The 72,089-nt window shown below is 41.4% G+C and overlaps 1 protein-coding gene across 1 annotated transcript; it reads left to right on the top strand.

Annotated features, from left to right (window-relative positions):
• Positions 1 to 28,552: 28,552 nt before the first annotated feature.
• On the top strand, positions 28,553 to 37,172 carry LOC123492675 (microtubule-associated protein 1A-like). Its single transcript, XM_045225437.1, has 7 exons — positions 28,553 to 29,000; positions 33,112 to 33,180; positions 34,274 to 34,762; positions 34,948 to 35,016; positions 35,151 to 35,225; positions 35,457 to 35,533; positions 36,990 to 37,172. The coding sequence occupies exons 3-7, from the start codon at positions 34,282 to 34,284 to the stop codon at positions 37,170 to 37,172; spliced, it is 885 nt and encodes a 294-aa protein (XP_045081372.1). The 5' UTR covers positions 28,553 to 29,000; positions 33,112 to 33,180; positions 34,274 to 34,281.
• The last annotated feature ends 34,917 nt before the right edge of the window (positions 37,173 to 72,089 follow it).

Genomic DNA, 72,089 nt, shown 5'->3' with positions numbered 1-72,089 from the left:
TGCCGTTCAGAGTGGTCGCTTCAATGGCTTCCGGCAATTGCTCCTTGGAAAGCCCCAGCTGTTCCACCAACTCGGCATCAAGAAAGCTTCCATCGGCACCTGAATCGATAAAGCGTTAATCGCTAAGCTCTGATTCCTGTTCACAAGGGTAGCCGGGAAACGGGGTCTGACAGAGGTACTGAGAGGTTGAAACTGGCTCGCTAAAAAGTCCTCCCAACTTTAGCGAGCCGGGCAGTTTGACGACCGCCGGGAACAAGTGGAGATGTAATGTCCCGAGCTACCACAGTAGAGGCAGCAGTTGGTCTTACGTCTATGTTGACGCTCCTCCTTGGTTAACTCGTGCCGCCCCACTTGCATGGGTTCAGAATCGGGAGAGAGGACCTCTCCACTAATCCTTTGTGGTGGAGAATGATCGACGTGTTCTGGTCCACCACCCGACCCGACTGGGAACTGAGAAGCTGATCGATTGGACGGACCCCATTGCTTCTCCCTCCTTCGCTCTCGGACTCGATTATCCACCCGAATAGACAAGGCTACCAAGCTGTCCAGGTCACTAGGCTCCGGATAGGAGATCAACTCATCCTTGAGCTGCTCCGACAGACCCTGGTAAAAGGCCGCTTGCAGAGACTCCTCATTCCACCCACTCTCCACAGCCAACGTCTTGAACTCGATCACGAAGTCGGCCACGCTGCGAGTTCCTTGGTGAAGCGAAAACAGGCGCCTAGCTGCGTCCCTCCCTCGGACGGAATGGTCGAAGAGCTTCCTCATCTCGGCCGTGAACCCCTGGTATGAAGCCATGCAGGGGTCTTGTCGTTCCCAAACGGCTGAAGCCCACTCCAGCGCTCGACCACGCAGCAACTCAATCACAAAGGCTATCCTAGCCTTGTCTGTGGCATAAGAGTAGGGCTGTAGATCGAACACTAACCCACACTGCATAAGGAAAGAACGGCATCTTCCCAGCTCCCCCTCATATTTATCCGACGTCGGAACCTTGGGCTCACGGAAGGACACAGCTCCAGACGCGGCAGGCGAGATGGGTGAAACCGGTAGTGGATCCTCCACCGGAAACTTGCGCTGGTTCTGGACCTCCGTCAGGCCGGTAGAAAGGTTCCGAACTGCCAACGCGATCTCCTGTAGCTCCGTGCTATGATGGCCCAACATCTTCTCCTGATGGGTAATGGCATGGCGAACAGAGTCCAGGTCCGCTGGGTTCATTACTGGCCGGATCGTTCTGTCACGGTTTACTAAGCCAGAACCCAGAAGCAGACCAGGACAAGGTGAGTTGAAACGAAGGTGAGTATTTATTTAACAGATTCCAAAAACGATGTAGAATAATCCAGGGGACAGAGCGGACGGCGGAGATGAGTTGGTGGAGGTGCAGTGGTAGATCCAAGAATGGCTCGGCAGCCGCCGACAACCAGGCAGGGGTTGGGTGAAGGTTCCGGGAGATTGACTGCAGATAGAAACAAAACGGAGGTAAGTACACGGCAAGCCAACAAGGTGCAAAACAACAAAACTAACGCTAGAAACTCCAAGGCTGATACACTGACAAACATACTGTTCATGGCTAACGATCCGGCAGGGAATGGATGTTAGGCCAGAGCCTAGAAGGGGTGATGATCAGGACCAGGTGTGCAGATTGCTGATGGGATGCAGGTGCGGAAATCAAGAGAGCTCCCGGAGCGTTCCAGAACCCTCGGGAAACTGGAGATCACGAGCGGAAAAACTAGTCCACAGACAGGACCCGACTCAGACTGCCGGGATCGTTACAGTAGGAGGGCAACAACCCAGCAGCAGGACCACTACCTCCGCCTTTGTGCAAGGAGGAGCAGGAGGAGCACTGCCAGAGCCCTGCAAAAATGACCTCCAGCAGGCCACAAATGTGCACTGTGTCTGCTCAAACGGTCAGAAACAGACTCCATGAGGGTGGTATGAGGGCCCGACGTCCACAGGTGGGGGTTGTGCTTACAGCCCAACACCGTGCAGGATGTTTGGCATTTGCCAGAGGACACCAAGATTGGCAAATTCGCCACTGTCGCCCTGTGCTCTTCACAGATGAAAGCAGGTTCACACTGAGCACGTGACAGACGTGACAGAGTCTGGAGACGCCGTGGAGAACGTTCTGCTGCCTGCAACATCCTCCAGCATGACCGGTTTGGCGGTGGGTCAGTCATGGTGTGGGGTGGCATTTCTTTGGGGGCCACACTGCCCTCCATGTGCTCGCCAGATGTACCTTGACTGCCATTAGGTACCGAGATGAGATCCTCAGACCCCTTGTGAGACCATATGCTGTTGTGGTTGGCCCTGAGTTCCTCCTAATGCAAGACAATGCTAGACCTCATGTGGCTGGAGTGTGTCAGCAGTTCCTGCAAGAGGAAGGCAATGATGCTATGGACTGGCCCGCCCGTTCCCCAGACCTGAATCCAACTGAGCACGTCTGGGACATGTCTCGCTCCATCCACCAACGCCACGTTGCACCACAGACTGTCCAGGAGTTGGCGGATGCTTTAGTCCAGGTCTGGGAGGAGATCCCTCAGGAGACCATCCGCCACCTCATCAGGAGCATGCCCAGGCGTTGTAGGGAGGTCATACAGGCACGTGGAGGCCACACACACTACTGAGCCTCATTTTGACTTGTTTTAAGGACATTACATCAAAGTTGGATCAGCCTGTAGTGTGGTTTTCCACTTTAATTTTGAGAGTGACACCAAATCCAGACCTCCATGGGTTGATAAATTTGATTTCCATTGATAATTTTTGTGTGATTTTGTTGTCAGCACATTCAACTATGTAAAGAAAAAGTATTTAATAATATTATTTCATTCATTCAGATCTAGGATGTGTTTAAGTGTTCCCTTTATTTTTTAGCAGTGTGTATATATATATATACACACACAGTGGGGAGAACAATTATTTGATACGCTGCCGATTTTGCAGGTTTTCCCTACTTACAAAGCATGTAGAGGTCTGTAATCTTTATCATAGGTACACTTTAACTGTGAGAGACAAAAATCTAAAATTAAAGAATAAAACAAAAATCCAGAAAATCACATTGTTTGATTTTTAAGTAATTAATTTGCATTTTATTGCATGACATAAGTATTTGATACATCAGAAAAGCAGAACTTAATATTTGGTACAGAAACCTTTGTTTGCAATTACAGAGATCATACTTTTCCTGTAGGTCTTGACCAGGTTTGCACACACTGCAGCAGGTACTTCTCCAGATCCTTCAGGTTTCGGGGCTGTCGCTGGGCAATACGGACTTTCAGCTCCCCTCCAAAGATTTTCTATTGGGTTCCAGGTCTGGAGACTGGCTAGGCCACTCCAGGACCTTGAGATGCTTCTTACGGAGCCACTCCTTAGTTGCCCTGGCTGTGTGTTTTGTGTCGTTGTCATGCTGGGAAGACCCAGCCACGACCCATCTTCAATGCTCTTACTGAGGGAAGGAGGTTGTTGGCCAAGTCTCGCGATACATGGCCCCATCCATCCTCCCCCTCAATACGGTGCAGTCGCCCTGTCCACTTTGCAGAAAAGCATCCCCAAAGAATGATGTTTCCACCTCCATGCTTCACGGTTGGGATGGTGTTCTTGGGGTTGTACTCATCCTTCTTCTTCCTCCAAACACGGCGAGTTTAGACCAAAAAACTATATTTTTGTCTCATCAGACCACATGACCTTCTCCCATTCCTCCTTTGGATCATCCAGATGGTCAATGGCAAACTTCAGACGGGCCTGGACATGCGCTGGCTTGAGCAGGAGGACCTTGCGTGTGCTGCAGGATTTTTATCCATGACTGCGTAGTGTGTTACTAATGGTTTTCTTTGAGACTGTGGTCCCAGCTCTCTTCAGGTCATTGACCAGGTCCTGCCGTGTAGTTCTGGGCTGATCCCTCACCTTCCTCATGATCATTGATGCCCCACGAGGTGAGATCTGGCATGGAGCCCCAGACCGAGGGTGATTGACCGTCATCTTGAACTTCTTCCATTTTCTAATAATTGTGCCAACAGTTGTTGCCTTCTCACCAAGCTGCTTGCCTATTGTCCTGTAGCCCATCCCAGCCTTGTGCAGGTCTACAATTTTATCCATGATGTCCTTACACAGCTCTCTGGTCTTGGCCATTGTGGAGAGGTTGGAGTCTGCTTGATTGAGTGTGTGGACAGGTGTCTTTTATACAGGTAACGAGTTCAAACAGGTGCAGTTAATATAGGTAATGAGTGGAGAACAGGAGGGCTTCTTAAAGAAAAACTAACAGGTCTGTGAGAGCCGGAATTCTTACTGGTTGGTAGGTGATCAAATACTTATGTCATGCAATAAAATGCAGATCAGAATCTGGTGAGTAATTCCTTATTTGTCTGTTTTGTTTATTGACAACCAATAACACAAGACAAAGAACAGACCAGAGTGTTAATCTGATACTATGATTAAGTACAGTCCTTGTGAACAGCAGTGTGTCTTCTTCAAGTCTACAAATTAAATCTGTTTCTTTACATTTATTAATAATCTCCCCAAATGTTCTGAAGCTAGGTTGGATTATGATGTATAGATGTTCTTCAAATGATCCTGAATTTACATACCATAGCCCTCCCACAAAATATCTGACATAGATCTCAACATTTCACACTCCAAAATTAACACGGAATCAGCTTGAGTGCAGTTTGATGTCCTAGTATGAAGCATTCAGACATTCTCAGACTGCTCATATAGTAGCACTGATTACATCACTTTCCCTAGATGCACATTAGTAATGAATGTGATGAACAATCATTCCAATATGATGTAGGGTATTTCATTAAATTATGTAATGAGACAGAAATGCAATGAACAATAATAACTAATGCATTCTGTTTTACATGATCATTATTCATGACTCTCCATCTTGGATAATGGATGATCAGCTATTCGTAAGTAATTACTTATTTGTCTGTTTTGTTTATTGACAACCAATAACACAAGACAATGAACAGAGCAGAGTGTTAATCTGATACTATGATTAAGTACAGTCCTTGTGAACAGCAGTGTGTCTTCTTCAAGGCTACAAATTAAATCAGTTTTTATTTTATTTATCAGTACTCTCCCCAAATGTTCTCAAGGTAGGGTGGATTGTGATGTATAGATGTTCTTCAAATTATCCTGAATTTACATTCCATAGCCCTCCCACAAAATATCTGCCATAGAGGTCAACATTTCACACTCCAAAATTAACACGGAATCAGTTCGAATTCAATTTGATGTCCTAGTATGAAGCATTCAGATGTTCTAAGACTGCTGACATAGTAGCACTGATTACATCCCTTTCCCTAGAAACACATTAGTAATGAATGTGATGAACATTCCTTGCAATTTGATGTATGATATTTGATTGAATAATGTAATTTGACAGATATTGGATTGAATGTATCTGTAAAACGTATACATTTTTTTATACATTATCATTATTCATTACTCTCCATCGTGGATAATGGATTATCAGGAGCAATACCATAGCCCTCCCACACTATACATGCCATATAGCTCAATATTTCACATAGCCCTCTCTCACAATATATCTGCCATAGAGCTGAACAATTAACACACCAAAATTAAAATGGAATAAGCTTGAATTCAGTTTTGATGTCCTAGTATGAAGCATTCAGTCATTCTCTGACTGCTCACATAGTAGCGCTGTTTACATCCCTTTCCCTAGATGTACATTAGTAATGAATGTGATGAACAGTCATTGCAATATGATGTATTGTATTTGATTAAATAATGTAATTGTCACGGTTTCGGCCGAGGCTGCTCCTCCTCCTGGTTCGGGCAGGCTTCGGCGGTCGTCGTCCCGAGTACTAGCTGCCACCGATCGATGTTTCATGTTCGTTTGGTTTTGTCTTTATGTTGTACACCTGTGTCTTGTTAGTCCTCGTTAGTGTCCTATTTAGTTCTCGTTGGTTGTGTTTGTCTTTGTGTGTGATTGCTCTTCTGTTTTCGTGTTGGAGCTACGTACTTCCCTCCAGTGTTTTGGAGAGGGTTTTCGCACATGTTTGTGCGCCATTTGTTTGACGCCTGTGTGCGCGTGGTTTTCGCCTTCGGGCTTATTGTGCTTATTTTCTACGTGATTATTGCACTAAAGTCTTTTGGACTGAGCTTCTGCATCCTGCACTTGATTCATGCACCACACCCACCTTCAGCACCCCTTGACAGAATCACACACCAGAATGGAATCAGCAGGATCTGCAGTTACGCCTGAGTCGCTCGAGGAGCATGTCCGCGGCCAAGATGACCAGATACGACAACTGGGGACCGCTCTACAGGGACGTCATCAACACCTTGCACCGATGGGAGGCCAGCGGGGTACCCACGCCTCCACCTACCCTGCCAACCCCATCGGCCGGTCCACCAGTCCCAGGTCCGGAACCCAGGGGGATTCGGCTCTCGCTCCCGAGGGCGTATGACGGAACAGCTGCCGGGTGTCAGGGGTTCCTCCTGCAGGTGGAGCTCTACCTGGCCACTGTACCCGGTGCCCTCGGGACACGAGAGCGTTTCCGCCCTCATCTCATGTCTCACGGGCAAGGCGTTGGAGTGGGCTAACGCCGAGTGGAGGAAGATGGACGCCAACACCATCTCCACGCCGAAGTTCTCCCGTCGCTTCAAGGCCGTGTTCGACCATCCACCTGAGGGCAAAGCGGCGAGGGAGCGTCTAGTTCACTTGAGACAGGGGAGGAGGAGCGCACAGGCGTTTGGTCTAGAGTTCCGGACTCTAGCGGTGGACGCAGGGTGGAATGAACGGGCCCTCATCGACCATTTTCGATGTAGCCTACGGGAGGACGTTCAACGTGAGTTGGCCTGCAGGGATACCCATCTTACCTTCGACCAGTTGATCGATATGTCCATCCGTCTGGACACCCTGCTGGCCACCCGTGGGCGTCCCCGAGGGGGTCCGTCCATTCCGCCCTCCGGCACCTCCGAGCCGAGCCCTATGGAGCTTGGGGGTGCCGGGCGCTAGAAAGGAGGAGGAGGAGCCCGAGGGGGCCTGTCTCCTGCACCAAGTGCGGTCGTGGAGGGCACACTGCGGCCAGGTGCTGGGGAGGGTTCTCCGGGGGAGAAGACAACAGGCCACGCACTGGGGGGCCTCCCAGGTGAGTAGACGTCCCACTTACCCAGAGCTTTCTGTTGCGCACTTTTGTATACCTGTTTGTTTTCCACAGGTTTCACATCATTCCCAGCATAAGGCGCTAGTAGATTCAGGCGCAGCTGGGAATTTTGTCGATCAGAAGTTTTGTGTAGATTTAGGGATCCCTCTCTCTACCTGTTGACAAACATTTTCCCGTTCATGCCTTAGATAGCCGCCCGTTGGGGTCGGGGTTGATCAGGGAGATCACAGCGCCACTTAGGATGTGTGCGCAGGGGGGTCATGAAGAGACTATACAGCTGTATCTGATCGACTCTCCTGCGTACTCCAGTGGTGCTGGGAATTCCCTGGTTACACCCATAACCCTGCTATTTCGTGGCAACAGAGGGCTCTCGATGGGTGGTCTGCTCAGTGCGGGGGCGATGTCTGGGTGTTTCCGTGGGGGCGACTTCGGCGGAAAGTCCAAACCAAGTGCCCGCACTGCACATTCCGCCTGAATGTGGGGATTTAGCTCTCGTGTTTAGCAAGACTAGGGCGACGCAGTTGCCTCCTCATAGACAGGGGGATTGTGCGATTGATCTCCAGGCAGGAGCAGCGCTCCCACGGAGCCATGTGTATCCTTTGTCTCAAGAGGAGAGAAAAGCTATGGAGACTTACATAGCTTCGAATCTTTGAGACAGGGATACATTCGGCCCTCCACTTCTCCCGCCTCCTCGAGCTTCTTTTTTGTGAAAAAGAAAGATGGAGGGTTGCGCCCGTGCATTGATTACCCTGGTCTCAATCAGATTACTGTGAAATACAGTTATCCACTCCCTCTGATTGCGACCATGACGGAGTCATTGCATGGAGCGCGGTTTTTCACAAAACTGGATCTCAGGAGCGCGTATAACTTGGTGCGCATTAGGGAGAGGCGACGAATGGAAGACAGCGTTTAGTACCACGTCAGGTCATTTCGAGTATCTTGTCATGCCATATGGGTTGATGAATGCTCCATCAGTCTTCCAATCCCTTCGTAGATGACATTTTCCGGGATATGCAGGGACAAGGGGTGGTCGTGTACATTGATGATATTCTGGTGTACTCGTCTACCCGAGCCAAGCATGTAACCCTGGTGCGTCGTGTATTGAGGAGGCTGTTGGAGCACGCACTTATATGTCAAGGCAGAGAAATGTCTGTTTTTCCAGGAGTCGGTCTCCTTTTTTGGGTTATCCGGTTGTCCGCGTCAGGGGTGAGAATGGAGGTGGATCGGGTGTCCGCTGTGCGTAATTGGCAAACCCCAACCACTGTAAAAGAAGTGCAGCAGTTCTTGGGCTTTGCGAATTACTACCGGAGGTTTATCCGGGGTTTTGGACAGGTGGCAGCTCCCATCACGTCCCTTCTGAAAGGGGGCCCGGTGCGCCTGCAGTGGTCAGCTGATGCGGACAGGGCCTTTGGGAGACTGAAGGACTCTGTTTGCGCTCGGCTCCGGTGCTGGCGCATCCGGATCCCGATTACCCTTTCAGGTTGAGGTGGACCGCGTCTGAGGCAGGTATAGGGGCCGTTCTCTCTCAACGGTCCGGCTCGCCAGTATAAACTCCGCCCCTGTGCTTTTTACTCTAAAAAGCTCAGCCCGGCGGAGCGTAACTATGACGTTGGGGACAGGGAGCTGTTAGCTGTAGTTCAAGCCCTTAAGGTGTGGAGGCATTGGCTTGAGGGGGCTCAACACCCTTTCCTCATTTTGACTGACCATCGGAACCCGGAGTACATCCGGGCAGCGAGGAGACTGAACCCTCGCCAGGCTCGATGGAGTATGTTTCTCACCAGGTTCGTATTTAAAATCACGTACATCCCTGGGTCCCAGAATGGTAAGGCAGATGCACTGTCCCGGCGGTATGACACGGAGGAGAGGTCCGTTGAGCCTACTCCCATACTACCGGATTCTTGCCTCGTGGCACCGGTGGTGTGGGAGGTCGATGCCGAAATCGAGCGAGCGTTGCGCGTGCCGATCCCAGCCCTCCACAGTGTCCTGAGGGTCGGAAGTACGTTCTCACTCGAGATTCGGGATCGACTCATTTACTGGGCTCACACGTCACCCTCCTCTGGACATCCGGGTATTGGCCGGACAGTGCATTGCCTTAGCACTAAATACTGGTGGCCTACTTTGGCTAGGGATGTGAGGGTTTATGTCTCCTCCTGCTCGGTGTGCGCCCAGTGTAAGGCGCCCCGACATCTGCCCAGGGGTAAGTTACAACCCCTGCCCGTTCCACAACGACCATGGTCCCACCTCTCGGTGGATTTTGTGACAGACCTTCCCCTCTCTCAGGGGAATACCACCATCCTGGTCGTTGTGGACCGGTTCTCAAAGGCCTGTCGTCTTCTCCCTATGTCGGGTCTTCCTACTGCCCTACAGACCGCTGAGGCCCTATTTACCCACGTCTTCCGGCATTACGGGTACCCGAGGATATAGTGTCTGATCGAGGCCCCCCAGTTTACCTCCCGTGTTTGGAGAGCATTCATGGAGCGTTTGGGGGTCTCGGTTAGCCTTACCTCAGGGTACCACCCGAGAGTAACGGGCAGGTAGAACGTGTCAACCAGGATGTGGGTAGGTTTCTGAGGTCGTATTGCCAGGACCGGCCTGAGGAGTGGGCACGGTACATTCCCTGGGCCGAGATGGCCCAGAACTCTCTCCGCCACTCCTCTACCAACCTAACCCCCCTTCCAATGTGTGTTAGGTTACCAGCCGGGTTCTGGCACCGTGGCAGCAGAGCCAGATCGAGGCCCCTGCGGTGGATGATTGGATGAGGCGCTCGGAAGAGACGTGGAACGCTGCCCACGTCCACCTGCAGCGGGCCGTCCTTCGTCACAAGGCGAGCGCCGATCTCCACCACAGTGGGGGGCCGGTGTACGCACCCAGAGATCGAGTCTGGCTCTCTACCAGAAACCTCCCCCTCCGCCTGCCCTGCCGGAAGCTGGGTCGGCGGTTTGTGGGGCCCTTTAAAGTCCTGAGAAGATTGAACGAGGTGTGTTATAGGTTACATCTACCTGTTGAGTATAAGAATATTAACCCCTCGTTCCATGTGTCTCTTCTCAGGACGGTGGTAGCTGGTCCACTCCAGGACAATAAGATAGGAGAGACTCCTCCGCCCCCACTGGACATCGAGGGGCTCCGGCGTACACCGTTCGGTCCATCTTGGACTCCAGACAGATGGGGGTCTCCAGTATCTCGTGGAGTGGGAGGGGTACGGCCCGAGGAGCGGTGCTGGGTGCCGCGGAGGGACATCCTAGACCCATCTCTCCTGTCGGAGTTCCACCGGGACCATCCCGCGCGCCCTGCTCCGCGTCCTCCTGGTCGTCCCCGAGGCCGCGCGTCAAGGGGGGTACTGTCACGGTTTCGGCCGAGGCTGCTCCTCCTCCTGGTTCGGGCAGGCTTCGGCGGTCGTCGTCCACAGAGTACTAGCTGCCACTATCGATGTTTCATGTTCGTTTGGTTTTGTCTTTATGTTGTACACCTGTGTCTTGTTAGTCCTCGTTAGTGTCCTATTTAGTTCTCGTTGGTTGTGTTTGTCTTTGTGTGTGATTGCTCTTCTGTTTTCGTGTTGAGCTACGTACTTCCCTCCAGTGTTTTGGAGAGGGTTTTCGCACATGTTTGTGCGCCATTTGTTTGACGCCTGTGTGCGCTGTGGTTTTCGCCTTCGGACTTATTGTGCTTATTTTCTACGTGATTATTGCACTAAAGTCTTTTGGACTGAGCTTCCGTCCTGCGCTTGATTCATGGACCACACCCACCTTCAGCACCCCTTGACAGTAATTTGACAGAAATGGGATTGAATGTAACTGTAAAACTCATACATTTTGTTACACATTATCATTATTCATTACTCTCCATCTTGGATAATGGATTATCAGGAGCAATACCATAGCCCTCCCACACTATGTATGCCATATAGCCCAACATTTCACATAGCCCTCCCACAACAATTCACACACCAAAATAAAAATGGAACAGCTTGAATTCAGCTTGATGTCATAGTATGAAGCATTCAGTCATTCTCAGACTGCTCACATAGCACTGCTTACATCCCTTTCCCTAGATGTACATTAGCAATGAATGTGATGAACAGTCATTGCAATAAAATATATGGTATTTGATTGAATAATGTAATGTGACAGAAATTGGATCGAATGTAACTGTAATAACTCATACATTTTTTTATACATTATCATTATTCATTACTCTCCATCTTGGATAATGGATGATCAGGAGCAATACCATAGCCCTCCCACAATATCTATTCCATAGAGCTCAACAATTCACACACCAAAATAAAAATGGGACAGCTTGAATTCAGCTTGATGTCATAGTATGAAGCATTCAGTCATTCTCTGACTGCTCACATAGTAGCGCAGCTTACATCCCTTTCCCTAGATGTACGTTAGTAATGAATGTGATGAACAATCATTCCAATATGATGTATGGTATTTCATTAAATTATGTAATGAGACAGAAATTCAATGAACAATAAATAATAACTAATGCATTCTGTTTTACATGATCATTATTCATGACTCTCCATCTTGGATAATGGATGATCAGCACTTGGTGAGTAATTACTTATTCTTCTTTTTTGTTTATTGACAACCAATAACACAAGACAAAGAACAGACCAGAGTGTTAATCTAATACTATGATTAAGTACAGTCCTTGTGAACAGCAGTGTGTCTTCTTCAAGGCTACAAATTAAATCTGTTTCTTTACATTTATCAATACTCTCCCCAAATGTTCTGAAGCTAGGTTGGATTATGATGTGTAGATGTTCTTCAAATTATCCTGAATTTACATACCATAGCCCTCCCACAAAATATCTGACATAGATCTCAACATTTCACACTCCAAAATTAACACGGAATCAGCTTGAGTTCAGTTTAATGTCATAGTATGAAGCATTCAGTCATTCTCAGACTGCTCACATAGCGCTGCTTACATCCCTTTCCCTAGATGTACATTAGCAATGAATGTGATGAACAGTCATTGCAATAAAATATATGGTATTTGATTGAATAATGTAATGTGACAGAAATTGGATCGAATGTAACTGTAATAACTCATACATTTTGTTATACATGATCATTATTCATTACTCTCCATCTTGGATAATGGATGATCAGGAGCAATACCATAGCCCTCCCACAATATCTATGCCATAGAGCTCAACAATTCACACACCAAAATAAAAATGGAACAGCTTGAATTCAGCTTGATGTCATAGTATGAAGCATTCAGTCATTCTCTGACTGCTCACATAGTAAGCGCAGCTTACATCCCTTTCCCCTAGATGTACGTTAGTAATGAATGTGATGAACAATCATTCCAATATGATGTATGGTATTTCATTAAATTATGTAATGAGTCAAAAATTCAATGAACAATAATAACTAATGCATTCTGTTTTACATGATCATTATTCATGACTCTCCATCTTTGATAATGGATGATCAGCACCTGGTGAGTAATTACTTATTCTTCTTTTTTATTTATTGACAACCAATAACACAAGACAAAGAACAGACCAGAGTGTTAATCTGATACTATGAATAAGTACAGGCCTTGTGAACAGCAGCGTGTCTTCTTCAACGCTACAAATTAAATCAGTTTCTTTACATTTATCAATACTCTCCCCAAATGTTCTCAAGGTAGGGTGGATTGTGATGTATAGATGTTCTTCAAATTATCCTGAATTTACATACCATAGCCCTCCCACAAGATTTCTGCCATAGAGGTCAACATTTCACACTCCAAAATTAACACGGAATCAGCTCGAATTCAATTTGATGTCCTAGTATGAAGCATTCAGACATTTATAAGACTGCTCACATAGTAGCACTGATTACATCCCTTTCCCCTAGATGCACATTAGTAATGAATGTGATGAACAGTCATTGCAATATGATGTATTGTATTTGATTGAATAATGTAATGTGACAGAAATGGAAATTGAATGTAACTGTAAAACTCATACATTTTGTTACACATTATCATTATTCATTACTCTCCATCTTGGATAATGGATTATCAGGAGCAATACCATTGCCCTCCCACACTATGTATGCCATATAGCTCAACATTTCACATAGCCCTCCCACAACAATTCACACACCAAAATAAAAATGGAACAGCTTGAATTCAGCTTGATGTCATAGTATGAAGCATTCAGTCATTCTCAGACTGCTCACATAGCGCTGCTTACATCCCTTTACCTAGATGTACATTAGCAATGAATGTGATGAACAGTCATTGCAATAAAATATATGGTATTTGATTGAATAATGTAATGTGACAGAAATTGGATCGAATGTAACTGTAATAACTCATACATTTTGTTATACATTATCATTATTCATTACTCTCCATCTTGGATAATGGATGATCAGGAGCAATACCATAGCCCTCCCACAATATCTATGCCATAGAGCTCAACAATTCACACACCAAAATAAAAATGGAACAGCTTGAATTCAGCTTGATGTCATAGTATGAAGCATTCAGTCATTCTCAGACTGCTCACATAGCGCTGCTTACATCCCTTTCCCTAGATGTACATTAGCAATGAATGTGATGAACAGTCATTGCAATAAAATATATGGTATTTGATTGAATAATGTAATGTGACAGAAATTGGATCGAATGTAACTGTAATAACTCATACATTTTGTTATACATTATCATTATTCATTACTCTCCATCTTGGATAATGGATGATCAGGAGCAATACCATAGCCCTCCCACAATATCTATGCCATAGAGCTCAACAATTCACACACCAAAATAAAAATGGAACAGCTTGAATTCAGCTTGATGTCATAGTATGAAGCATTCAGTCATTCTCTGACTGCTCACATAGTAGCGCAGCTTACATCCCTTTCCCTAGATGTACGTTAGTAATGAATGTGATGAACAATCATTCCAATATTATGTATGGTATTTCATTAAATTATGTAATGAGACAGAAATTAAATGATAAATTATAACTAATGCATTCTGTTTTACATGATCATTATTCATGACTCTCCATCTTGGATAATGGATGATCAGAAAAGAGTGAGTAATACTTATTTGCTTTTTTGTTTATTAACAACCAATAACACAAGACAATGAACAGACCAGAGTGTTAATCTGATACTATGAATAAGTACAGGCCTTGTGAACAGCAGCGTGTCTTCTTCAAGGCTACAAATTAAATCAGTTTCTTTACATTTATCAATACTCTCCCCAAATGTTCTCAAGGTAGGGTGGATTGTGATGTATAGATGTTCTTCAAATTATCCTGAATTTACATACCATAGCCCCTCCCACAAGATTTCTGCCATAGAGGTCAACATTTCACACTCCAAAATTAACACGGAATCAGCTCAAATTCAATTTGATGTCCTAGTATGAAGCATTCAGACATTCTAAGACTGCTCACATAGTAGCACTGATTACATCCCTTTCCCTAGATGCACATTAGTAATGAATGTGATGAACAGTCATTGCAATATGATGTATTGTATTTGATTGAATAATGTAATGTGACAGAAATGGGATTGAATGTAACTGTAAAACTCACACATTTTGTTACACATTATCATTATTCACTTACTCTCCATCTTGGATAATGGATGATCAGGAGCAATACCATAGCCCTCCCACACTATGTATGCCATATAGCTCAACATTTCACATAGCCCTCCACAACAATTCACACACCAAAATAAAAATGGAACAGCTTAAATTCAGCTTGATGTCATAGTATGAAGCATTCAGTCATTCTCAGACTGCTCACATAGCGCTGCTTACATCCCTTTCCCTAGATGTACATTAGTAATACATTTGATGAACAGTCATTCCAATATGATGTATGGTATTTCATTAAATTATGTAATGAGACAGAAATTCAATGATAAATTATAACTAATGCATTCTGTTTTACATTATAATTTTTCATGACTCTCCATCTTGGATAATGGATGATCAGAACGGGCGTAAGTAATTACTTATTTTGTCTTTTTGTTTATTGACAACCTATAACACAAGAAAAGAACAGACCAGAGTGTTAATCTGATACTATAAAGAAGTACTTGTGAACAGCAGTGTGTCTTCTTCAAGGCTACAAATTCAATCAGTTTCTTTACATTTATCAATACTCTCCCCAAATATTCTCAAGGAATTTACATACCATAGCCCTACCAGAAAATATCTGCCACAGAGTTCAACATTTCACATAGCCCTCCCACAATATATCTGCCATAGATCTCAACATTTCACACTCCAAAATTAACATGGAATCAGCTTGAATTCAGCTAGATGTCCTAGTATGAAGCATTCAGACATTCTAAGGCTGCTGACATAGTAGCACTGATTACATCCCTTTCCCTAGATGTACATTAGCAATGAATGTGATGAACAGTCATTGCAATAAAATATATGGTATTTGATTGAATAATGTAATGTGACAGAAATTGGATCGAATGTAACTGTAATAACTCATACATTTTGTTATACATTATCATTATTCATTACTCTCCATCTTGGATAATGGATGATCAGGAGCAATACCATAGCCCTCCCACAATATCTATGCCATAGAGCTCAACAATTCACACACCAAAATAAAAATGGAACAGCTTGAATTCAGCTTGATGTCATAGTATGAAGCATTCAGTCATTCTAAGACTGCTCACATAGTAGCACTGATTACATCCCTTTCCCTAGAAACACATTAGTAATGAATGTGATGAACAGTCATTGCGATATGATGTATGGTATTTGATTGAATAATGTAATGTGACAGAAATTGGATCGAATGTAACTGTAATAACTCATACATTTTGTTATACATTATCATGATTCATTACTCTCCATCTTGGATAATGGATTATCAGGAGCAATACCATAGCCCTCCCACACTATGTATGCCATATAGCTCAACATTTCACATAGCCCTCCCACAACAATTCACACACCAAAATAAAAATGGAACAGCTTAAATTCAGCTTGATGTCATAGTATGAAGCATTCAGTCATTCTTTGACTGCTCACATAGTAGCACAGCTTATATCCCTTTCCCTAGATGTACATTAGTAATGAATGTGATGAACAATCATTCCAATATGATGTATGGTATTTCATTAAATTATGTAATGAGACAGAAATTCAATGAACAATAATAACTAATGCATTCTGTTTTACATGATCATTATTCATGACTCTCCATCTTGGATAATGGATGATCAGCTATTCGTAAGTAATTACTTATTTGTCTGTTTTGTTTATTGACAACCAATAACACAAGACAATGAACAGAGCAGAGTGTTAATCTGATGCTATAAAGAAGTACATGTCTTCTGAACAGCAGTGTGTCTTCTTCAAGGCTACAAATTAAATCAGTTTTTTATTTTACATTTATCAGTACTCTCCCCAAATGTTCTCAAGGTAGGGTGGATTGTGATTTATAGATGTTCTTCAAATTATCCTGAATTTACATACCATAGCCCTCCCACAAAATATCTGCCATAGAGGTCAACATTTCACACTCCAAAATTAACACGGAATCAGCTCGAATTCAATTTGATGTCCTAGTATGAAGCATTCAGACATTCTAAGACTGCTCACATAGTAGCACTGATTACATCCCTTTCCCTAGATGCACATTAGTAATGAATGTGATGAACAGTCATTGCAATATGATGTATTGTATTTGATTGAATAATGTAATGTGACAGAAATGGGATTGAATGTAACTGTAAAACTCATACATTTTGTTACACATTATCATTATTCATTACTCTCCATCTTGGATAATGGATTATCAGGAGCAATACCATAACCCTCCCACACTATGTATGCCATTTAGCTCAACATTTCACATAGCCCTCCCACAACAATTCACACACCAAAATAAAAATGGAACAGCTTAAATTCAGCTTGATGTCATAGTATGAAGCATTCAGTCATTCTCAGACTGCTCACATAGCGCTGCTTACATCCCTTTCCCTAGATGTACATTAGCAATGAATGTGATGAACAGTCATTGCAATAAAATATATGGTATTTGATTGAATAATGTAATGTGACAGAAATTGGATCGAATGTAACTGTAATAACTCATTCATTTTGTTATACATTATCATTATTCATTACTCTCCATCTTGGATAATGGATGATCAGGAGCAATACCATAGCCCTCCCACAATATCTATGCCATAGAGCTCAACAATTCACACACCAAAATAAAAATGGAACAGCTTGAATTCAGCTTGATGTCATAGTATGAAGCATTCAGTCATTCTCAGACTGCTCACATAGCGCTGCTTACATCCCTTTCCCTAGATGTACATTAGCAATGAATGTGATGAACAGTCATTGCAATAAAATATATGGTATTTGATTGAATAATGTAATGTGACAGAAATTGGATCGAATGTAACTGTAATAACTCATACATTTTGTTATACATTATCATTATTCATTACTCTCCATCTTGGATAATGGATGATCAGGAGCAATACCATAGCCCTCCCACAATATCTATGCCATAGAGCTCAACAATTCACACACCAAAATAAAAATGGAACAGCTTGAATTCAGCTTGATGTCATAGTATGAAGCATTCAGTCATTCTCAGACTGCTCACATAGTTGCGCTGCTTACATCACTTTCCCTAGATGTACATTAGTAATACATTTGATGAACAGTCATTCCAATATGATGTATGGTATTTCATTAAATTATGTAATGAGACAGAAATTCAATAATCAATTATAACTAATGCATTCTGTTTTACATGATAATTATTCATGACTCTCCATCTTGGATAATGGATGATCAGAATTGCGTAAGTAATTACTTATTTTGTCTTTTTTGTTTATTGACAACCTATAACACAAGAAAAAGAACAGACCAGAGTGTTAATCTGATACTATAAAGAAGTACTTGTGAAAAGCAGTGTATCTTCTTCAAGGCTACAAATTCAATCAGTTTCTTTACATTTATCAATACTCTCCCCAAATATTCTCAAGGAATTTACATAACATAGCCCTACCACAAAATATCTGCCACAGAGTTCAACATTTCACATAGCCCTCCCACAATATATCTGCCATAGATCTCAACATTTCACACTCCAAAATTAACATGGAATCAGCTTGAATTCAGCTAGATGTCCTAGTATGAAGCATTCAGACATTCTCAGACTGCTCACATAGTAGCACTGATTACATCCCTTTCCCTAGATGTACATTAGCAATGAATGTGATGAACAGTCATTGCAATAAAATATATGGTATTTGATTGAATAATGTAATGTGACAGAAATTGGATCGAATGTAACTGTAATAACTCATACATTTTGTTATACATTATCATTATTCATTACTCTCCATCTTGGATAATGGATGATCAGGAGCAATACCATAGCCCTCCCACAATATCTATGCCATAGAGCTCAACAATTCACACACCAAAATAAAATGGAACAGCTTGAATTCAGCTTGATGTCATAGTATGAAGCATTCAGTCATTCTCAGACTGCTCACATAGCGCTGCTTACATCCCTTTCCCTAGATGTACATTAGCAATGAATGTGATGAACAGTCATTGCAATAAAATATATGGTATTTGATTGAATAATGTAATGTGACAGAAATTGGATCGAATGTAACTGTAATAACTCATACATTTTGTTATACATTATCATTATTCATTACTCTCCATCTTGGATAATGGATGATCAGGAGCAATACCATAGCCCTCCCACAATATCTATGCCATAGAGCTCAACAATTCACACACCAAAATAAAAATGGAACAGCTTGAATTCAGCTTGATGTCATAGTATGAAGCATTCAGTCATTCTCAGACTGCTCACATAGTTGCGCTGCTTACATCACTTTCCCTAGATGTACATTAGTAATACATTTGATGAACAGTCATTCCAATATGATGTATGGTATTTCATTAAATTATGTAATGAGACAGAAATTCAATGAGAAATTATAACTAATGCATTCTGTTTTACATGATAATTTTTCATGACTCTCCATCTTGGATAATGGATGATCAGAATGGCGTAAGTAATTACTTATTTTGTCCTTTTTGTTTATTGACAACCTATAACACAAGAAAAAGAACAGACCAGAGTGTTAATCTGATACTATAAAGAAGTACAGGCCTTGTGAACAGCAGTGTGTCTTCTTCAAGGCTACAAATTAAATCAGTTTCTTTACATTTATCATTACTCTCCCCAAATATTCTCAAGGAATTTACATACCATAGCCCTACCACAAAATATCTGCCACAGAGTTCAACATTTCACATAGCCCTCCCACAATATATCTGCCATAGATCTCAACATTTCACACTCCAAAATTAACACGGAATCAGCTTGAATTCAGTTTGATGTCCTAGTATGAAGCATTCAGTCATTCTCAGACTGCTCACATAGTAGCACTGTTTACATCCCTTTCCCTAGATGTACATTAGTAATGAATGTGATGAACAGTCATTGCAATAAAATATATGGTATTTGATTGAATAATGTAATGTGACAGAAATTGGATCGAATGTAACTGTAAAACTCATACATTTTGTTACACATTATCATTATTCATTACTCTCCATCTTGGATAATGGATTATCAGGAGCAATACCATAGCCCTCCCACACTATGTATGCCATATAGCTCAACATTTCACATAGCCCTCCCACAACAATTCACACACCAAAATAAAAATGGAACAGCTTAAATTCAGCTTGATGTCATAGTATGAAGCATTCAGTCATTCTCAGACTGCTCACATAGCGCTGCTTACATCCCTTTCCCTAGATGTACATTAGCAATGAATGTGATGAACAGTCATTGCAATAAAATATATGGTATTTGATTGAATAATGTAATGTGACAGAAATTGGATCGAATGTAACTGTAATAACTCATTCATTTTGTTATACATTATCATTATTCATTACTCTCCATCTTGGATAATGGATGATCAGGAGCAATACCATAGCCCTCCCACACTATCTATGCCATAGAGCTCAACAATTCACACACCAAAATAAAAATGGAACAGCTTGAATTCAGCTTGATGTCATAGTATGAAGCATTCAGTCATTCTCAGACTGCTCACATAGCGCTGCTTACATCCCTTTCCCTAGATGTACATTAGCAATGAATGTGATGAACAGTCATTGCAATAAAATATATGGTATTTGATTGAATAATGTAATGTGACAGAAATTGGATCGAATGTAACTGTAATAACTCATTCATTTTGTTATACATTATCATTATTCATTACTCTCCATCTTGGATAATGGATGATCAGGAGCAATACCATAGCCCTCCCACAATATCTATGCCATAGAGCTCAACAATTCACACACCAAAATAAAAATGGAACAGCTTGAATTCAGCTTGATGTCATAGTATGAAGCATTCAGTCATTCTCAGACTGCTCACATAGTTGCGCTGCTTACATCACCTTCCCTAGATGTACATTAGTAATACATTTGATGAACAGTCATTCCAATATGATGTATGGTATTTCATTAAATTATGTAATGAGACAGAAATTCAATGATAAATTATAACTAATGCATTCTGTTTTACATGATAATTTTTCATGACTCTCCATCTTGGATAATGGATGATCAGAACGGGCGTAAGTAATTACTTATTTTGTCTTTTTTTGTTTATTGACAACCTATAACACAAGAAAAGAACAGACCAGAGTGTTAATCTGATACTATAAAGAAGTACAGGCCTTGTGAACAGCAGTGTGTCTTCTTCAAGGCTACAAATTAAATCAGTTTCTTTACATTTATCAATACTCTCCCCAAATGTTCTCAAGGTAGGGTGGATTGTGATGTATAGATGTTCTTCAAATTATCCTGAATTTACATACCATAGCCCTCCCACAAGATTTCTGCCATAGAGGTCAACATTTCACACTCCAAAATTGACACGGAATCAGCTCTAATTCAATTTGATGTCCTAGTATGAAGCATTCAGACATTCTAAGACTGCTCACATAGTAGCACTGATTACATCCCTTTCCCTAGATGCACATTAGTAATGAATGTGATGAACAGTCATTGCAATATGATGTATTGTATTTGATTGAATAATGTAATGTGACAGAAATGGGATTGAATGTAACTGTAAAACTCATACATTTTGTTACACATTATCATTATTCATTACTCTCCATCTTGGATAATGGATTATCAGGAGCAATACCATAGCCCTCCCACACTATGTATGCCATATAGCTCAACATTTCACATAGCCCTCCCACAACAATTCACACACCAAAATAAAAATGGAACAGCTTAAATTCAGCTTGATGTCATAGTATGAAGCATTCAGTCATTCTCAGACTGCTCACATAGCGCTGCTTACATCCCTTTCCCTAGATGTACATTAGCAATGAATGTGATGAACAGTCATTGCAATAAAATATATGGTATTTGATTGAATAATGTAATGTGACAGAAATTGGATCGAATGTAACTGTAATAACTCATTCATTTTGTTATACATTATCATTATTCATTACTCTCCATCTTGGATAATGGATGATCAGGAGCAATACCATAGCCCTCCCACAATATCTATGCCATAGAGCTCAACAATTCACACACCAAAATAAAAATGGAACAGCTTGAATTCAGCTTGATGTCATAGTATGAAGCATTCAGTCATTCTCAGACTGCTCACATAGTTGCGCTGCTTACATCACCTTCCCCTAGATGTACATTAGTAATAAATTTGATGAACAGTCATTCCAATATGATGTATGGTATTTCATTAAATTATGTAATGAGACAGAAATTCAATGATAAATTATAACTAATGCATTCTGTTTTACATGATAATTTTTCATGACTCTCCATCTTGGATAATGGATGATCAGAACGGCGTAAGTAATTACTTATTTTGTCTTTTTGTTTATTGACAACCTATAACACAAGAAAAAGAACAGACCAGAGTGTTAATCTGATACTATAAAGAAGTACAGGCCTTGTGAACAGCAGTGTGTCTTCTTCAAGGCTACAAATTAAATCAGTTTCTTTACATTTATCAATACTCTCCCCAAATGTTCTCAAGGTAGGGTGGATTGTGATGTATAGATGTTCTTCAAATTATCCTGAATTTACATACCATAGCCCTCCCACAAGATTTCTGCCATAGAGGTCAACATTTCACACTCCAAAATTGACACGGAATCAGCTCGAATTCAATTTGATGTCCTAGTATGGAAGCATTCAGACATTCTAAGACTGCTCACATAGTAGCACTGATTACATCCCTTTCCCTAGATGCACATTAGTAATGAATGTGATGAACAGTCATTGCAATATGATGTATTGTATTTGATTGAATAATGTAATGTGACAGAAATGGGATTGAATGTAACTGTAAAACTCATACATTTTGTTACACATTATCATTATTCATTACTCTCCATCTTGGATAATGGATTATCAGGAGCAATACCATAGCCCTCCCACACTATGTATGCCATATAGCTCAACATTTCACATAGCCCTCCCACAACAATTCACACACCAAAATAAAAATGGAACAGCTTAAATTCAGCTTGATGTCATAGTATGAAGCATTCAGTCATTCTCAGACTGCTCACATAGCGCTGCTTACATCCCTTTCCCTAGATGTACATTAGCAATGAATGTGATGAACAGTCATTGCAATAAAATATATGGTATTTGATTGAATAATGTAATGTGACAGAAATTGGATCGAATGTAACTGTAATAACTCATTCATTTTGTTATACATTATCATTATTCATTACTCTCCATCTTGGATAATGGATGATCAGGAGCAATACCATAGCCCTCCCACAATATCTATGCCATAGAGCTCAACAATTCACACACCAAAATAAAAATGGAACAGCTTGAATTCAGCTTGATGTCATAGTATGAAGCATTCAGTCATTCTCAGACTGCTCACATAGTTGCGCTGCTTACATCACCTTCCCTAGATGTACATTAGTAATAAATTTGATGAACAGTCATTCCAATATGATGTATGGTATTTCATTAAATTATGTAATGAGACAGAAATTCAATGATAAATTATAACTAATGCATTCTGTTTTACATGATAATTTTTCATGACTCTCCATCTTGGATAATGGATGATCAGAACGGCGTAAGTAATTACTTATTTTGTCTTTTTTGTTTATTGACAACCTATAACACAAGAAAAAGAACAGACCAGAGTGTTAATCTGATACTATAAAGAAGTACAGGCCTTGTGAACAGCAGTGTGTCTTCTTCAAGGCTACAAATTAAATCAGTTTCTTTACATTTATCAATACTCTCCCCAAATGTTCTCAAGGTAGGGTGGATTGTGATGTATAGATGTTCTTCAAATTATCCTGAATTTACATACCATAGCCCTCCCACAAGATTTCTGCCATAGAGGTCAACATTTCACACTCCAAAATTGACACGGAATCAGCTCGAATTCAATTTGATGTCCTAGTATGAAGCATTCAGACATTCTAAGACTGCTCACATAGTAGCACTGATTACATCCCTTTCCCTAGATGCACATTAGTAATGAATGTGATGAACAGTCATTGCAATATGATGTATTGTATTTGATTGAATAATATAATGTGACAGAAATGGGATTGAATGTAACTGTAAAACTCATACATTTTGTTACACATTATCATTATTCATTACTCTCCATCTTGGATAATGGATTATCAGGAGCAATACCATAGCCCTCCCACACTATGTATGCCATATAGCTCAACATTTCACATAGCCCTCCCACAACAATTCACACACCAAAATAAAAAATGGAACAGCTTAAATTCAGCTTGATGTCATAGTATGAAGCATTCAGTCATTCTCAGACTGCTCACATAGCGCTGCTTACATCCCTTTCCCTAGATGTACATTAGCAATGAATGTGATGAACAGTCATTGCAATAAAATATATGGTATTTGATTGAATAATGTAATGTGACAGAAATTGGATCGAATGTAACTGTAATAACTCATTCATTTTGTTATACATTATCATTATTCATTACTCTCCATCTTGGATAATGGATGATCAGGAGCAATACCATAGCCCTCCCACAATATCTATGCCATAGAGCTCAACAATTCACACACCAAAATAAAAATGGAACAGCTTGAATTCAGCTTGATGTCATAGTATGAAGCATTCAGTCATTCTCAGACTGCTCACATAGTTGCGCTGCTTACATCACCTTCCCCTAGATGTACATTAGTAATAAATTTGATGAACAGTCATTCCAATATGATGTATGGTATTTCATTAAATTATGTAATGAGACAGAAATTCAATGAGAAATTATAACTAATGCATTCTGTTTTACATGATAATTTTTCATGACTCTCCATCTTGGATAATGGATGATCAGAATGGCGTAAGTAATTACTTATTTTGTCCTTTTTGTTTATTGACAACCTATAACACAAGAAAAGAACAGACCAGAGTGTTAATCTGATACTATAAAGAAGTACAGGCCTTGTGAACAGCAGTGTGTCTTCTTCAAGGCTACAAATTAAATCAGTTTCTTTACATTTATCAATACTCTCCCCAAATATTCTCAAGGAATTTACATACCATAGCCCTCCCACAAAATATATGCCATAAAGGTCAACATTTCACATTGCCTTCCCACAATAAATCTGCCATAGATCTCAACATTTCACACTCCAAAATTAACACGGAATCAGCTTGAATTCAGCTTGATGTCCTAGTATGAAGCATTCAGACATTCTCAGACTGCTCACGTAGTAGCACTGATTACAAAACTTTCCCTAGATGTACATTAGGAATGCATGTGAAGAACAGTCATTGCAATATGATATATGGTATTTGATTGAATAATGTAATGTGACAGAAATGGGATTGAATGTTACTGTAATAACTCATACATTTTGTTATACATTATCATTATTAATTACTCTCCATCTTGGATAATGGATGATCAAGAGCAATATCATAGCCCTCCAACAATATATATGCCATAGAGCTCAACAATTCACACACCAAAATAAAATGGAACAGCTTGAATTCAGCTTGATGTCATAGTATGAAGCATTCAGTCATTCTAAGACTGCTCACATAGTAGCACTGATTACATCCCTTTCCTTAGAAACACATTAGTAATGAATGTGATGAACAGTCATTGCGATATGATGTATGGTATTTGATTGAATAATGTAATGTGACAGAAATTGGATCGAATGTAACTGTAATAACTCATACATTTTGTTATACATTATCATGATTCATTACTCTCCATCTTGGATAATGGATTATCAGGAGCAATACCATAGCCCTCCCACACTATGTATGCCATATAGCTCAACATTTCACATAGCCCTCCCACAACAATTCACACACCAAAATAAAAAATGGAACAGCTTAAATTCAGCTTGATGTCATAGTATGAAGCATTCAGTCATTCTCAGACTGCTCACATAGTTGCGCTGCTTACATCACCTTCCCTAGATGTACATTAGTAATAAATTTGATGAACAGTCATTCCAATATGATGTATGGTATTTCATTAAATTATGTAATGAGACAGAAATTCAATGATAAATTATAACTAATGCATTCTGTTTTACATGATAATTTTTCATGACTCTCCATCTTGGATAATGGATGATCAGAACGGCGTAAGTAATTACTTATTTTGTCTTTTTGTTTATTGACAACCTATAACACAAGAAAAAGAACAGACCAGAGTGTTAATCTGATACTATAAAGAAGTACAGGCCTTGTGAACAGCAGTGTGTCTTCTTCAAGGCTACAAATTAAATCAGTTTCTTTACATTTATCAATACTCTCCCCAAATGTTCTCAAGGTAGGGTGGATTGTGATGTATAGATGTTCTTCAAATTATCCTGAATTTACATACCATAGCCCTCCCACAAGATTTCTGCCATAGAGGTCAACATTTCACACTCCAAAATTGACACGGAATCAGCTCGAATTCAATTTGATGTCCTAGTATGAAGCATTCAGACATTCTAAGACTGCTCACATAGTACCACTGATTACATCCCTTTCCCTAGATGTACATTAGTAATGAATGTGATGAACAGTCATTGCAATATGATGTATGGTATTTGATTGAATAATGTAATGTGACAGAAATGGGATTGAATGTTACTGTAATAACTCATACATTTTGTTATACATTATCATTATTCATTACTCCCCATCTTGGATAATGGATTATCAGGAGCAATACAATAGCCCTCCCACACTATGTATGCCATATAGCTCAACATTTCCATAGCCCTCCCACAACAATTCACACACCAAAATAAAAATGGAACAGCTTGAATTCAGCTTGATGTCATAGTATGAAGCATTCAGTCGTTCTCAGACTGCTCACCTAGAGCTGCTTACATCCCTTTCCCTAGATGTACATTAGCAATGAATGTGATGAACAGTCATTGCAATAAAATATATGGTATTTGATTGAATAATGTAATGTGACAGAAATTGGATCGAATGTAACTGTAATAACTCATACATTTTGTTATACATTATCATTATTCATTACTCTCCATCTTGGATAATGGATGATCAGGAGCAATACCATAGCCCTCCCACAATATCTATGCCATAGAGCTATACAATTCACACACCAAAATAAAAATGGAACAGCTTGAATTCAGCTTGATGTCATAGTATGAAGCATTCAGTCATTCTCAGACTGCTCACTAGCGCTGCTTACATCCCTTTCCCTAGATGTACATTAGCAATGAATGTGATGAACAGTCATTGCAATAAAATATATGGTATTTGATTGAATAATGTAATGTGACAGAAATTGGATCGAATGTAACTGTAATAACTCATACATTTTGTTATACATTATCATTATTCATTACTCTCCATCTTGGATAATGGATGATCAGGGAGCAATACCATAGCCCTCCCACAATATCTATGCCATAGAGCTCAACAATTCACACACCAAAATAAAAAATGGAACAGCTTAAATTCAGCTTGATGTCATAGTATGAAGCATTCAGTCATTCTTTGACTGCTCACATAGTAGCACAGCTTATATCCCTTTCCCTAGATGTACATTAGTAATGAATGTGATGAACAATCATTCCAATATGATGTATGGTATTTCATTAAATTATGTAATGAGACAGAAATTCAATGAACAATAATAACTAATGCATTCTGTTTTACATGATCATTATTCATGACTCTCCATCTTGGATAATGGATGATCAGCTATTCGTAAGTAATTACTTATTTGTCTGTTTTGTTTATTGACAACCAATAACACAAGACAATGAACAGAGCAGAGTGTTAATCTGAGGCTATAAAAGAAGTACATGTCTTCTGAACAGCAGTGTGTGTCTTCTTCAAGGCTACAAATTAAATCAGTTTTTTATTTTACATTTATCAGTACTCTCCCCCAAATGTTCTCAAGGTAGGGTGGATTGTGATTTATAGATGTTCTTCAAATTATCCTGATCTTACATACCATAGCCCTCCCACAAAATATCTGCCATAGAGGTCAACATTTCACACTCCAAAATTAACACGGAATCAGCTCGAATTCAATTTGATGTCCTAGTATGAAGCATTCAGACATTCTAAGACTGCTCACATAGTAGCACTGATTACATCCTTTTCCCTAGATGCACATTAGTAATGAATGTGATGAACAGTCATTGCAATATGATGTATTGTATTTGATTGAATAATGTAATGTGACAGAAATGGGATTGAATGTAACTGTAAAACTCATACATTTTGTTACACATTATCATTATTCTTTACTCTCCATCTTGGATAATGGATGATCAGGAGCAATACCATAGCCCTCCCACAATATCTATGCCATATAGTTCAACAATTCACACACCAAAATAAAAATGGAACAGCTTGAATTCAGCTTGATGTCATAGTATGAAGCATTCAGTCATTCTCAGACTGCTCACCTAGAGCTGCTTACATCCGTTTCCCTAGATGTACATTAGCAATGAATGTGATGAACAGTCATTGCAATAAAATATATGGTATTTGATTGAATAATGTAATGTGACAGAAATTGGATCGAATGTAACTGTAATAACTCATACATTTTTGTTATACATTATCATTATTCAATACTCTCCATCTTGGATAATGGATGATCAGGAGCAATACCATAGCCCTCCCACAATATCTATGCCATATAGTTCAACAATTCACACACCAAAATAAAAATGGAACAGCTTGAATTCAGCTTGATGTCATAGTATGAAGCATTCAGTCATTCTCAGACTGCTCACATAGCGCTGCTTACATCCCCTTTCCCTAGATGTACATTAGCAATGAATGTGATGAACAGTCATTGCAATACAATATTGGTATTTGATTGAATAATGTAATGTGACAGAAATTGGATCGAATGTAACTGTAATAACTCATACATTTTGTTATACATTATCATTATTCAATACTCTCCATCTTGGATAATGGATGATCAGGAGCAATACCATAGCCCTCCCACAATATATTTGCCATAGAGCTGAACAATTCACACACCAAAATAAAAAATGGAACAGCTTGAATTCAGCTTGATATCATAGTATGAAGCATTCAGTCATTCTTTGACTGCTCACATAGTAGCGCAGCTTACATCCCTTTCCCTAGATGTACATTAGTAATGAATGTGGTGAACAATCATTCCAATATGATGTATGGTATTTCATTAATTTATGTAATGAGACAGAAATTCAATGATCAATTATAACTAATGCATTCTGTTTTACATGATCATTATTCATGACTCTCCATCTTGGATAATGGATGATCTGAAGACCGTGAGTAATTACTTATGTCTTTTTGTTTATTGACAACCAATAACACAAGAAAAATAACAGACCAGAGTGTTAATCTGATACTATAAAGAAGTACAGTCCTTGTGAACAGCAGTGTGTCTTCTTCAAGGCTACAAATTAAATCAGTTTCTTTACATTTATCAATACTCTCCCCAAATATTCTCAAGGAATGTACATAACATAGCCCTACCACAACATATCTGCCACAGAGTTCAACATTTCACATAGCCCTCCCACAAAATATCTGCCATAGAGGTCAACATTTCACACTCCAAAATTAACATGGAATCAGCTTGAATTCAGCTAGATGTCCTAGTATGAAGCATTCAGACATTCTAAGACTGCTCACATAGTAGCACTGATTACATCCCTTTCCCTAGATGCACATTAGTAATGAATGTGATGAACAGTCATTGCAGTAAAATATATGGTATTTGATTGAATAATGTAATGTGACAGAAATTGGATCGAATGTAACTGTAATAACTCATACATTTTGTTATACATTATCATTATTCAATACTCTCCATCTTGGATAATGGATGATCAGGAGCAATACCATAGCCCTCCCACAATATCTATGCCATATAGTTCAACAATTCACACACCAAAATATATATGGAACAGCTTGAATTCAGCTTGATGTCATAGTATGAAGCATTCAGTCATTCTCAGACTGCTCACATAGTAGCGCTGCTTACATCCCTTTCCCTAGATGTACATTAGTAATGAATGTGATGAACAATCATTCCAATATGATGTATGGTATTTCATTAAATTATGTAATGAGACAGAAATTCAATGAACAATAATAACTAATGCATTCTGTTTTACATGATCATTATTCATGACTCTCCATCTTGGATAATGGATGATCAGCACTTGGTGAGTAATTACTTATTCTTCTTTTTGTTTATTGACAACCAATAACACAAGACAAAGAACAGACCAGAGTGTTAATCTGATACTATGATTAAGTACAGTCCTTGTGAACAGCAGTGTGTCTTCTTCAAGGCTACAAATTAAATTTGTTTCTTTACATTTATCAATACTCTCCCCAAATGTTCTGAAGCTAGGTTGGATTATGATGTGTAGATGTTCTTCAAATTATCCTGAATTTACATACCATAGCCCTCCACAAAATATCTGACATAGATCTCAACATTTCACACTCCAAAATTAACACGGAATCAGCTTGAGTTCAGTTTAATGTCCTAGTATGAAGCATTCAGTCATTCTCAGACTGCTCACATAGTAGCACTGATTACATCCCTTTCCCTAGATGTACATTAGCAATGAATGTGATGAACAGTCTTTGCAATAAAATATATGGTATTTGATTGAATAATGTAATGTGACAGAAATTGGATCGAATATAACTGTAATAACTCATACATTTTGTTATACATTATCATTATTCATTACTCTCCATCTTGGATAATCGATGATCAGGAGCAATACCATAGCCCTCCCACACTATGTATGCCATATAGCTCAACATTTCACATAGCCCTCCCACAACAATTCGCACACCAAAATAAAAATGGAACAGCTTGAATTCAGCTTGATATCATAGTATGAAGCATTCAGTCATTCTCAGACTGCTCACATAGTAGCGCAGCTTACATCCCTTTCCCTAGATGTACATTAGTAATGAATGTGATGAACAATCATTCCAATATGATGTATGATATTTCATTAAATTATGTAATGAGACAGAAATTCAATGAACAATAATAACTAATGCATTCTGTTTTACATGATCATTATTCATGACTCTCCATCTTGGATAATGGATGATCAGAAAAGAGTGAGTAATTACTTATTTGTCTGTTTTGTTTATTGACAACCAATAACACAAGACAATGAACAGACCAGAGTGTTAATCTGATACTATGATTAAGTACAGGCCTTGTGAACAGCAGTGTGTCTTCTTCAAGGCTACAAATTAAATCAGTTTCTTTATATTTATCAATACTCTCCCCAAATGTTCTCAAGGTAGGTTGAAATTTGATATATATTTGTTCTTCAAATTCTACTGAATGTATATTCCATATAACTCAGCCTCCTGACACACTATACAGTATCTTCTAAAGAGACCAATGCTGGTTAACAAAAAAATGAAAATAATATTTATTTTAGAGATTGACCTATATTAAAAAAACATTATTAATTAAGTTATCCAGATCTCATTGGTGCCCACAGTCCCTACATGAGGGAGGCTGTCACGAGCGTTGCGAGACGGGTAGGACCAAGGTGCAGCGTGAAAAGCGTACATGTTTATTACCTCAATAAACATACAACGTAGATGCTTCCCCTCTCCTTCCTCCCACAATGCACCAAGCCCTGTCTGGACCCTGGTGTGGGAGACCCCGAACCTGGAGAGGGGCTGACGTCTGGGCCTGGATCGGCAATCCCCCCACGATGCACCAAGCCCTGTCTGGACCCTGGTGTGGGCACCGGTGGAGCGGACTGCTCTGACTCCCGGAGTGGAGCCGCTGACCGGAACTGAACTGGACCCCGGTGGAGCGGACTACTCTGGCTCCGGAGTGGAGCCGCTGACCGGAGCTGAACTGGACCCCATGGAGCGTATTACTCTGGCTCCGGAATGGAGCCGCTGACCGGAGCTGGACTGGGCACCGGTGGAACGGGCTGGGCCGGACTGGAGACACGCACCACAGGTCTGGTGCGAGGAGCAGGAACGGGCCGGGCCGGACTGGGGACACACACCACTGGTCTGGTGCGAGGAGCAGGCATGGGCCGTACCCGGACTGGGAACACGCACCACTGGCTTGGATGCGAGGAGCAGGCACGGGCCGTACCGGACTGGGAACACGCACCACTGGCCTGGTGCGGGGAGCAGGTACGGGGCGTACCGGGCTGGCGACACGCACCACTGGTTTGGTGCGAGGAGCAGGTACGGGCCGTACCGGACTGGGGAACACGCACCACTGGTTTGGTGCGAGGTGCAGGTACGGGCCGTACAGGACTGGATACACGCACCACTGGTTAAGGTGCGGGGAGCAGGCACGGGCCGTGCGGATTGGGAACACGCACCACTAGCTTGGTGCGAGCAGCAGGCACGGACCTTACCGGACTGGGAACACGCACCACTGGCTTGGGTGCGAGAAGCAGGCACGAGGCGTACCGGACTGGGAACCGGCGCTGGAGGTCTACGACTGTACCAGTCCTTTACTCTCGTGCCCAATCATCCTCCAGTGAGGACTCCTCCGGGAGCCCCCCATGAGTTAGGGAACAGAAACTCGTCGTACGTCGTCATCCTCCAACTCCTCAGTGTAAAACTGTTCCCATTCCTGTTCCCATGGTCGTAGGGACTCCAACTGGAACCCCACCGGGTGCAGTGGTCGGGGCTCTTCTCTCTCGATCCCCGACCACCCCTTTAGCCCCCAAAAAAATTGATTGGGGCTTTCTCTCGGGCTTCCTCCTCGGCCGGCGCCGTCGCCGTTGCTCCTTTCCACCCGGGCTTCCTCTGTCTGTTCCCACGGACGGCGATGGGAACCCCCATGATGGGAACCCCCATCCTCCCATGTCCAAGATCCCTTACCATCCAGGATCTCCTCCCATGTCCAGGATGTCTGCTCCTGGCCACGATGCTTGGTCCTCGTTTGGTGGGATCTTCTGTCACGAACGTTGAGAGACTGGTCGGACCAAGGTGCAGCATGAAAGCGTACATGTTTATTACCTCAATAAACATATAACAAAACAAGAAACAACGTAACGTGAAGTCCCAAGGGTTATACACATACAGGCCTAACAGGAACAAGATCCCACAATACACAGTAGGCAATAGGCTACCTAAGTATGATCCCCAATCAGAGACAATGAGCGACAGCTGCCTCTGATTGGGAATCATACCCGGCCAGACATAGAAATAGAATAACTAGAACATAAACATAGAATATACAACATAGATACTCACGCCCTGACCAACTAAAGACAACCGGCCTCTCAAGGCCAGGGCGTGACAGAGGCTTGAGTGACAGGAGAAATCTTATTGGTCCTGTTTGTTCTGTATATAGTGATGTAGTCTACCAGACAGATCTCACCTCTCTTTTTTACACCATATTGTCAGGTTCAGTGTATTTACAACATGAGACCCAGGAGAACAAGCTGAAGAGGGAGGCATCAGCTGTTGAGCTTGGTAAGTATGAGAGAGTCTGGAGGAGAGAGGATTGGTTCAGGGAACATCAAATCAAATCAAATCAAATTTTATTGGTCACATGCGCCGAATACAACAGGTGCAGACATTGCAGTGAAATGCTTACTTACAGCCCTTAACCAACAGTGCATTTATTTTAAACAAAAAAGTAAGAATAAAACAACAACAAAAAAGTGTTGAGAAAAAAAAAAAGAGCAGAAGTAAAATAAAGTGACAGTAGGGAGGCTATATATACAGTAAAATAAAGTGACAGTAGGGAGGCTATATATACAGGGGGTACCGTTGCAGAGTCAATGTGCGGGGGCACCGGCTAGTTGAGGTAGTTGAGGTAATATGTACATGTGGGTAGAGTTAAAGTGACTATGCATAAATACTTAACAGAGTAGCAGCAGCGTAAACAGGATGGGGTGGGGGGGCAGTGCAAATAGTCCGGGTAGCCATGATTAGCTGTTCAGGAGTCTTATGGCTTGGGGGTAGAAGCTGTTGAGAAGTCTTTTGGACCTAGACTTGGCACTCCGGTACCGCTTCCACGTGCGGTAGCAGAGAGAACAGTCTATGACTAGGGTGGCTGGAGTCTTTGACAATTTTGAGGGCCTTCCTCTGACACCGCCTGGTATAGAGGTCCTGGATGGCAGGGAGCTTTGCCCCAGTGATGTACTGGGCGTACGCACTACCCTCTGTAGTGCCTTGCGGTCAGAGGCCAAGCAGTTGCCATACCAGGCGGTGATGCAACCAGTCAGGATGCTCTCGATGGTGCAGCTGTAGAAATTTTTTGAGGATCTGAGGACCCATGCCAAATCTTTTTAGTCTCCTGAGGGGAATAGGCTTTGTCGTGACAGTAGGGAGGCTTAGTGATTAGTGATGTTATTAGTGATGTTATTCCGTTTTTCAGACTAATTCATTTGGTAATGAATCAAATAGTCAATAGATCAGTTGATTGTTGGTTCAGCTCCGATAACTGTTGACTGTAGAAAACAATTATTGTACCACCTCCATCAAATTATAATGTGTCTTTATAGGCATACTATTGAATTAATGAAACAACCAATTAAATATGTTAATTGCTTTCGCTCAGAGTTGAAAATGGAAAAAGAATTAAAAGAGATATTAAGAGATGAGATGATGAAACAACTAGAGGAGAAAGACACACAACTGGATGATATGACCCAGGAAGTGAGAGAGAAAGAGAGACTACTAGAGGAGAAGAACCAGACAATGGGACAGAGGGATAAACTATTAGAAGAGAAAGAAAACCAACTGGAACAAAAAGAGAAGCAACTAAAGGATAGAGACATTCAACTAGAGACACTGAGAAAGAACCTGCAGGACAAGAACAGCCAAGTAGAGAACTTCAGAGTCCTACTGCAGGAAAAATACCTTCAACTAGAGGACAGGAACCACAGACTGGAAGAGAAGGACAGACTACTGGAAGAGAGTGAAAATGAACTAAAAGAGAGGAGGCAGGAACTAGAAGAGAAATATAAACTACTAGAGGAGAGCAAGAAGCAGTTAAAGGAAAGAGACAAACAAGTGGAGGATGTCAACAATGAAAATGCTGAACTGGGTAAGATTATTACAACCATTAATACATTTAGTCTACTGTACTTTCCTCAATTCTCAGGTTATTGTAGACTCTCCTCTGAGTTGGGAATATTGTTTTACATCACTTCATACTTTCCCTCTGCATCATATTTCTGTCTAAAGTCTTTAACATAGAATTCAGATGTTAGTCCTCCTTTGTTATTTCAGCTCAACAGATATGTGATGTGAAGACTGAGGTAGAGAGACTGAGAAGAGAGACCTCAGCACTGATGACTGGTGAGTGAGATACATGATACTTGACATTAACATTTCACGAGAAACCCAGAACTACCCTTAAGTAGGTCTATGTGCCTTCATGTGTTACTGAGGTAAATGTTCCCATTATAAATGGATGTTATTTGTTGTTTTAGAACATGGAGACACCTCATATACAGGTTCCATAATACCAGTCAGGAGGAGACAGAGCATGAATTATCCTCCACTCAGTGAGTTATCAATATTGTCCTGCTTTCTCCTACTGTTTCTAGTCTATAGTGGACCATCCTTCACTTGGTGAATTATGCCTCAAACTGTCATCAGTCTTGATATTCTCTATTTTCTCCATTAATCTATATTTCACTTGGATGTGTAATGTATTTGTAGTTTGTGTATACTATGTTTTTAAATGTGTCTCTGATGAGTCAGTATGTTGACCAGTTCTCTATGTTGTGTTTCAGTGGGAGGAGAGACCTCAGGTACAGACCCCACACTTCCACTGATGAGGACAAACAGCATGAGTTCATTCCTCCAGATAGTGAGTTATGGATGTAGCTGACAGTGCATTCCAAAGTATTCAGACCCCTTGACTTTTTCCACATTTTGTTACGTTACAGCCTTTTCTAAAATTGATTAAATAAAACATTTTCCTCATCAATATACACACTACCCCATAATGGCAAAGCAAAAACAGGTTTTAGATGTTTTTTCAAATTTACAAAAATAAAAAACAAAACTAACTTATTTATGTAAGTATTCAGACACTTGAGCCTCGAAATTGAGCTCAGGTGCATCCTGTTTCCATTGATAATTCTTGAGATGTTTCTACACGTTTATTGGAGTCCACCTGTGGTAAATTCAATTGATTGGACATGATTTTTTTATAATAATTTAATATGCCATTTAGCAGACGCTTTTATCCAAAGCGACTTACAGTCATGCGTGTATACATTTTTTTTTGTGTATGGGTGGTCCCGGGTTCGAACCCACTACCTTGGCGTTACAAGCGCCGTGCTCTACCAGCTGAGCTACAGAGGACCAGAGGATTTAGAAAGACACACACCTGTCTATATAAGGTCTGAGGGTTGACAGTGCCTGTCAGAGCAAAAACCAAGCAATGAGGTTTAAGGAATTGTCCGTAGAGCTCCGAGACAGGATTGTGTCGAGGCACAGATCTGGGGAAGGGTACCAAAATATTTCTGCAGAACTGAAGGTCCCCAAGAACACAGTGGCCTCCATCATTCTTAAATTGAAGAAGTTTGGAACGACCAAGACTCTTCAAAGAGCTGGCCGCCCGACCAATCTGAGCAATCGGGGGAGAAGGGCCTTGGTCAGGGAGTACAGAGAGTACAGCAAGAGATCCTTGATGAAAACCTGCTCCTGAGCGCTCAGGACCTCAGACTGGGGCGAAGGTTCACCTTCCAACTGGACAACGACCTTAAGCACACAGCTAAGGCAATGCAGGAGTGGCTTTGGGACAAGTCTCTGAATGTCCTTGAGTGGCCCAGCCAGATCCCCGGACTTGAACCCGATCGAACATCTCTGGAGAACCTGAAACTAGCTCTGTAGCTACGCTCCCCACTCAAACTGACAGAGCTTGAGAGGATCTGCAGAGAAGAATGGGAGAACCTAGCCAAACACAGGTGTGCCAAACTTGTAGCATCATTCCCAAGAAGACTCAAGGCTGTAATCACTGCCAAAGGTGCTTCAATAAAGTACTTAGTAAAGGGTCTGAATACTTATGTAAATGTGATATTTCCGTTTTTTATTTTCAATAAATTTGCACAAAAATCTAAAAACCTGTTTTTGCTTTGTCATTATGGGGTATTGTGTGTAGATTGATGAGGGAAAAAACAATTTAATCAATTTTAGAATAAGGCTGTAACGTAACAAAATGTGGAAAAAGTCAAGGGATCTGAATACTTTCCGAATGCATGTTATATTATATTTTACACTGTGTTGTACATCGTCCAGAGAGTTGGTGTGTTGAGCAGTGCTGTGTTGTGTTGTGTTGCAGTGGGAAGAGAGAGCAGCAGTCCAGACTCCCCCAGTGTCTCCCCAGTGTGTCTGAGCTGAGACTGGTGCTGCTGGGGAGGACTGGGGCTGGGAGGAGTGCAGCAGGAAACACCATCCTTGGCAGAGAGGAGTTTGGGGCCCAGGCCAGCCCTCTGCAGTGACCCAGAGGAGTAAGAGGAGAGAGGGGACGTGTCTGGGAGACGGCTGGTGCTGGTGGACACTCCAGACTGGTTCTGTCCTGGACTCTCTCTGGATGAGATGAGACAGGATATGGGGCTCTGTGTCCGTCTGTCTGCCCCGGGGACCCCACGCCTTCCTCCTGGTCATACCAGTGAGGGCCCTCAGGGGGAGGAGAGAGGGGTGCTGGAGAGAATAGAGGAGATGTTTGGGGAGGGTTGTTGGGGACACACTGTGATTCTATTCACCCATGCTGCTGGCCTGAAAGAGCAGAGCATTGAGGAATTTCTTCAAGCAGGGAGCCAGGACCTCCTGCAGCTTGTAGAGAAATGTGGGAGCAGGTACTACGTCCTCAACATTAAGGACAGGGCCCATGGCACTCAGGTCCCAGAGCTGCTGGAGCAGGTAGAGGGAGATGGTGGCAGGAAACAGAGAGAAATTCTACAGCAGTCAGACCTACCAGGAGGCAGAGGACCGGGTCAGAGAGATGGAGGAAAGATCCAGAGAGACAAAGAGGGGAGGAAACAGAGGGAGGAGAGAGACTTGAGAGAGAGGCTTGAGAAGGAGTTGCAGGACTCTCTGAAGAAGATAGAGGGAGTGATCCAGGAACATGAAGGAGATATCAGAACACTCAGTGAAAGAACCACTGAACTGGAGAGACAGATTAAAGAGGAGAGGGATGAGGAGAAGAAAAGAGAGCTGGAGAGAGAGCTGAAGAGAGAGTCTGATAGGAGGGAGGAGATGGAGAGAAAGCTGGAGAGATTTAGAGAGAAGAGAGAGAATGAGAGAAGGGAGATGGAGGAGAGACACAGACAGAAAATAGAGGAGATGAGGGGAAACTATGAAGGAGAGGTCAGAGTTGAAGCAGAGAGAAACCTGATGAAGATAGTCCTACCTGAGTTACAGAGGAACATCATGATCTCACAGACAAAGATGGAGAGGGAGTTCAGCAGACAGATGGAGGAGAAGAATAGACAGATGAAGGAGAAGGATAGAGTGATTGCGGGAAAGGGATGGAGAGATAGAGGGACTGATAGAAAGACTGTGGGATATGTGCAATGAGATCTTGTAACTAGCCTGAAGAGCTACTCATATACATGGAGAGGTAGAAGAAAAGAGAAGAAGTACACAGGGAGAAAAGTCACTTTCTGAGCACTTCTACAATGGGCAAATATGTATGGAAGGTTTTGTTCAAATCATTTTGGCAAATGTAATTCAATTTACTGCTGGCCTATTTGACACACCACCTATGGTGAGGGGAATTAATGTGTTTTTCATAGGTGACAGTTTTTACAAAAGTTTGAATTATGGGAGTATACATGAACAATTATGTTTGTTGAAAGAGGAAGGAGAGCTACATTCCAAACCTATTTGTGAGTTGCTCGTTCAAACCATATAGTAACTAGCATAATTAGCATTAGGATGGTTGTCACATGGAATGTGGGGTTGGTTGTTACTATCAAGTCCATTATAACCACATTGTTCAGGGACATTGCCACTGCCAGTTTACACTAAATCCCCAGCTCTTTTGTGCTGTTGTTATAAAGACCTCCCTTCCCAGGAAATACAAACACCTTTGGCTGACATATCACAATGTAGAGTGGAAAGCGTTTGCACATTGGAGAGACGTCGCCCAGACCTCTGTATAGATTGTTGATACCTGGCCAACATATAAACACTGTAGAATTTAGAATGTAGGTATTCTGAATACATCTGTGAGACATTTAGCCAAATAACAAACTATGTTTAAATTGCATCTTCCCGATGCATCACGTATACTGTACATCTGTTGTACAGAGGTATCTGTGCTAGCTGCACCATCGAGAGCATCCTGACTGGTTGCATCACCGCCTAGTATGACAACTGCTCAGCCTCCGACCGCAAGGGGGCCAAGCTTCCTGCCAACCAGGACCTCTATACCAGGCGGTCTCAGAGGAAGGCCCTAAAAATTGCCAAAGACTCCAGCCACCCTAGTCATAGACTGTTCTCTCTGCTACCACACGGCAAGCGGTACTGAAGCTCCAAGTCTAGGTCCAAAAGGCTTCTGAACAGCTTCTACCCCCAAGCCATAAGACTGCTGAACAGCTAATCAAATGGCTACCCAAACTATTTGCATTGACACCCTCCTTTATTTAAGCTGCTGCTACTCGCTGGATATGATTTATTATCTATGATTACTTTATCCTATCCCAGGTATTCCTTAAAGAGGTGGTTACATGTTGTTATTACAGTGTAACTATTGGTTGTTAGAGTTAACTACAATACTTGTTCTGGTGTAATTAGACATGTAATTACACTCTATAAGGACCCCTTCAAAGGAAGTGTTACCTTAAATACTGTCATATTTAAATCTCAGAGATCATTTGCTAAACTCTGATTTACCACCCCAAAATACCGCCACACAACGTCTCCTTGCCTCTATTTGATGGAAACTACAAGTGTAATGGCTGTGTTCAATGCAATGGCACTTATACATGTACATCCTTCAAACACCCCCAAACAGGGAAGCAGATCCCAATCAAAGGTGTTATCGCTAAAGGAAGTTACAGTATTTATCAAATAACTTGTCCTTGTGCTTAAAATGATGTGGGCAAAACAAAGCGCAAACTGAAAGTAAGAATCTCTGAGCACCGTAGCTACTGCCCATGTTTTAGAAGCGAACTACTCTATTTCCCTCTCTTTGCTACAGTGGGGAAAAAAAGTATTTAGTCAGCCACCAATTGTGCAAGTTCTCCCACTTAAAAAAGATGAGAGGCCTGTAATTTTCATCATAGGTACATATCAACTATGACAGACAAATTTAGGAAAAAAATCCAGAAAATCACATTGTAGGATTTTTTAATGAATTTATTTGCAAACTATGGTGGAAAATAAGTATTTGGTCACCTACAAACAAGCAAGATTTCTGGCTCTCACAGACCTGTAACTTCTTCTTTAAGAGGCTCCTCTGTCCTCCAACTCGTTACCTGTATTAATGGCACCTGTTTGAACTTGTTATCAGTATAAAAGACACCTGTCCACAACCTCAAACAGTCACACTCCAAACTCCACTATGGCCAAGACCAAAGAGCTGTCAAAGGACACCAGAAACAAAATTGTAGACCTGCACCAGGCTGGGAAGACTGAATCTGCAATAGGTAAGCAGCTTGGTTTGAAGAAATCAACTGTGGGAGCAATTATTAGGAAATGGAAGACATACAAGACCACTGATAATCTCCCTCGATCTGGGGCTCCACACAAGATCTCACCCCGTGGGGTCAAAATGATCACAAGAACGGTGAGCAAAAATCCCAGAACCACAGGGGACCTGGTGAATGACCTGCAGAGAGCTGGGACCAAAGTAACAAAGCCTACCATCAGTAACACACTACGCCGCCAGGACTCAAATCCTGCAGTGCCAGACGTGTCCCCCTGCTTAAGCCAGTACATGTCCAGGCCCGTCTGAAGTTTGCTAGAGTGCATTTGGATGATCCAGAAGAGGATTGGGAGAATGTCATATGGTCAGATGAAACCAAAATATAACTTTTTGGTAAAAACTCAACCTAAGTCGTGTTTGGAGGACAAAGAATGCTGAGTTGCATCCAATGAACACCATACCTACTGTGAAGCATGGGGGTGGAAACATCATGCTTTGGGGCTGTTTTTCTGCAAAGGGACCAGGACGACTGATCCGTGTAAAGGAAAGAATGAATGGGGCCATGTATCGTGAGATTTTGAGTGAAAACCTCCTTCCATCAGCAAGGGCATTGAAAATGAAACGTGGCTGGGCCTTTCAGCATGACAATGATCCCAAACACACCGCCCGGGCAACGAAGGAGTGGCTTCGTAGAAGCATTTCAAGGTCCTGGAGTGGCTTAGCCAGTCTCCAGATCTCAACCCCATAGAAAATCTTTGGAGGGGAGTTGAAAGTCTGTGTTGCCCAGTGACAGCCCCAAAACATCACTGCTCTAGAGGAGATCTGCATGGAGGAATGGGCCAAAATACCAGCAACAGTGTGTGAAAACCTTGTGAAGACTTACAGAAAATGTTTGACCTGTGTCATTGCCAACAAAGGGTATATAACAAAGTATTGAGAATCTTTTGTTATTGACCAAATACTTATTTTCCACCATAATTTGCAAATAAATTCATAAAAATCCTACAATGTGATTTTCTGGATTTTTTTCCCTCATTTTGTCTGTCATAGTTGACGTGTACCTATGATGAAAAATTACAGGCCTCTCTCATCTTTTTTAAGTGGGAGAACTTGCACAAGTGGTGGCTGACTAAATACTTTTTTTCCCCACTGTATATGCTATATCGACATCGAACATGTCACCCTCCCTAGGAGAGGGGGTGACCTTGACAATGGCGAACGTGCATAAAGATGGAAGAATTCACATATGACATAATTGTTTTAGCACTATCCACTGAGTTTGTAAACTACGGTGCGCGACATGGTTCATTGTGCCAGTAAATCAGCACAATCTACTTTTTCATTTTTCAAATTGCTGCCGTCTTGGAGCTAAAATTGGCATCATGTATACTGTGCTAATGACCATACAAAAAAAAGAGTAACGGACAGCAATGTAATATACACCGAACTTAGCAAAACAAGGAATTTGTGGTAAGTACATCTTTATGCACCTCTGCTATTTAATTTAAAGACCCTCCCTCCCTTCTGTGTCAACGTAGAGTTTGATCGGAAGACATTCCTGTGATTATTGTGTTTTTGCTATCCATTGTAAATAATATTGTGTTTGTAGGCCTATATGATGTAACCTAATTGTATCTATGATCGTATATTATTAATTCATGCTTTTTATATGTTCTATTGATATATGTAAATCGACCAATAAAAACATGCCACAGCCGGTCATAATTACAATCACCTGTGTGTGTCCTTTGAAACCCTCTATAAACTGGTGACCTGCAGTGTTGGTCATTATACCCTGATGAAGACAGCTTGGCTATCGAAACGTTGGAAATAAATTATTGCATCAGCGCTCCTAGAGTGTGCGGCTGACTTTAGTTACGCCTAATGTGAGCCATTCACCAGTGGTGTAAAGTACTTAAGTAAAAATACTTGAAAGTACTACTTAAGTAGTTTTTTGGGTGTATCTGTACTTTACTTTACTATTTATATTTTTGACAACTTTTACTTCACTACATTCCTAAAGAAAAGTATGTACTTTTTACTCCAAACTTTTTCCTTGACACCCAAAAATACTTCTTACATTTTGAATGCTTAGCAGGACAGGAAACTTGTCTAATTCCCACACTTATCAAGAGAACATCCCTGGTCATCTCTACTGCCTCTAATCTAGCGTACTTACTAAATACATTCTTTGTTTGTAAATTATGTCTGAGTGTTGGAGCGTGTCCCTATCCGTAAATTTAAAAAAAATAAAAATAAATGTTGCCATCTGGTTTGCTTAATATAAGGAATTTGAACTGATTTATACTTTTACTTTGACTTTTGATACTTAAGTATATTTTAGCAATTACATTTACTTTTCATACTTAAGTATATTTAAAACCAAATACTTTTAGACTTTTACTCAAGTAGGATTTTACTGGTTGACTTTCACTTTTACCTGAGTCAATTTCTATTAAGGTATCTTTATTTTTACTCAAGTATGACAATTGGGTACTTTTTCCACCACTGCCAAACCAGCATCAGGCGGCAGACCATTTTATTGTTTTCCACCTAATATTCTTGTGTTGTGTACATCAGTACGTAACTGCTTGAGTGTATTGCCTTTCCCTTTCCATATTATTTGTTGTCACTGTATTGACATTTAAACACTATTTCTCTATTTAACATTTGTATTTTATTTGTTTAAGCTAAGTAGCATGCGGTTTGCTAGGTCTTGCTATGCTAGCTAAATTATTAGCTTGTATTTTGTAGGCCTACCTGAGGTAAATGATGTACACCACTGTGAATAAGAACATATTTGTTTACGATATATTGTTGGGATTTCTGCCTCCATTTGTCACAAGCCGGGTAGAACTCCGGTCTCAGATGTGTAGAGCTGGGGGTACTACCCCTTAGCCACAGAGGAAATGTTGTAGGACCCAAATGAAACACCCAAGGCAATACTCCAGGCAAGTAGATTTAATATTCCAAAACAGGAGGCAAAACAAAACAACTCCACGAGGAGAGAAAAACAAACTAAAGATAACTTCAACAACTTACTAGGACAGACACGGTGAGACAAAGCAGGAGACACACAGTCAGGACGCAATAACCAAGTGAGAAAAAAGGGGAAAACACACAGCTAAAATACTCAAGGGGAAACAAGGCACAGGTGACATAGATAAGCTAATTAGGACACATGAGGAAAAACTAAGGCAAAGGGAACACAGCTGACCTCTAGAGGCCAGGAGACAAACAGGGGAAGCAGGAAGCTGACAGGACCCCCTCCTCTAGGAACGACTCCTGACGTTCCTTCCAGAACACCCTGGCCCCAGGGTGCGAAAATCTCGGATCAACCCTGGGTCCAGGATGTCCCTGGCTGGAACCCAGGAGCGCTCCTCTGGCCCGTAGCCCTCCCAGTCCACCAGATACTGCAGAGAGTTCTGGACCCTCCGGGAGTCCAGTATCCGGCGGACTGTGTAGGCTGGCTGGCCGTCTATGATCCTGGGAGGTGGCGGGGGTCTGTGTGGGGGGCAAAAGGAGAAGACAAGACAGGTTTAAGGAGTGACACATGGAAAGTGGGGTTAACTCTAAGGGAGGCGAGGCAGAACTAAACGATACGACACAGGGTTAACCTTTCTAGAAATGCGGAAAGGGCCGATGTATCTCTGGGAAAGCTTCTTGGATTCGACCCGGAGGGCAAGTTCTTAGTGGCCAACCAAACTCTCTGACCAGCTCGAAACTTCAGGGGCCGTCCGGCGGTGGCGATTAGCCTGACTTTGGTATCTCTGGGAGGTCCGAAGGAGGGTACACCTGGCCTTCTTCCAGGTCCGCCTACAGCGTTGGACAAAGCGCTGGGCCGAGGGAACACCAACTTGCGCCTCTTCCTCTGGAAACAAAGGAGGGTTGTAACCGAACTGGCATTCGAAGGGGGACAATCCGGTGGCTGAGGACTGGAGGGTGTTGTGGGCATATTCAGCCCAAATGATATAGGTGGCCCAAGACGTGGGATTATTGGCCGCCATACACCGCAGGGTGGTCTCCAGATCCTGATTAATCCGTTCCGTCTGGCCATTAGACTCTGGATGGAATCCTGACGATAGGCTGGCTGTGGCCCCAATAAGCCTGCAGAAGGCCCCCCAAAACCGGGACGAGAATTGGGGACCTCGGTCAGAGACCACGTCCAGGGGAATGCCAAATATCCGGAAGACATGGTTCATGAGGAGCTCAGCAGTCTCCTTAGCCGAGGGCAGCTTGGGCAGGGGAATAAACCGGGCAGCCTTAGAGAAACGGTCTACCACCACAAGGATGACGGTGTTGCCCTGGGATAGAGGAAGTCCCGTAACAAAGTCCAGCGAAAGGTGTGACCATGGCCTTCGAGGAACAGGTAAGGGATGGAGCAGTCCCCTGGGGTCGCTGGCGTGTCGACTTTCCCTGGTTGCACACAGGGCAGGCCTCAACGTGGACCTGCACGTCCTTCTTGATGGACGGCCACCAAAACCTGCCGTCGGAGGAACTCCAGTGTGCGAGCACTGCCAGGATGGCATGTCAAGGGGCGACTCACGACCCCACTGCAAGACGCGGGCCCGAACCGAGAGAGGCAGTACAGGCGACCGCAGGACCACCGCCTGGATCGGGCTCATGGGCAAGAGCTTCTCGTACCCCTCTTTCTAGTTCCCACTGAAGAGGTGCGACGATCCTAGACCTCGGAATAATCGATGCCAAGGGCTTCTCTTGTACCTCGGGGAGAATAGACTCGAGACAGAGCATCCGGCTTGACGTTCTTGGTGCCAGGTCGGTAAGTCAGGATGAACTGGAATCGATTAAAGAAAAGGGACCATCGTGCTTGCCGAGGGTTCATCCGCTTAGCCTGTTGGAGATATTCCAGGTTCTTGTGGTCTGTGAGAACCTGGAAAGGGTGCTGAGCCCCCTCAAGCCAATGGCGCCACTCTTCCACAAGGCCAGTTTAACCGCAAGCAACTCTAGATCCCCCACGTGGTAGTTGCGCTCGGCCTCAGACAGGCGGCGAGACATGAAGGCACAAGGGTGTAATCTCCCCATCCGCACCCCTCTGTGACAGGACGGCTCCCACCCCCCACCTCTGAGGCGTCCACCTCCACCACGAAAGGTCTCTCTGGGTCAGGGGTCACCAGAATCGGAGCAGAAGTGAAGCGGCGCTTGAGATCCTCGAAGGCCCCTGCTGCTTCCGGACCCCAGTGAATCTTGGTCCCTCCTCCCTTGGTAAGCGTCGTCAAGGGGGCTACCACCGAGCTGAAATTCTTGATGAACTTCCGATAGAAGTTAGAAAAGCCAATGAACCGTTGAACCTCCTTGACCGTGGCAGGTGTGGGCCAATCGTGGACCGCCTTGACCTTCTTGGGATCCATCTCTAGGTGCCCGGGAGTGACAATAAACCCGGAAACTGAGTCTGAGAAACATGAAATTCACACTTCTCAGGCTTAACGTAGAGGTGATTGTCAAGGAGCCTCTGGAGAACCCGGCTAACATGCCCCTCATGCTCCTTCAGTGACCTCGAGAAGATGAGGATATCGTCCAGGTACACGAAGACGAACAGATTAAGCATATCCCGGAGAACATCATTAATCAGGGCTTGGAATACTGCGGGGGCATTGGTGAGCCGAACGGCATCACCCGATATTCATAGTGTCCCGTGGGCGTGTTGAACGCCCGTCTTCCATTCGTCTCCTGGCGGGATCCATGCGAGATGGTAAGCATTGCGGAGATCCAGCTTAGTAAAAATGGAAGCCCCTTGAAGCAGCTCAAAAGCAGTGGCCATGAGAGGAAGAGGGTATCGATTCCGAACCGTGATCTTGTTGAGTCCCGGTAATCAATACAAGGCCTCAGACCCCCGTCTTTCTTTTCAACAAAAAAAGCCCCGCCCCAGCCGGGAAGTAGAGGCATAGATGAGGCCGGCTGCCAAGGACTCCTTAATGTAAGTGTCCATAGCTGCGTGCTCGGGGAGGACAAGGAAAAGATCCGACCTCTAGGAGGGCAGCACCCAGGGAGTAGATCAATGGCACAGTCATAAGTGCGATGAGGCGGTAAGGCAGTGGCCCGGGCCTTGCTGAACACTGTTTTGAACCGATGGTAAACACTGGGGACTCGGGAGACGTCAACAGACTCTTGAAACTGGGTACTAGGGGGCTGAGGAACTCTGAAGCATGCAGGTGAGTTGGCAAGGTGGGACCCCAGCTAAGAATGGTGCCAGTAGGCCAGTCGATCTGGGGATTATGTCTGCATAGCCAAGGGTGACCCAGGATAATAGGATACTCGGAGAGTCAATGAGATAGAAGGTCTCCTCCTGCTGGTGTTGAGAGATGGTAAGTCGCAGGGACTGAGTCGCCTCAGTAACTTTTCCTGGTTCCAGAGGTCGGCCATCTAAGGCTGTAACTGCCTGGGGTTGAGGAAGTAGTTGGGTAGGGATCTTAAGTTCCCTTAGCCAAGGTTACATCCATAAAATCACCTGCGGCACCGGAATCGATCATAGCCTGGACCCGATGCTGGTGGCCCTCCCAGGACAGAGTGGCTGGAATAGCTCAGGACCGCGTTAGTAGGAGGAGCTCTAATTTTCCCCATCACAACCCTCCTGTAGCTGGGCGGGGACAGGCGTTTCCAAAGCTCGGGGCAAGTGGAGCCGAAGTGGCCGGCAACCCCGCGGTAGAGGCACCGACGCTCCCTCATGCGACGTTCCCTTTCGTTGGAAGAAAGCCTGGAACGGCCTAACTGCATGCTCTCCGGGGAATCTTGGGGCAGTTCAGGAGCCGGGCAGCTCTGAATGACGGAGTCCAAACAGGAGAACCAGAGCTGCTCAGAGGAACTTGGGACTGAGACACCTGACGGCGAGCCGTTCTCCGCTCTCTTAGACGATTGTCCAGGCGGATGGCCAAGGCTATGAGGACTCGAGATCTTCAGCTGGTTCACGGGTGGCTAACTCATCTTGAAGGGGGCTCAGATAACCCTCCCTGAAAGCAGACCCTCAGCGCTTCATCATTCCATCCGCTCCTTGCTGCTATGGTTCGGAACTCAATGGCAAAATCTGCCGTGCTTCGGGGGCCCTGACGGAGAGACAGTAGGCGCTTGGAAGCCTCCCGCCCACTGACAGGATGATCGAACACCCGCTTGAATTCTTCCTACAAATGCAGCGTGGGAGTCACAACAGGCCTCCTGGGACTGCCACACCGCAGAGGCCCAGGCGAGCGCCTTGTCTGAGAGAAGGGTAATGAGGTAGGCAATCTTGGAACGGTCTGTGGGAAAACTTGAGGGTTGGAGCTCGAAGGTGAGGGAGCATTGGGTGAGGAAACCCTGACAAGAGCTTGGATCCCCAGAAAAGGGCTTGGGAGGTGGTAGTCGGGGCTCCGCCAACCGAGAAGGCCTGTCGTCACTGGGAGGTGACCGGGGGAAGGGGAAGAACCAAGGAGGCGTTCAAAGAGCTGGTGAAGGGAACTCATCATTTCGGCCAGGAGTTGAGAATGTCTAGCCATCAGCTCCTCTTGTCGGCTGAGAACGGCTTCATGGCGCTGGAAAGAAGCCTCATGTCGAATGATCACCGCCAACAGGTCCTGGGAACTGAGTGTTTCTGGGTCCATGATTGACTTGGTTATTCTGTCACAAGCCGGGTAGAACTCCGGTCTCAGATGTGTAGAGCTGGGGGTACTACCCTTAGCCACAGAGGAAATGTTGTAGGACCCAAATGAAACACCCAAGGCAATACTCCAGGCAAGTAGATTTAATATTCCAAAACAGGAGGCAAAACAAAACAACTCCACTGAGGGAGAAAAAACAAACTAAAGATAACTTCAACAACTTACTAGGACAGACACGGTGAGACAAAGCAGGAGACACACAGTCAGGGACGCAATAACTCAAGTGAGAAAAAAAGGGGAAAACACACAGCTAAAATACTCAAGGGGAAACAAGGCACAGGTGACATAGATAAGCTAATTAGGACACATGAGGAAAAACTAAGGCAAAAGGGGGAACACAGCTGACCTCTAGAGGCCAGGAGACAAACAGGGGAAGCAGGAAGCTGACACCATTGGTTAATACTCATGCCTACATTGGTTCCATACTCATGCCTCCATTGGTCTGTTTTGTCCTGTAGTCGCTGCCAGTTTGGAAGCCTTTGTTAAGGCCTCTAGAAGTGCAAGTGATATAAAACACAAAATATTCATTAATATACTGTAATGTGTAAACACTTTACCTAGCAGCCAACCTGCGTACACCTATCCCTTGTAATTACAAGTCAAATATTGTGAAATACAAACCCCTCCCCCTCAATGAATTTCATTAATTCATTCATTCCGATTATGTTAGTATTTACTTTTCTACAGTATAATACAGTCAATTTTACTGGTATTGTGTGTCATTACATAGTACTTCCTTTGATACTGTATTTATATTACAGTAGGTGTACTGTAATATGAAATACAGAATGTTACTTGCCACTGATAAATAAACAAGAAACAAACAACAACAAATAGGCAAGTGTAGTGTCGAGTCAATGCTGGTAATTATTGCTGTAAACAAAGGAGTCCGCTCATACTGAACCTTGATCATAAGTTTTATTAATATCACAAGATTTCAGCATAAGTGTACGGGTGTCATGATCCCCGAGAGCAGCATTTCCCAGATTGTAATGGCCGCTCTAACCTCTTCTTCGTTTAAACCCAGTATATATAATCTTCCCCAAAATATGGGTGGCTCCCTCTACTGTCCAATCCCCTGTCTACAACACACACTTCCTCTGTTCTATCTGGGGTGTCACACTAAAAACGGCTCTCTTTGAACCTAAATAAACATCCTCTCAGATTCCACTTAAAACAAATTAACAAAGTCATAATCTTAATACACTACATTTCCCCCCTTCGAGACTAACTAAAAGTCTCGAAAACAAACAAAATAGGATTATGACAAGTAACAATTTATCTTATTGAGTATCTTTAACATTAAACCAAAAACATTTCCCTCTGGAGTGTAAATACCTTTCTATGAAATATGAACAAATCTTTATGAAGTGTGAATACATTACTATGAAATATGAACAAATCTTTATGGAGTGTGAATACATTACTATGAAATATGAAGAAATCTTTATGGAGTGTGAGAGCGAAAAACTATCTGGCAGCTTTCTTTCCAAATATCCATCCATCAATCAAGACAGTAAAATTCTCTCACGGCCCCTCTGCCCCAGGCAACCACCTAGGTACTCCAGATCAATTCATAAATCTTTATCAATGCATTTGAAACTATGATGCAATTAAATACACATGAACGCCCCTGCAAACAAAATACTATCTAAAAAAAGTCCACTCTCAGGCTGGTCGACCCATCGGACCCTACAGTGGATCTCTATCCCTGCCTAGACTCCATGTCCCTAAGCATTCACGAAATAAACAAAAACATCTAAGATCCCCACATGTATTCAATAACATCAAATATCATTCTACAAAAATTAATACCTAAGAATATGACACAAATTATGTATTACACATGCAAATATGTCTATATTTCATTGCAGACACTGGAATGTAGTCCACTACACTTCATCTCCCCCGTAGTCTCGACTTCCAATGCATCTTCGATGATGGAATCGGAACATTTCCACACCTTCCTTGTTCCATCTCCTCCAGTCATTGTCCTTTCATATTGTCCCTTCATATTGTCCTTGTTTGAGTATTTCAATCTCTACATATTCCCCCAAATGCTTCTGGAAGAAAAGAAAAGACCAAACAGTATCTTTTGCAAAACAACACTTTCAAATTAAAACATCAATATCAACTAAGAATATAAAAAATGATATATAAATGATATATGAATCACATTATCCTATTTCCCCCCTTTGATTCATAACATCATACTAAAATCACACTAATATTGAAAAAAAAAATGGGAAAAATGATCAAATAATCAAAAAGGATATTTATCCATCAATACTCCATCCAGTCCCACTTGTCCCTCTTCATCCAGATCAGGAACAGTCAACAACGGCATCTGAGCGTTGTCTCCAGGCATCACTACTCCAACCTATCTCAATATCATAGCTTTCTCAAAGGTCAGTAACAAATTACAAAAGAAAAATATCACACACAGTGCTATCAAAACTGCTATTAAAATCTGAACCATCACTGCTCCCACTGGGCCTAACTAATCTTGCAACCAAGACTTCACTGACCATCCATCTCCTTCAGATCTACCAAATGCATCCATTATATTCTTCAATGCATCTATAAGACTAGTGATATTATCTGAACTATCTGGAATCAAAGTATAGCTAATATTATCAATATGATCTTCCCAAATTTTATACCATACCATGGAAAAATTCCCCACTTCTCTCTTAGACTTATCCTCCAATGATAGGCTTCCCAGACTATGAAATTCCTCTAAAATTGGTGCTGGAGCTATCTGCTCCCTTGTAATCAAATGCAATATATTTATTGCTTTAATAACTATCAATGTTGAAAGAGTTAAATTGCTTCTCACTGTTGTTATAATAGACTGAAGTGTTGATGTCCTTGTTGTTACTTCATCCATTCTCCCTAAGACTTTTAACTCCTTACTTGTATTTCCATCTATCACCACTAGTGTCACTCTCTCTTCCTACTAACATTGAAACTTAGCTTACTGTCTTAGAGTTCCTTCAACTCTAGTTCACCTAACTTTTAATCTAATCTTTTCTCCTAACTTTTAAAAAACCTTTTCCACTGATTTATTCACAAAATCCTTTACCACCAATTTTTAGAAGATGTGATTGGGAAGTCCCCACCTGCTTCTGACTTCTTTACACACAGACTTGGCAAACGACTAAACATCTTTTAGCCTAGTTTGAAATCCCTTGGTGTAGGAATGTAACCCAGAATAACAGTCACCCCTTGTAACTTTATTTTTCAGACAGATTGTCTAATAGGCAGTCTAATAGATTGTCATCCTTCCTATGATATTATCTTTTCAAGCAAATATGATTCCCAAAAACCCTACTTTTAAAATCTTCTACCAGACAGCCGTCTAGTGTACATCTTATTGTACAGTTCAATTTACACAATGCATCTCTTCCCAACAATGCAATAGGTATATGTTCTAATACCAGTATGTGTATTTTAATTTCTCTTTGATTCTTTTATAGCAGAGCTCAATTGGTTCCTTAAGAGTAATCAACTGTTTTACCTTCTCAAATCCCCTATCCTAATTAGTCAATTTTTACATAGTGAGATGTTTAACCTCTTTAGGCTCAACACAGATAAAAGCTTTTCCTCTATTCACCTCTCCTAGTCCTTTGTTTTCACTTCCAATTGTTAGATATTTTCTTCCTAATCGGTGCTATCAGCTGACACCCCCTTCGGATCTTCTAGGCACTCTAGAATCCTTGCTCCTTCAAGGGTTCACCTGGAGAGCAGGTGATTTTCACTTGCTCCTTTATCTTCCTCAGAAATTCCCTCTGTTGTTTCCTCCTGCCGCATTTCACTCACAGGTAAAGTGACCAACCTGTCCACAATTATAACACTCTTCTGAAAGTTGCTGGAAGTGTAGCTGAAACCTTCCTCCTCCTTCTAAGCCTTCTCGTCCTCTTCCTCTCCAATTCTGTGTCTGTCCAGAAACTGGCTGTGAATATGAAACAACTTGTACCGCTATTGGTGGCTGATACAATTGCATTTGACCTTGTTCAGTTGACGCTGTAGCGGTGATTGTTGATTTGGTTCACTCTGATTCTTCACAACCAAAGCTTGCTTCTTCTCCTTCTTATTCTCCACCAGTTGTATTTGATTGAGTTTTCTGAGAGTTTCTTGGTCCTGCTCTTTCTTGTTGTTGACATATCAGTATTCTTCAAAAGGTTATATTCTAAGTTCTGTCCTCGAAATATCATCTTCCATCATCTTCTTACTTTTCTCTCTTTCCTTGGTCTCAATGTATTCTTCTCCTCCAATTCTTGGGATCCTTTTCTCAGCAGTTTCTCCTTCTGTATCTTCTCTTCTTGAGTTGTTCATCCAGTTGTGTTACTTCTTCTAAACTATTCGCTTTATCCAGGCATGATACGCACGGTCTATATCTCTTTCTATTTATTCTTTGCTAATCATTGTTGGATAAAATCCTCTTGAATATGAAGCACCTTTAATCTCCAAATCTTCATCGCTGTCTTCATCTTTGCTTTCATCAGAAATCGAATCTCTCCTTCTTCCTTCAACTTCCATCAGAGATCAAATCTCTAGTATCCTTCTTCTTTCCTCTCTTGCCAACTTCCTTCTGATCACAGAGTCATATCCACCCATGATCTCTTCTCAATCACTCTGATCATCATCTTCAAGTTCCATCTTCCTTAACCTCACTCTTCTCTTCCAGACATCTCATTTTCTTCCTTCTGGAGTTTTCTTTTATCTTTATGGTCGTTTCTGCTTCTCCCCTCTCTATTATTCAATCACTTTCATCATGTTGATGACGTCAGGTTAAAATCCCCTCTACTAGCTATGGTTGTTCAATGTCAGGCCAACTTTTATTCCCTTTTCCAGATACCCTTTAGTTAATAGTATTGCAATGTTTACTATTTTCAACTATATCAACAGGTGTAATTACTTTCATAGCCTTGATGTCCTTTTTCCCCATTGTAACAACTCTTTTATATTCCTTTATTGTGATTTTTTTTTTGACTATATAGCCTATGGCTTCCTCCCTTTAATTTTTTATATAAACAAACAAAAAAACAAAAAAATCCTTTTAAATCCAAATAATAAAAATTAATCAATAAAAATATGAATATTCAAAAAAAATAATTAATAATATCCCCCCCAATTAAACAATTACTCAATAAATTTATGAATAATCAAAAATATTTTTTTATTTATATTTCCTATTTTACTAATTTATCAATTAGTGGCTATCTTACCCTTCCTGATTGAAGGTGGTATGTATAATACCTATAATCCAGCAACACTACAGTACTCATAAATCCCATTGCTTAGTAAGCATCCAATTATCTTAATTTTACAGAATAATGTCAGTACTCGATTTCCAACAGAACTCTAATCAAACCAACTCATGCACAGAAACTCCAAAATGCAAATTTTATTCAATCAGTCTTTTGCCAAGTCTCTGTGAAATTGTCATAACATCAAATATCCTGTAGGGGAAGATTTTGTAAACAGAACAGTACTAGCCTGATATTTGACTCGATCCTCTGTCGCGTCACACCTTGTCACGTGATGTACACGTCAGCACCTCCTCTCTTTCTCTCTCTCTCCCTCGTTCCTCCTATCGTTTCCTATTTCCTCTCATATGACAAAAGAGCATAGAAACAGACAAGAATTTAGCAGTTTATGCAATCACCGAGTCACTTCAACCATTCAATATTCCTCCAGTCACATTCGCTCTAAGAATTAACTCAGGAACCCTATAACCTGGACACCCACCTGAGCGACCCATACACCAAAGAGAAGTTCCCATCTCTTTTATGGACCTGCTGTGAATATGCAGCCTAAACAGAGAAATAAATCCGGTCAGAGACCTACTTGAGCAGCACCGCCCCCTCAAGATTCTGAGCCTGCCTGGCAGGGTTGGTCCTACAAAGCCAGAGCCCCCTGATGGGAGAGCATAATATACAAGGAAATTCTCAAAGCTGCTAATGAGAACCTTGACGACCTTTTACCTAGCCGGTGGGGATTCCGGTGGGGTACGCCCACCCAGGTAGTGGCAGTGCTGGCAACACTGGCTGCAGTAACCCATGGGGAGGGGGTCACACTCGGACAATCAGAGAGGGGGTTTATCATTGTAGCCCAGGTGGCACAAAATAATCAAAGGTCTGATCGCATGGAGATGCTTGGGAAAATGGTTAAAACAGGGGATCAGAGTGTTTGTGTCTCAGGTGAAGAGGGTGATCTGATCTCCATCACCTAGGACTTGACATAGATTAAGTAGATTAATCAAATCTCACATTGTTATCAATTTCTACTCAATCTGCATGCTTTCTCAGTCAGCTTTAACTGTATCTGCACTCGTAGATCAAGTTATTTCTCGAGTTGGGCTCTGGGATATAACAGCTGTTGAGTATCTGTTTTTATGGTGGACTGTGGAGGGGAGGGGTTGAGTGTGTTGGAGTATGTGAGTATGTGCGTGTGTGCTTGTCTGACGTCTGTTGTGGGGGGGTAGGGATGTTGGGGGGAGGGTATGGGATGGACCGCGGGAATTATTTGCTGGGATAATAATTACTTGTCAATGAATTAAATGTAATACAATGGCAATCCGGGTTATATGTTAGAATCCTACGCATGAACTGCCGACATTATTACGCATATTAATTGATAATGATGGAAAATAGGATATGCATAATTTTAAAAAAATAGTTATATAGATATATATAGAGGTGAAAGCATTGGAAATGCTTTTGGCGGTTAATCTGCTTCTGTTTTGTGGGTGGCACTATGTGCTGTTTCGATGGATGGGTCCTGGCCTCTCGGGGCCTTAGGGATACGGAGGGACGTGGGTGGGATGCTGATCACTGGGATGACGGCTCAACTTGGGATGGGGAGGGGCTTTAGCGGGGATTAGTGGAGAACAATTGAAGGGCTACTCCGTAGCAATGCAAATATCACGGTACAGCTATATGGACACTCAATCATTACGCTATTTTTTATTGGTAAATTTACAAACATATATAATGATAAATAGACTTGAAACTTGTATCTCATTATGGTGTATGGTGAAATAAGTATAGCCAGTTATAATTGTAATGGCTTAGCTGATAATAACAAAAGAAGAACAATATTTACATGGCTCAAAGAGAAGGAATATAATATCTATTGTATACAGGAAACTCATTCAACAATTCGAGATGAAGTAGCGTGGAAAAAAGAATGGGGGAAATATACTTCTCCCATGGGCAAAGAAATTCAAAAGGGGTGATGATATTAATTAATAGTAATTTCGATCCGAATGTGCAAATTGTACAAATAGATACACAAGGTAGATGGATTATTTTAAATATGTTATTGGACCATAAACAGATATGGCTCATTAACCTTTACGGACCAAATAATGATGATCCACAATTCTTTGACAATATATATAATAAATTATCAAGCCTGCAAGCAACTCAAGACAATATTATTATGGTGGGGGATTATAATACTGTTTTAAATAGCTCAATGGACCGTAAAGGAAATCACACCACAAACAATCACCCACATGCTCTTAAGGAAATTGTGAATGTCATGGATACATTAGAACTAGTAGATATATGGAGGCTTAAATATACTGATCTAGTGAGATATACATGGCGGAGACTGAATCAAGCTAGTCGTCTTGACTTCTTTCTTATCTCATTCTCGTTGGCACCAAAAGTAAAAAAAGTGTTGATAAGGGACAGAATGCGGTCAGACCATCATATAATAGGCATATACATTACTCTTACTGAATTTCCACGTAGGCGAGGATATTGGAAATTTAATCAAAGCCTATTGGATGATAATTTATTTATAATTAGAACAAAGGAATTTATAACTGATTTTTTCCAACATAACATAGGTACAGCGAATCCCCTTATTGTATGGGACACCTTTAAATGTGCCTTTAGAGGCCATGAAATTCAGTACTCATCTCGAAAACAAAAGCAATTTAGGTCAAAAGAGTTTATACTAAGAAAGGAAATAGAAAGTCTAACAGAACAGATAGATGGCAATAAAAACTGTAACAGAGGCTCAGAATAAATTAGAGGAAAAACAAAAAGAAATGGAGAAACTTATTCAAGAAAGATCAAGTGTAACATATTATAAAAATAAAGCAAACTGGATGGAATATGGGGAAAAATGCACAAAATTATTTTTTAATCTTCAACATAGGAATGCTACCAAAAAGAACTTAATGAAACTGGTTACAATTGACGGAGTCACCCATAATTCACCAAATGACATTTTGAAGGAAGAAACAAAGTACTTTAAGCATATGTTTTCTTTTCAGTCGCCTCCATCTCCTCTAACTGAAGCTAATTGTAGAGATTTTTTTCTATTGATAATGTCAAATTAACAGCCACACAGAAAGACTCATGTGAAGGTGAAATTACAGAGGAGGAACTTCTGGATGCAATTAAAGACTTTAAGTCTGGGAAAATTCCAGGGTTGGATGGCATACCAGTCGAGGTATACCAAACCTTTTTTGATATACTAAGAGGACCATTATTAGCATGTTTTAACCACTCCTATGTAAATGGTAGATTATCTGACACTCAAGAAGAAGGACTGATCTCATTATTACTGAAACAGGATACAAGTGGAAAATATAAAGATCCAGTCCATTTACAAAATTGGAGGCCCCTTACACTTCAGTGTTGTGATGCAAAAATCCTAGCAAAATGTATAGCGCATAGAATTAAAAAGATATTGCCGGATATTATTCATTCTAATCAGACAGGTTTTTTACATGGAAGATACATTGGAGATAATATAAGGCAAGTATTGGAAACATTAGAACACTATGGAAAATATTGGAAACCAGGCCTGCTATTCATAGCAGACTTCGAAAAGGCATTTGATAAAGTTCGACTGGGTTTATATATAAATGCCTGGGTCATTTCAATTTTGGAGAATCTCTTATAAAATGGGTCAAAATCATGTATAGTAACCCTAGGTGTAAAATAGTAAATAATGGCTATTTCTCTGAAAGTTTTAAACTGTCAAGAGGAGTGAAACAAGGTTGTCCACTATCGGCATATCTATTTATTGTGGCCATCGAGATGTTAGCTATTAAAATCAGATCTAATAATATATCAGAGGATTAGAAATAAAGGCCTTAAAAACAAAGGTGTCATTGTACGCTGATGATTCATGTTTTTTTTAAATCCACAACTAGAATCCCTCCACAGCCTCTTAGAGGATCTAGATAAATTTTCTAACCTCTCTGGATTACAACCAAATTATGACAAATGTACTATATTACGTATTGGATCACTAAAAAATACAATTTTTTACATTACCATGTAGTTTACCAATAAAATGGTCTGATGGTGATGTGGATATACTCAGAATACATATCCCAAAGGAAATAAATGATCTCACTTCAATAAATTTTAATAGAAAATTAGCAAAAATAGATAAGATCTTACTACCATGGAAAGGAAAATACCTGTCAATTTGTGGAAAAATCACCCTGATTAACTCATTAGTATTATCCCAGTTTACCTATTTGCTTATGGTCTTGCCTACGCCTAGCGAACAGTTTTTAAATTATATGAGAAAAAAATATTCAATTTTATTTGGAACGGCAAGCCAGACAAAATTAAAAGAGCATATTTGTATAATGAATATGAATTCGGAGGACAAAAATTATTAAATATTAAAGCATTAGACCTATCACTTAAAGCTTCAGTCTTACAAAAGTTATACTTAAATCCGAACTGGTTCTCAAGCAAATTAGTAAGATTGTCTCACCCAATGTTCAAGAATGGCGTTTTTCCCTTTATTCAGATTACAACCTCTCACTTTCAGTTATTTGAAAAGGAAATAATCTCCCAAATGTCACTATTTCTAAAACAAGCCATAGAAAGTTGGTTGCAATTTCAATTTAATCCTCCAGAAACAACAGAACAAATAATGCAACAAATATTGTGGTTAAATTCAAATATACTAATTGACAAAAACCTTTATTTTTTTGACAGAATGTTTAAAAAAGGTATAATCTTTGTAAATGATATCATCGGTAGGACTGGTGGAGCTATGATGCACATGCAGCTAACAAAAACATATGGAAATGTCTGCTCTACCCAAAATTACAACCAAATAATGGCAGCCTTACCGCAAAAAATGGAAGAGGAAAGTGGAAGGGGGAGAAAGTAAGGAACTTGTCTGTCGGCCTTGCATTAAAGAACATAATTGGTTAAGGAAAACTGTGATAAATAAAAAAATATATCAGTTTCACTTAAGGACCAAAGGATTGACAGCCGTCCCATATAGATTGCAAAATAGTTGGGAAGAGATCTTTGATGTACCGATCCCATGGCATAGTGTTTATGAACTGACACGCAAAACGACACCGGATTCAAAAAATTTGAATCTTTCAATTTAAATTATTATATAAAATCCTTGCTACCAATAGAATGTTATTTATATGGGGGATACAATCTTCCCAGCTCTGCAGATTTTGCTGTGAAGAGACAGAATCATTGGACCATTTGTTTTGGTTCTGTCCATTTGTAGCTTGTTTTTGGACACTGGTCCAGGAATGGCTAAAGGATTGCAATATTTACCTGGAGCTAACCTTGCAGATAGCATTACTGGGTGATCTGAAAAGTCATAGTCAATCAATCAATAATATAATAATACTTTTAGCAAAACTGTTTATTTTTAATTCACAATCTGTAGAAGCAATGAGAATAGAAAGGTTCAGAACTTTTGTAAAACATCACAGTACGGTTGAAATATATAAGGCAAATAGAAATCCTATATGGATGGTGTTAAGAGATAGATGGGAGGTATTGAATAGAGTTGAAGGATGGGACTAATAACAAATAACAACAAATAATAACAAAGATAGCTAATAATGTAAAGCATACTGTGTCCATAATAAGTATATAGGTTGTATGTTGGGAGCTTTTGGGAAAGAGCACAGTTAGAAAGATATGGCATATAGAAGCAAACCGGATGGACATCATGAAAACGATCGGAGAGGTTGAGAGTAGAAGAAGTTCAGGAGCAAAAAAATAAATAAAAAAAATATATATATATATATATATATATATATATATATATATATATATATATAATATAATTATTGTAAAAGTAACTCTGTCCATAAGGTGTAGATAGTAAGTATAGACCGGAAGTAGAGGCCTGGGCATTGTTGTTCACTAATTTACTCCAAGTAGGGAAAGGATGGTGGGGTTGAAAAGTAAAAAAGGGGAGTATATATACAGTGGGGAGAACAAGTATTTGATACACTGCCGATTTTGCAGGTTTTCCTACTTACATAGCATGTAGAGGTCTGTAATTTTTTATCATATGTACACTTCAACTGTGAGAGACGGAATCTAAAACAAAAATCCAGAAAATCACATTGTATGATTTTTAAGTAATTAATTTGCATTTGATTGCATTACATAAGTATTTGATACATCAGAAAAGCAGAACTTAATATTTGGTACAGAAACCTTTGTTTGCAATTACAGAGATCATACGTTTCCTGTAGGTCTTGACCAGGTTTGCACACACTGCAGCAGGGATTTTGGCCCACTCCTCCATACAGACCTTCTCCAGATCCTTCAGGTTTCGGGGCTGTCACTGGGCAATACGGACTTTCAGCTCCCTCCAAAGATTTTCTATTGGGTTCAGGTCTGGAGACTGGCTAGGCCACTCCAGGACCTTGAGATGCTTATTACGGAGCCACTCCTTAGTTGCCCTGGCTGTGTGTTTCGGGTCGTTGTCATGCTGGAAGACCCAGCCACGACCCCATCTTCAATGCTCTTACTGAGGGAAGGAGGTTGTTGGCCAAGATCTCGCGATACATGGCCCCATCCATCCTCCCTCAATACGGTGCAGTCGTCCTGTCCCCTTTGCAGAAAAGCATCCCCAAAGAATGATGTTTCCACCTCCATGCTTCCCCGGTTGGGATGGTGTTCTTGGGGTTGTACTCATCCTTCTTCTTCCTCCAAACACGGCAAGTGGAGTTTAGACCAAAAAGCTCTATTTTTGTCTCATCAGACCACATGACCTTCTCCCATTCCTCCTCTGGATCATCCAGATGGTCATTGGCAAACTTCAGACGGGCCTGGACATGCGCTGGCTTGAGCAGGGGGACCTTGTGTGCGCTGCAGGATTTTAATCCATGACGGCGTAGTGTGTTACTAATGGTTTTCTTTGAGACTGTGGTCCCAGCTCTCGTCAGGTCATTGACCAGGTCCTGCCGTGTAGTTCTGGGCTGATCCCTCACCTTCCTCATGATCATTGATGCCCCACGAGGTGAGATCTTGCATGGAGCCCCAGACCGAGGGTGATTGACCGTCATCTTGAACTTCTTCCATTTTCTAATAATTGCACCAACAGTTGTTGCCTTCTCACCAAGCTGCTTGCCTATTGTCCTGTAGCCCATCCCAGCCTTGTGCAGGTCTACAATTTTATCCCTGTCCTTACACAGCTCTCTGGTCTTGGCCATTGTGGAGAGGTTGGAGTCTGTTTGATTGAGTGTGTGGACAGGTGTCTTTTATACAGGTAACGAGTTCAAACAGGTTCAGTTAATACAGGTAATGAGTGGAGAACAGGAGGGCTTTTAAAGAAAAACTAACAGGTCTGTGAGAGCCGGAATTCTTACTGGTTGGTAGGTGATCAAATACTTATGTCATGCAATAAAATGCAAATTAATTACTTAAAAATCATACAATGTGATTTTCTGGATTTTTGTTTTAGATTACGTCTCTCACTGTTGAAGTGTACCTATGATAAAAATTACAGACCTCTACATGCTTTGTAAGTAGGAAAACCTGCAAAATCGGCAGTGTATCAAATACTTGTTCTCCCCACTGTATAATTTTTTTTTAATTTTTTTTTAAACATGGGGGATTGGAAGTGATGCAGACAATTACATTGATAGAAGATACAATCTATCTGCAATATTAAGCTGATCCATTCCCCCCAAAAAATTAAAAAATAAATAAAAGAATTAACTCAGGAATAATTATAGATAGCTCAATAACATTTTTTATTTTATTTTAATCCGTCATTTTATTTTATTTATTTTAATCCGTCAACATATATCTAATTTATAAATTCAATAGATCTCAACAAATAGTTTCATTCTCAAACAACAGCCGACGTAACAACTAGAACATTCCATTCGTGTTCAAATCTCTACGTTCGTCTGTGTCTGTGTCTCCCCCCTTGCACCGTGTAGCAGAGGACCTATTCTCCCTACGTCACTCTAGTGTCGTAAAATCATCTGCATGCGCAGTACATTCACTATCGATTTCACCGTGGAAGGGAGCTTCTCAGCTCTCTCCCCAACCCAAACAGACAGTTAACAGTCCCGCTGTAACTCCGTTTTCTCCTCATAGTCAAACAACATTTAACAGAGCTCACAAAGCATAGAACCTAAATTCTACACACACAAACATAATTTAAGAGGCTTTATTCCATCGCAATGGCCCTCTAAGGTCACATGTTAGCATGTAGCATGCAGCATAATTAGCATTAGCATTTAGCCTTAGCATGTATGTAACATGTGGCATGTAGCATGTAGCAATGTAACCTGCATTGCGCCTAACTTCTTTTCTTTGTCCCTACCTTTTATGATGCCGTGAGTTCTGGATATTCTATGAGAGGTTCCCCCAAACAGATACCCCGTCGGATACAAGATGAGCAGTAACTTGCAAAATAATGTATATTCCACCGTCCAGTCTTAGACTGACCTAAAACACATATAACGCGTAAAAGGATTTTCGGCCCATCCTAAGATCGCCTCCTGAGGTCTTTACAAGATTGCAATGCCCTAATGTGTATACGTATCTCTGCCTTGTGTATCTGCCTTGTGTATCTGCCTTGTGTATCTGCCTTGTATATCTGCCTTGTGTATCTGCCTTATTCACTACCATCGATTGCTCTAGAATTCCTATTCAAGCCTATTTCTATAGACACTCCCCCTATTTGCGCCGCTTACCAGTGCAAACAAAATTTTGAATAATTACGACAGACCCTTAGTCAGCAGCAACAAAACCACATCAGCACACACAAGTAATTTACACGGTACATCTTCCCCAGCGCACAGCCATAAGCCAGCGAACCAACTAGCGCCCAAAATTTGTGAGGAATCTCACCTTATAGCCGGCTTGAGCGGGAGTCACCTCGTGGCTCATGAATGGAACACAAGAAAGATGCAGACTGATCCTGTTCGTGACGCCATTTGTAGTGTCGAGTCAATGCTGGTAATTATTGCTGTAAACAAAGGAGTCCGCTCATACTGAACCTTGATCATAAGTTTTATTCATATCACAAGATTTCTGCATAAGTGTACGGGTGTCATGATCCCCCGGAGAGCAGCGTTTCCCAGATTGAAATGGCCGCTCTAACCTCTTCTTCGTTTAAACCCAGTATATATAATCTTCCCCAAAATATGGGTGGCTCCCTCTACTGTCCAATCCCCTGTCTACAACACACACTTCCTCTGTTCTATCTGGGGTGTCACACTAAAAACGGCTCTCTTTGAACCTAAATAAACATCCTCTCAGATTCCACTTAAAACCATTAACAAAGTCATAATCTTAATACACTACACAAGGCAACCCCCCCACCCTCCCCGCCAGCCGCACTCTCAGCCTCATTCATCTTTTCCTCCATCAATATCACCATCGTTGTCGTCGTAATCACCATCATCGCTGTCGTCGTAGTAATCATCCTCATCCACTTCCTCGATGTCCTCCACTTCAAAGTTTCTGCCACTGCCCTCAATAAAAGCCCTTCTGAACAATTCACATTGTCCCTCTGCATGCTGGTACTCAGCAATCTTTCCAGCAACGACAGCTCTTGCCCCAAGATAAAATTGATCTTGCTCTGTGTAATGTTGTGAGGCCTCCACGATCAGTTCCTGCTCATGTGAGTAGAGCTTCTTGGCAGTGAAGACATCATCCTCAATGTACCGCTTGTCTTCACACGCCCACTCTCTGAGGGAATGGAGCACAAAGAGCCTTTGCTTGAGGTGAAACTCCCATCATCCTCTGCTCCTCCTACTCTCCAGGACCAAACAGTGCTGTCCACCTGCACTGCATCCCTCATTCACCAGGGTATGTGGGAGCTGTGATGACAAACCTTGTCTCCCTCAGGTTGTAGTCCTTCACATTGGTTTTTATGCTACTACCAACCGTGGCAAGTCTTTTGGATAGGCGGTTGGCAATACCTTGACCATGTATTGATAACAGATAATACAGACAAAAAAATTAGTTTAAAGGTAATCCAATCTAAACAAAAAATATTCAAAAAATTACAAAAGCTGCTATACAATTACTCTATTACCGTCCAACAATAGACCATTAGCAACTGAAACAAGTTCAGAAATAGAAAAAAATATAAATTATTATTGTGTCCGCCCACCCAGAAATATCATAGAACTGGCTCTGATATGAGTTGACTTGTTCCTATTGTTGAATATGGTATATATATATATATATATATATATATATCTATCTATATATATATATATATATATATATATATATATATATATATATATATATATATATATATATATATATATATCACACAGTATATTCGGGGTCAAGAACATAGACAACTTTGAATTTCACATAGTAAACATAATCAACAACCTTAAAAAGTTTAGGTTTGGTGAAAAATGTAGGGAATATTGTTACCTCTGGATGCATCATAATTAGCCTTGTCCCAGCCATAACAGCCCATAGGGCAGAAGCCTATCTCCTATTTCAGTAGTGTGAGGCAGCTTGATATACAAGTACACTCCCTAGACAGGACTCTAGTCTATCGCAATGCCTTTCCCCCGAATCCATCTGCTTAATGCAGAGTGCCAAGTAGAGATGCATTGGGTCCTGATTTTTAGAGTCTTAGGTATGACTAAACTGGGGATCTAACCCAACCTTCCAATCTCAGGGCCGACACGAACCCCAAGGCCACTGAGTTGATGGATGCATGATGCTTTATATAAACAACATCCGCTGCAGATTGTCAGCTGCTGTAACTCAAAACGGAGCTTTTAGGTTTTCTCCTTCAATGATTTCACCTTGAAACAAGCAATCGCTTACTGAAACTGTTTAGTTCACTTTTACTATCTGCAAAACCATGCCTTCTGAGTTGTAAAGTGGTGGCCAGACAAATAATTTGTTTTAAAAGTCTCCCATGACAACAAAAACTATCCCATGGACTATATCCAGTAGTAGTTTCTTATTGTTCCAGTTATGACATCAGAACACAGTTATGCTACAACAATTAAGGCATAAGGCATAATCAAGTGGTATATATCATTTGAAAATTAAAAGAAAATTGTCTTGAACTTGTCGAGTAATGTATATATTTTTGACACTAAAAAGGTTATGTAGATGAAGTTGAAAGGTTTTTGTTTACTGTAAGATATTACAAACAAATGCTTTATTACTTACCAAAGTCATCAAATACCCTCAGAAGTCTACTGTGGTAGAGTGAGCACTTATGGCCATCTCTTCACCTCCAGTGCCATTCGAATGAAAACGGAAGGGTCTTTTCAAATTGACCATCCTTAAGAGGATGTGGTCCTCTGTAGCTCAATTGATAGAGCATGGCGCTTGTAACACCAGGGTAGTGGGTTCGATCCCCGGGACCACCCATACGTAAAAATGTATGCGCACATGACTGTAAGTCGCTTTGGATAAAAGCGTCTGCTAAATGGCTTATTATTATTTAAGAGGAAGAGTATTGGTTAAGAGTTTGGGCTTGGTTTCAATAATTTGGCCATGTTTAAAAAGCATGACCTGGTGAAAATATGTATCAGATAGACAGAGAGACAGAAAGAGACAGAGATAGCGAGCAAATACATTTAGTTGATCAGTTGAAGTGCAACTGCAAATAGTACAAATACTTGGTTTAAAAGTGATGACAGTGATCCTTCGTGGGATAAACCTCTGCGAAGGCCTCAGGCACTGACCATTTCAATTAACTTATGTTTGAGAAATTAGTTTATTTGTCAATTGGGCACATGATCAAACATTGTAAATGATAATTACCTGCCAGATCTCCAGGTAGTGGACAATGTTTTTGTCTTTATGGGTGGCCACAACACAGTCAGAGCAAAATATTGTCTCAGCCCCACAGTCACTGCACCGCCATATTATCTCTGTATCGATCCCACACATGGAGCAGATGGATTTTACTGAGGCCATGTTCTCCACAAGGATGTTGTGCAGCTGCTCCCTAATCTCTCTCCATGCAGCCACTGTTTCCCCTTTCCTCCTCTGAGCACTGGTAGTCGGGGTATGACTTGTAGCCAGACTATGGTCCTCCCTTTGGGCCTGAAGGGGTTCAGAGCCGGAGGTGCAGCACTGAGGAACAATGTGCCTCTTTCGCCTCAGAGCCTTCACTCTAATTGGAATTTCCTTACCCAGGATAAAGATGTTTGTTTTCCCAAATTTGGGAATTGTTGTATAATTCTGAAACAAGGACAGTTATGAAGAATCAGATAAAATACATTTAGTTGATCACAAACTCAAGGAAGGCAAGAAGCCAGAAAATCCCATATGTCTCTGATGTTTCACAAAGCTTTTGACTAGGATTATGCAACATTTAGGGTGTATGCGCTTGGAATCACCGTATCCAGTAGGTGGCAGCAACACAGCTTTTTGGGTTGTAGTCCGCCATAAAACCACAAAAAAATAAGAAAATCCAAAAGCAAAAGTGACTTACTGTTACGTGAATCTGTGCAATAGAAACTCTCGTCAAAGGTAACGCATGCCAAACATGTGGCATGTGGGGTACCACATTCACCATATGAATGGTGTGATTGGTAAGATGATTTCCACCTTTTAATGGGGTGATTGTAGTCTAATCGGGTGCACCTGATGGGCTGTGAGCTCACAGGTCAGTGACATCATCACCTAAAAAAAGATATTTACATACGCTTTATCAGACCATGGTCCAATGGTAAACCTTTATTTGACACCCTGCTCATACAGTTAGATACAAAACAGTCATGTCTAGTTATAAGATAATGTCATGACAGTGTTATGGTCGTAATATTGGGATAGCTTAGTGAGATCTGGCCTGCCCCCTGAGCCCACTCAGACGCTCTTGACACCCATTCCAAATGGGAACTACAAATGTGGCTCATGCGCACATTGCAATAGCATTACAAAAACATCCTTCTTCGGACACCCATACAAAGTTAGAAAAATCCCTGTTAGGGGTGTCATCTCATGCAAGACAAAGGGATCTATCTCATCACCTGTTCATGTGGGAAAGCCTACGTAGGACAAACAAAATACATTTAAAAACTTTACACCGTAGTTCAATCAGGTGAAAGAACACTGTCCAGTAGCAGTTCACTTCGTTGAAGCTAACCATCCTATCTCCTCCCTCCAATACACAGGCATTGACCATGTTGCTCTACCAAGGAGATGAGGTAACATGGAGATCCTAATACTACAGAGGAGACCTACTGGATATCCTGTCTAAAAACATTGACCCCTAGTGGTCTGAATATTAACTGATCTCAGGTCATTCTTATGAACAATCCTTCTTTCTTCTCTCTTCTTTATGAACAAGTCTTATAAATGAATATATTCTTTCTACAGCTTATCAGCGTACACCCAATATGTTCCCCCTGTTGATGATGCTTATTATGCATTATGGTTGAACCAAAAGATTACATGTAAACAACAATTTAATGAAACTGGAAATAATTAAATATATATGTGAAATTAAATTAAACAATAATGTATGTTGATGCTAATATTATGTACAATATCTAATTATGTTTCCATATGATAGCAATAGCCTAATATTCTATATGCTGGAAACTATTGTCTTTTAACAGTTTCACTCAATTCATTCTAATCAATCTAATAATTATGACACATGTTGTGGAAAATTATCACTATACTTATTAAAAATCAAAGTTCTTCCAGAATTTTTGTAGAATTAAGATAGACTTACACAGAACCTATGGTCTGACCTAGGGTACCACTCGGTACCATAGCTCTGTATGGTCTACTGAAAAAATACCCACACACACCCCTCACTATTTTCATTGGTTGCACTAATTGCACTGTTTGTCTACATAACCTGGTTCAAGCATTCATGACATTACCCTGAAGAAGGCACAGTGATGCCGAAATGTTGGTGTTTTTATAGACTGTGCAACTATCTTTATTTATTTTTATAGCTTACATTTTATTCTACGTTAGTCAGCACCTCTACACTAAATAATGTTCTCTGGGTGTGCGCCAGCTGATGCTTTTTATATGACAGCGTTATGACACATAATATTTACATGCATTGTAACATATATTTCAGGATGTTCTTGCATTATGACACCCTGCTTATAATGCCTCCATAATAGTGTCATGAACATTTCATATCACATGTGACAATGGTTATGAACATTGTCATAGAACATTTTATAACAGCTGTCATTACAGTGTGAAAACACATATCTTGAGTCTGTGTTTGTTTCTGGTTCTGTTCCCCAGGTTGTTCAGAGCCTCTGGGTTTGAAGGGGGGTCAGATGCAGGACTCCCAACTAACCTCATCCTCTGTGTCCCAGACCCTGTGTATGGGCCTGCTGGCCTGGACCCGTAACAGAGCCAGACTGGACCACCAGGCCAAGGTCAATGCATGGACACACAGCCATCAATGACCACAACCAGAGGATACAGGTATGGAGGAGAGGGGGAGAGGCAAGGAGAGAGTGAGGGAGGAGTAGGAGAAAGATACACTGTATTTGAATAAATGGATAATCTCTTCTCCTTCTATTTCTCTCTCCCTCTCTGTCCTTTCTCTCGCTCTCTCTCTCTCTCATCTCTCTCTATAAACTGGCCTACTGCAACGATGGACTGAGGTGGGCTATATACCAAGACGAAGCACAACTTAAGGACAAGGTATAAACTAGGGCTGTCAAAAATAGCGTGTTAACGACGTTAATTAGTTGTTTGCTGTTAATTACGTCAATTTTTTTAACGCATTTCACGCATGCGCAGTGTGACAAATTATTCAGGTCAGGAAAGTGGTTGGGAGCTAGAGGCGAGATGGAGCAAGGTGAGCAAAGTGGGCCTATTGACGGATTCAAATATAAAAAGAATGATGATGGTACAGTTAACAAGTACAAGGTTATTTGCAAGATTTGTAAGAAGGAGTTTCAATTTCACCGGAGCTGTTCAAGCTTGAAGTACCATGTCAACGCCAAACATGCGTTTGCTGGGCCGTCAGATTCTGTCATCGCAGCCCTGGACAATCAGGAGCACAAACTCGTTTTGCCGACCGCAGCAGAGTGGGATAAACTGCAGAGGCTGGAGACACTTCTAGAGCCATGCAGGTAAATCAGTCTGTAACTTATCAAATAACATCGCTTTGATTATTTTCTGGAATGAATTAAACCAAGTCAAATATCAATAACATGTATCTATGTAAAAAATAATGATGATGATAATAATAATAATAATAATAATAATAATAATAATATGTTGATAACCACTGTTCTAATAATACACTGTCTCTGTGTGCATGTGTGTGTTTGTGTGCGTAGGTATGTAACTGAGCTCCTGGGTGGAGAGGCCTATGTCTCCTGTTCTGTGGTACTACCTTCTCTCTGCCACTTGCGTCTCAAGATGGAAGCCTGTGATGAGGACCCCTGCATATGTGGTGAGATTCAAGACCAAGTTCAAGGAGGACCTAGCATCCCGTCAAGAACAGCTCAACAATGCATGGCTCCAGATTGCTACAGTTTTGGATCCTCGTTTCAAAGACTTGAAATGCCTGCCCAAGACAGACAGGGAAGAGGTGTGGACCACACTTGAAGGGATGCTGCAACAAGAATCACCCAGAAGGTCTTCACAGACACATGATGATGGGCCACCCAGGAAGAAAATCAGCCTTCTGCAAATGGGCTCAGATTCAGAATCAGAAGATGAAGAGGTCCAACCTGCCATACAGAGGTACAGAGCAGAGCCCACCATTAAATTGGAGGACTGCCCCTTGAGGTGGTGGGCATCTCATTCAGGAGCCCATGAGAAGCTGGCCTCACTAGCTCACAAATATCTAGCCACTCCTGCAACCACTGTTCCCTGTGAATGACTTTTCTCAGTTGCAGGTCACATTGTGAACAAGAAAAGGTCAGCTTTACTTTCAGAAAATGTGAACAAGTTAGTTTGCCTCAGCAACTGGCTGAAAGATGATGAAGCTCAGTAGATTTGAAAGGTGATGTTCAAACAAAAAGACCAGTTTCAGTGCAACATGTTATAGTAGTTAGCAACTGGATTTTTGAGCAACTGGATTAAAGAATGGAGGAAAAGGTAAAAGATTGTTCTTTGGTTTGATTTAAAAGTTTTATTGAAAATGTTTTTTTCCACAGATGACTCAAATTGTGCAAAAATGTGGTAGGTCACTGTTATGATTTGACTACATTTATTGCTTTCTGTTCAATTGAATACTGTAAATTGTACATCCTGGTTAAGAGGAATGCCAAAGAGGAAGTGATGGAACATTACAAAGACAAATATTATGGTGTGTAGTATGTTTCAGCTTGATTTAAAACACCATTATTTGGCTGTGTTAATAAACAGACATAATATGAAAATTATGTATCTGTGTCCTGTTATTTATCTTTTGGTATGCATTTCAGAAAAAAATGGTTAGGATTCAGGTGTAATTGCAAATAGTGATTAATCATGATTAATCCACTGAAAATTCTGATTAATTTGATTAAAATTTTTAATCATTTGACAGCCCTAGTATAAACACATGATCATATGGATTTATTGAGTGATTGATTGATTGATTGCTGCGTGGTTGTCTTGGCACATGATATCACCTTTCCTCTGTGAACAGCTGAGCCGCTCATGGAGCGTGCACAGGAAGCGCTGCAGTGCAGCTGAGACCGGTGTCAACCCCAACAATCTGCTTGTTACTTTCAGTCTGCTACTCTGTGGCGATGTTGACCCCTGTTTTGGCCCAAACTCCACAAAACAAGCGAAACAACTATGCCCAAACTGTGGTAAGACCGTAAGGAAGAACTCAAAAGTGGTGGCTTGCAACATCTGTGATATGTTTGTTCACATAAAGTGTGGAGATATCCAACCCTTGTCATATGATAAAGCTGTAAAGTCTCAAAGTGACATTTTGCTTGTTTGCAATGTATTTGATGAAAAAAAGATTGTGGAGGCTGTTTTGTTAGACTTCAGTGCGGCTTTTGACATTATCGATCATAGTCTGTTGCTGGAAAAACGTATGTGTTATGGCTTTACACTCCATGCTATATTTTGGATAAAGAGTTACCTGTCTAACAGAACACAGAGGGTGTTCTTTAATGGAAGCCTCTCCAACAAAATCCAGGTAGAATCAGGAAATCCCCAGGGCAGCTGTCTAGGCCCCTTACTTTTTCAATCTTTACTAACGACATGCCACTGGCTTTGAGTAAAGCCAGTGTGTCAATGTATGCGGATTACTCAACACTATACACGTCAGCTACTACAGCGACTGAAAAGACAGCAACACTCTAACAAAGAGCTGCAGTTAGTTTCAGAATAGGTGGCAAGGAATAAGTTAGTCCTAAATATTTCAAAAACGAAAAGCATTGTATTTGGGACAAATCATTTACTATACCCTAAACCTCAAATACATCTTGTAATGAATAATGTGGAAATTGAGCAAGTTGTGGAGACTAAATTGCTTGGAGTAACCCTGGATTGTAAACTGTCATGGTCAAAACATATTGATACAACAGTAGCTAGGATGGGAAGAAGTCTGTCTATAATAAAGCGCTGCTCTGCATTCTTAACAACACTATCAACAAGGCAGGTCCTACAAGTCCTAGTTTTGTCGCACCTGGACTACTGTTCAGTCTTGTGGTCAGTTGCAGCACGGCTGGCCCTTGGATGTACACAGAGTGCTAACATTAATAATATGCATGTCAATCTCTCTTGGCTCAAAGTGGAGGAGAGATTGACTTCATCACTACTTGTATTTGTGAGAGGTATTGACATGTTGAATGAACCGAGCTGTCTGTTTGAACTACTGGCACACTGCTCGGACACCCATGCATACCCCACAAGACATGCCACCAGAGGTGTCTTCACAGTCCCCAAGTTAAGAACAGACTATGGGAGGCGCACAGTACTACATAGAGCCATAACTACATGGAACTCATTCCACATCAAGTAACTCATGCCAGCAGTAAAATTAGATTTAAAAAACAGATAAAAATGCACCTTATGTAACATTGGGGACTGTGAAGCAACACAAACATACACACATGCATACAAACCACGATAACATATGCACTATACACACATGTACACATGGATTTTGTTTTATAGATATGTGGTAGTAGAGTAGAGGCCTGAGGGCACACACTTAAGATGTTGTGAATTCTGTTATGAAAAATGTATAACTGCCTTAATTTTGCTGGATCCCAGGAAGAGTAGCTGCTGCCTTGGCAGCAGCTAATGGGGATCCATAATAAATACAAAAACAAATACAAAGGTATGCTGTTTAAAACCTCTTAGATGTAAAGTCCCCTGTTTAGAAGACCTGCGTGGTTCTGGTACTGGTTCCGACCGTCATTTTCGCTTATAAATCAATCTGTGGATGTAAGGGTTGGTGTGAGGTGTGACCCAGGTGCGGTGCAGGATATACAGTAGGCAGTAGGCAGAGATGGTTAAACAAGGATCTTTACTGGTGGTCCCGAAGCCAGAATACAAAATAACGGACTTATCACAGATAAAAGAAAGGCGGAGCTAATAAGTCTCCAAAAACGGCTGACAGCCAAACTACGAAATACTACCCTAAGACTGAAACAAATAACGAAACAGGGAGAACACTTCTCAAGTACCTGTTCATAGGTCTCCGATCAGACACTGAGTAGTACTGCTGGACATAGAGAAACTAGCAGAGAAAACTGAGCAAGGGAACACAGGGATGTGAGGGCATAAATACACAGGTGAACAGGTAGACACAGGTGACACCAATAAGATCATGACTAGTCCAGACTGTGAGTGAGGAGGTGCCTAAGGTTTTCGGAGGATGACACCTAGTGGGTCGCTCCGGAACAGCGACCACCTCCTATAACATGTGGACACCATAGATTGAAATGGCTT

Source organism: Coregonus clupeaformis, chromosome 15, assembly GCF_020615455.1.
Source record: "Coregonus clupeaformis isolate EN_2021a chromosome 15, ASM2061545v1, whole genome shotgun sequence".
NCBI lineage: Eukaryota > Metazoa > Chordata > Actinopteri > Salmoniformes > Salmonidae > Coregonus > Coregonus clupeaformis.
This window is presented reverse-complemented; position numbering and strand designations above follow the sequence as displayed.

What these genes read in the sequence shown, in the direction of transcription:
- LOC123492675 (XM_045225437.1), top strand. Translation starts at nt 34,282, where the DNA reads ATGGAAAAAGAATTAAAAGAGATATTAAGAGATGAGATGATGAAACAA. An exon ending in CAATGAAAATGCTGAACTGG is followed by an intron (nt 34,763 to 34,947) that starts GTAAGATTATTA and finishes TTGTTATTTCAG; the next exon opens with CTCAACAGATATGTGATGTG. An exon ending in CATGAATTATCCTCCACTCA is followed by an intron (nt 35,226 to 35,456) that starts GTGAGTTATCAA and finishes GTTGTGTTTCAG; the next exon opens with TGGGAGGAGAGACCTCAGGT.